Raw genomic sequence first — 72,089 nt, 5'->3', positions numbered from 1 at the left:
CTTCTGTACCTTTGCTTGGAACTGTTGACTCATCACTGAACCTCGGCCCGTCCCTCACTTGCCTTCGGATCATCCCTTGGAACTTTGTTTGTCTTCGCTATGCCCTTGCCCTTGGGGACTCACGCTACGACTCCAGCACTTGGCTCAGGTGGGCTGTCCTGTACCCACGTGTGACTCCGGTCCCTGTTGTTCTGGGGACTACCTCTCACCTGAGTCTCGAACCTCCTCCACTAGGTCTCCCGGGTTTTCCAACCAACGGATAGGTAAGCTTATTCAGACCCTGTGATTCTTGAATTGTATTGTATTTGCCTGGTACTTAACCCCGTTCTTTCTGCAGCAGCATCAGTGTTCCTGAGGTTCCGTGGATCCGGGAAGCAACATCTCCCACCTGTGGCTCCAAAGGTCGCACAGCGGGGTTCTTTTAGTTTCCCCTGTGCGTCACTTGGGGACGGAGGTATCAACAATCTACACGACACTCAAGTTAGAACAATGAGTCGGACATGAGTGGGGGCCTGCTGCCAGGTGCCCCTGAATGCTGGGGGGTGGGGGTGCAGGGGGTCATGAGTGGGGGCCTGCTGGCAGGTGCCCTGCAATGCTGGGGGGTGGGGGTGCAGGGGGACATGAGTGGGACATGAGTGGGGGCCTGCTGGCAGGTGCCCCTGACTTCTGGGGGGTGGGGGTGCAGGGGGACATGAGTGGGGACTGCTGGCAGGTGCTCCTGCACTGCTGGGGGGTGGGGGTGCAGGGGGACATGAGTGGGGACCACTGGTGACCCCCAGCCAGAGGGGCAGAGGGCCACCAGCTTTAGTCAGTAACACATGCACCAACCATGTGGTTCACACATTACTGGTCTCAAATGCATGACCATGATGTCCTTGCACACACACATACGTACATGGCCTATGTCACACATACAAGCAAGCATCAGACAACCAGCACCCTGCAACATGCCCTGTCTCACACATCAATGCTTGACCACTTACCGCTCAACTCCAGACGAGTCTGCCTCCGAAGGATCTGGGTGTGGAGCGCTGGGCCTAAGCGTACCAGGACCCTCATCTGGATGGTACTCATGCTGCCCCGGCCCCCCTCCACGAGGCGCCGGGCCTTTATGAGGTTCCTGGACCTCAAGTCCTCCCAGCGCTTCTTGACTTGCTTGATGTTGCGGGTTGCCACCCCCTCCGCGTTGATGGCAACCACAAAGTCGTCCCAGATCCTATCCAGTCCTTCCTTGTTGGCGGGTGATGTTCCGAAGAGGGCATCATAATGCCCCAGGACATGCTCCATCAGGACACCAACTTCCTTCTGACTGAAGCTGGTAGCCCTCTACCCCTCTGGCTGGGGGTCGCCAGTGGTCTCAGAAGGTGTTTGCCCCGACATGGCGACCCCCGAGGCAGGCGTGGGTGGGCAACTGTGTCCTGGGGCTGGGCTGTGGAGCAATGGTATCCCAGTCGGGAGTCTTCTGTTCCAGCCGGGGTGGACACAGCAACTGGACCCCTGCAGATGGCTGATGTGCAGGCGCCAAATAGCAGGGCACGTGGGCAGCAGGCAGTCAGGCAGCAGCAGGTGGGAGCTTGTTCGGGGCTCTGGGGGCAGGAAAATGGCCTTCAGGGCAGGAGCATGGTCTTCCGTGTGTTTTCACGTGGCCAGCTTGATACGGAGTGATTTGGCACGTAAAAATCTTGCACGCCAGCGTGTAATTCGAGGAAAGGCCCTTAGCGCGTAAGCACGTCAGCACACGCACGCGATTCGATTGGACCAAAGGTAAATTACATTACGCGCGCAGGCATTTCCCTCATAGCATGTGATGACAGAGCACACGTGGAAAAACTGCACGTCCGAGTGTCATCACGTGCAATTTGATGAAAGCGCCCACGTACACGCGTCTCTGACGTGTATGTGTGGGCTGGTTTAAAAGCTGCGTGTAGGATGCCATTTCCTTGTACGTGCTTTTCGTGGAGAGCGAGTGGGTGAAATCTGTACTTCTTGTCGGTTCACACGCGAATACTTCACAGCGTTTCTAGTTCGTACTCCCTCTTACCTCTGACAGATCTTTTCTGATTTTTTGTTGGGCCTGTTTCCTCAAACAGAGTTCACTTCTCCTTTTGTCCTGTCTCCTCAGAAAGCGTACAATTCTTCTTTTGGCGGGGGTGTTGCCAACGTGCACACGCGCGTATTTTTTACGTTCTTTTTCCAGGCAGACTGTGAGTTCCGCACGTACTTAGCAACTGTGCTTGCCCCGTGTGTCGCGTTCCCCTTCAGAGGTCATTGTAGGCTGAGTGTATTACACGTACGCTTTTTTTTTGTGTTTCTGGGTGCCACAGCGTAGTGCGGGTTCATTGTTTCACGCACGTGGTCTATGAGGGGTTGCGTGCGCGTTTATTTTTGATTTTGGGCTGCCTGTGCGTTGCGTGACCCGTCATCTTCCCCCAGGGGTCACATGCAGCCTTGCTAGAGCACAAGGGTACAAATACCATCTGGTATCCTACCTCTTTGACCCCCAATTGCCCAGGACAATAGTTTACTGCAACTCCCATACGCACAACAACATCAGTGCCATGGTAAGGGAGGCAAAGGTGGCAGACCCTCAAGAGGTGGCCGTGGTGGGCACGGTAGGGGACGTGGCCGGGATTTGCAGGGTACCCCTATGCCCCCATGTGTGGAGGAACAATCAGGGACACCCATGCCCCCCCCATGGTGGAGGGAAACGTGGCTGACACCATCCAAGCTCAGCCCCTGTTGGACCAGCCCATTGTAGCACCTGACCTGGCACAGGATGATTCCCTGGCTGACTTCCAGGTCAGAAAGTCTAGGCCACGTGTGGCGGTGCAAGTTGTTGTCACCATCCACGTGGATCCAGGGCAGCTATGTCATCTGCTGCCCCAAGTATGCAGGGTGGGGAGGCTGCAGGGGCAGCTCCATTTGCCCCAGCTCTGACTCTCCCAGCTAGGACAGTGTCAGTACCCAAACTGACTTTCTCCCTGCCAACATTACCCTGCAACCAATGACTGCATCAATACCTATGGTCATTGTGCATTCCCACACTCCTACTACCCAGTCCACCGGTGATTCTGCCCCTACTGACCAGAGAGGCGTAAGCCACTCTGGCTCTGCTCCACCTTTAAAGAAGAGGAAGAAGGGTGCTCTGGCACAACAGGCTGAGACCCCAGACACGGCTTCACACTCCGGTACCTCAAGGAAGCCTTGCTTCAATGATCCGGAACTTGATGCACTTGTGGGCTGTGTGTCGGCACATAGCCACGAAATGCTGGTGACTGCAGGGTGCAAGACCACACCTGGTCAACGTAAGGCACACTGGCAGACCATCGCCGACCGCATAAGTGCCCTTGGATTTGTGAGGCGCTCAACTGATGATTGCTACAAGCAGTGGAATGACCTGAAACGCAGAGCAAAGAACAAGCTGGCCTCAAATCATGCCGCTACTCTGGTGACTGGCGGTGGGTCTCCACAAGAGGACAACGAAATCACTGAACATGAGTCTGTTGCTGGGGCCTTCGTCACAGAGGAACAGATCCAAGGTGTGAGAGGACTACCTGATTATGATGCATTGTCTGGTGAGTGCCCATGCATGTGTGTGTAATGCATGTGTATGTTGTTTGTGTGACGGGTTCTGATTGAGTGCCAAGTGAGGGTGTGTGTGCCTGAGTGGTATGGGTCACTCATGTGCTTCATCCAAAACATTCAGCGGCCTTGGATTTGGGTGTGACAGTATCCCTTCTGCCCACATTAATAATTTGGCTCAACATTACGGCAGTTGCCCTTGAAGTGGCATCTTGCAACAACATTGTTTGTATTTTTCAGTGTTTGTTCAGGCTGATTGTTTCAATTCTCCCACTTTTGCTACGCATTCCTCAGCCCTATTGTCACATTTGTGACATGCCTCTGTCATTGATGAACCCCACATTGGACCACACGTGTTACCTTGTTAGATGAATGATTTGATCATTCAGGCTAATTGAGCATTGGCCTGATCACAGGAATTTTTGGGGCCTGTTTGAATGTGGAACATGATAGTTGTTTCCTGTCATGTTGAAGTGACAAACCATTGATGTGTACATCGGCCTGCAATCACTGTATTTTTGTACACTGGATGTGTTGCAGTGTGTGGCACATGCCTATTTTGTCACACTATGTAGCATTTTTCATCTCATTATGTCCATCTCACATGGATGGCTGACAGTATTCATTCACTGACATATGTATGTACTTGTGGAATGTACCATGGCTATGGCCGTACGCCACCAGGCAATACCACATGGGAACAATCCATTTACGCTATGGCAACCCAACAGGCAGCATCAGTTGAGATGATGGCTCAAGCAATGGAGAGGGTGGCCACTTCCATTGTCCCCCCTGAAAGGCAGATGGAGCTACTACAGCAGGCAACAGACTCCATTTGCCATCACACAGGGAGGATATGTTGGCGTCCAACACGGACAGACGGGCAGCACTGGAAACTCTATGCCAATCGATATCAATTGAGTCCCAGGGCCACAGGGAAGCCCTGAGGGTAGAACTCCATCACCTCAGGGAGACTCTTTTTGACCGTGAGGCTTCCACTAAGTTGAGGACAGAACAGTAGCTGGAGCAGCTCACACGTTCACTCTCAGCTGAGATGCAGGCAACTCGGGAGGAGATCCGGGCATCACGTCAGGTGCTGCATGGGGATCTCCACACTATAATCCTCCAGAACGAGACCTTCCACACCCGCATGCTTGCAGCCAAGGAGGACCATACCAGGGCTTTGTGTGTGCTGCCTCCCATAGCACCACCACCTCCTGTGGCAGCAGCACCTCCTGTGGCAGCAGCAGAGGGTGATGAGAGCAACAGCAGCAGTTCTCCCACATTGGCATAGCCGTGCAGGCCATGAGCCCATGGAAGTGTTTTTTTTCCCAACATCCACACAGGTGGGTGTTAATGCGCACCCTGTCCTCGGACCTCCTGGGTGGCCTCCCCCCCGGACCCCACATGGCCATTTTTGATTTTTGATTTTTGATTCTTTTTTGTTTTTTGCAGTGTGTTGCCTTGTGTGGCTCCCGTGGGCATCCACTGTATTCCGGCTGGGCACATGCAGGCTAGTCCTGAGTTTGGGTTAGATGCTTGGGTTCGTGAGACACACACCCCTCCTGCTTCCCGTTTCCATGGGCTTGCAAATGGTGTGCCCAAGTGACATTGACTTAGACGGTGACGTAGGACTCCCATGAGCTGTGTGGGCAGTCTGTAGTCAATACTGTGTATACATTCCTAGTGGATATTGTTGTTGAATTGTACACTGCATGGTGTATTGCTATGTCCTGGTGCATCCATGTCTTTCGCCTAATTTGCAGGTTAATTCCTCATGTCTTCACAAGGCCGTCTACTTTGGAGATGGAGTTCATGTTGTAAGCAGTGCACTTGGACATTTGCGTGCAGCAGAACTGTACAGTTGGAAGGGGCCGATGTGCTGTCATGATCAGGTTGTAAGACTACAACTACTTTAACTTAGTACTGTCATGTTTAAGCTATGTTTGAGGTTGTGTAGCTCCATTGTATTGTTGGTAAGTATTTGGTCATGTGTGTTGTTAGTTCTACATTACTGGGAGCCTATTGTGTGTGGGCAGTTTCCATTAAGGACACTGTACTTTGACACTTGTATCATGTTTTGGGGATTGCTTTGTTTGATCTCACATAGCATGACATGCCATGGTGTGTTGGGTGGCGGTGGTGGGGAGGGGTTGAGTGACATGGCACTGTTGTCATGTTGTATTTTGAAAGGGGGAAATGACTTTTGCAGCATAGAAGTGTGTCTTTTGATGACACAGCATTGGTGGTGTTTGTGTAGGTAGGGATGCACACAATGTAACACTTCCAGGTGACAAATCTCAGGCTGGTATGGTTGTGACAGTTGACTGTCCCTTATATCATCATCATTGATTGTCAGCTGGTATGTGCCAGGGCTGTGTGCACTCCACAGGGGTGTGATTTTAGGTGAAGTAATTAGCCACCAGCTGCGTACGGGCTGCCTCACCACGTGCTCTTTCCCATCCCATGCCAGCGGGCGTGCATGTGGTTGGGGATGTTGGGGTACCACCATGTCCACGGATAGGCCCCGGCGCGTTGCAACATTGTGCAGGACACATGCTGCCACTATGATCCTGCACACTACTGGGGGAGCGTATAACAGCTGCCCGCCAGAACGGTCAAGGGAGCGACAGCGTGACTTGAGCACTCCGAATGTGCGCTCCACTATGCCCCGAGTTGCAATGTGGGCTGTGTTGTATCTTACCTCGGGTGGCGTGGTGGGGTTCCGAAATGGCGTCATCATGTGGGTGCTCAGAGGGTAGGCACTGTCCCCTGGGGAGGTGGTGATGGGTATCATTAGTGGGGTTGTGACATTGCTCCGTATCTGACATGCATGCATGTGCTGTGGCATTTATACTCACCGAGCAGCCATGTATCGCCATGCTGCCCAGCTTCTAGGTCCCGGTTTAGGGTTGACATTCTGTAAAGAAAACTGTCGTGGGTGGACCCTGGATAGTTGGCATATACTGAGGTGATGATTCCCTTGGCATCACATACTACCTGGATGTTGATGGAATGCTAGTGCTTGCGGTTTCTATAGATGTGCTCTGATGCCCTGGGGGGACGTAGAGCCACATGGGTGCAGTCAATGGCACCTAGCACTTTGGGGAAGTGTGCCACCCTGTAAAAATCCTGGACGACAGCCTGCCTTTCTGCAGGTGTTCTGGGCAGGTATATGTGCCTGCGGACTGATGGGTGTGCAGTCATGATGGCCAAGACCTGGTGTAGGCAGCATGACTGCGTGGCCTGTGACACCCCCCCTACTATAGCAGTTGTCCGTTGAAATGATCCAGTGGCCAAGAAGTGCAGTACATTGAGGACCTTATGCAGGGGCTGAGTGCTTGGGAGCATAGGGTGGGTGATGTGAGGTCATCCTCCCACTCACTGACCAGGTCGAGTATTATGTGAGGTGGAAACCTGTACCTCCCATACACCTGGTCATCAGGCACCCCAAAAAAGCTGGTTCTGGGTGTAATAATTCTGGACCTGACTATCCTCCTCCTCCTCCTGCGGTATCCCATGACCACTGCTGCTAGGAACGGTATATTCATCCTGGCGTCTGTGCCTGTTTGTTGTTTGCGCGCACTTTTATGCTGTGCGGGTCCACGTAGGCCTGCTGGTGTACGTGTTTCCTGATTAGTGCGTCTTTTTTGGCGCACGCCTTAGCCCTGTTCGATTCCATGAATACGTGTTTTGAATGTGCGTGTGGGCGTTCTGCGCACTTGCATCCTGTAATTCCCCCGTGACGCCCACATTTTCACTAGTTGTTCCCCATTCCGCGTGTCACGCCCCCTGTTCCTCCTACTTTTGTTGTGTGCGCCGCGCTATGTGCGATTTCGCTGTGTGCTTAGCGCACGCTGTTTAGAGACGTGTGCGCCAGCGTGCGCCACGTAGAATTTTGGCGCACATCCTGGAATTTCCTCACGCACGGACTTCCATGAATCGCTGTGCGCGGGTTTCACTGTGATTTTCGCACTGGCACTGTGATTCGCACGCTTTCGCACGCTTGTGCTGAAAATTTCAGCGCACATTAATTCCATGAATCGGCCTCTATATTTGTAATACACAATTCACATTCTGATATAATAACATTTTTAATAATAGTTACAAAGGCCATGAATAAAAAAATTGTATATTCAAATGTATGGATTATTAATAAATGCATATGTTTTAATAACGTTATTAGTTATGCAGCCATAGAACATAAAGATGTCTCTGAATTCTGAATATTGTTATAATCTGAATATATAATTTGTATTAATTACCTAATCATATACCAGGGGTTATAAGGGAAATGCATATTTCGGTCCAATTTTGATTTCACATTCCTATGAATAGGGATGCCTCACAGGTAACACATCCCATTAGGACATAGAGAATGCAATGATCTAATCAAAGCAAAGACAAAGATTGCAGTATCTGTGAGTAAGCAAAGGGAACCTATCACAGTCTCTGGCAATCCTATATTTCCACATCTAAATTACAACGCATGGGTGCAGTTTGCTGGGTCTTAAAACTCAAACATATAGTTAAAGCAAGAGTTTTCATGAAAGCAGAAATTGAAGGAGAAATGTGGATTGAGGTTCCATCCAAATGGAAATCCCCTTAATAAGACCTTTTACAGATGGGCCTGAATGCAGAAGACTTTCCCAAGACAACACCTGATTGTCTGAAAGGGATTTTGGGGGCAAGTGGATATACCGAAAGAAGATCTTGCCTGGTGGAGTTGGCTGGAGCTGGTTGATCTCCCTACTTGTTCAGGGACTTTGAAAGTGTAGAGAAGCAGGTGGATGCTCTTTCCGCAGCTCCTGCGGCCTCACCACCATCATACTGGAACAGCAGGAGAAGGTTTCTGTGTGACACCCTGTTTGTTATGCCTATATCTCATGGAGTGTATGAGAGACAATATGCACTCAGACATCCGTATCGAAAGTATGCAAGGATGTCAGCATGCACCATTGGACATAATGGAGTGCAGAGTGAAATGCTACAAGGGCAGAGTGTTGACATGGAAAAGATGTAAGAAGCCATGCTGAAACGATATGAAAATACTGAAGACTGATGAAATAACTGAAGCAATAAGAGAAACATGTACAAACCTATAAAGGTATCATGAATGTAAAAGAAGATAAAGTTACTTGCTGAGCAATACATGTAAATATGCAGTAATGCAAGGTAGAAGAGATATATACAAACTTGCTATAGACTAATATATTATGTGACAAGGACGGCCATTATTGAAAAATGGATGCTAGCTCGTGTAAATACATATAAACTACCTCAGAAGCCAATCAGGGTTGCAGAGCTAGAAGACGCTGGAAGGACAGCTTTGTGTGCAAAGTGTAGAGGAGTCAATGTTGGCTGGGGATCTGTGATGCTATTTTTAAAGAATAGCTGCAAAACACAAACGGAGGCAATCAGATAAGTCATGGACAAGACATAGTTCTCTTCGATTAAAAGAGAAGAAAACATTTGCAAGAGCCAATTATTGGACAAATAAAAACGTATAAAGTCTCTACAAGATAGAGTGAACAAGCCTATAGAGGCCAAGAGGAGGAACGGCACCCAGTAGAATCAAATCAAATAGCAGTAAATAAGAGGCTGAAATTGACACATTCGTGGTCTCTTCACATGTGACTCAGAAGTCGAAAACACAGGCTATTCATTAAGCCTTGAATGAAACCTTGAAACACTTGTGTAAAGGCGCGTTACAAATGCCATATCATATCATATCATATCATAAGGTAGCGATGTGCTTTCACTCCCTTGAATGTCCTAGAACAGAGAACAGGATACACGGTCAACTACAGACAGGAAACTTTGGCTCATTGCTGGTCTGTGAGAGATGATGGACTAATTGGGAAAGTGGGGATCAATCTGACATGATCCAAGCACCTGGGTTTTGGTTTCCTTATGTGCAGCTAGCTGAGTCAAAGTCCTACGTTGGGTGAGAATGCCAACCAATCAGTGGGTCTATGGGGCAACCTACTACACAATGTTGCATAAACCAATCTGCTGCCATTTTGTTTTCTATAATAAGTATTATACATATTTAGAGGTAGTTTGAGTGTTGTCCTACAGACAAGAGGCAGCCAATGAAGTTTTAACCTGTATATATTCTATACATGGATATCTTCCCTTAATCCAATCCCTCCCGCTAATACATTTTATGTTTGCCACATAGGATTTTATCATAGATTATGCATATTGGGGTATAAGACCTCTGTGTAATCAAGTTTATGTGTGAGTGTGCAAGCATCAATCTGATGTTTGTCAGTTGACCCTAATTTATTTAACCTGAGAATAAAGTAGTACTTTGCCATATTCCTTGAGCCTGGCTGGTTAGTTGGTATGAGATCTATATTGGTAATTCCATCAAGCCAAAGAGATGCTTCAAGGTGCTAGAGCACATGTTGGGACTTTTGCTTTAACTACTCCTTCCAATTAGACAGAAGACCGCAGAGCTTCCTGCGGAGAACGGAGTTCACCAAATCACGTGAAAAATATACAGTTAGCAGGATCCTCTTTGACAAAATTCCTGTCCGGTCCTTGCAGGTGCCCCGTGGATGGAAAGAAAACTGGTCAGTTGAGGGAGAGTACATGCAGAGGGACTCAAGCTGAGCCACTGATGTAAGTAGAACAGCGAAAGTGGCAAAAATAAGGGGGAGGGACTGTGATGTAAATAATATATATGTTTAAAAGTACCCAAGGGGACAGAAGGTTACGTGCTAAAAAGATTCGAAATAGGGGTGTTAAGGATACCCGAGGCAAACCCAACATGAAGAGTGCATATCAATCTCCAAAATGGGGCAAAAATGACATGAGATACATTTAATAAAAATAGTAAAGGAAGACGTACGCAGTGGAAAATATATTAAAGTCCCCATATTTGGGATGATATATATGTCAGTATAAAGCTTTTGTTGTGTTTAAACTAGTGTATATAAAACAATAGTAAAAATATTAAGGTGATTTTTAGAATTTTTGATCAACAGACTGATGTCAATCACAAGGATAAAAATCAAAGGCAACTAATCAATAAATAAAGAAGAAACGTTTAAATTATCAATGGTAGAACAATGAGATATTATAAAGTGATAGAAAGTGTAATCGAAGGAACAAAAAGAATATAGTTGTGTAGATTCTAACAGTGGATAAAATATTAGATTTTTAAATAATCAAGTGGCAATTGATGATGCCTGCTCAAATTGATCAGTGTGGTTTATTTGATAATATATAGAGAAGAACAAAAATTGGGCAGGTATAGACAGTAGAGATCGACTTATCATGGTAGACTCTCCTTTCTTACACTTATGCAGGACATTGCCAAGATACACAGCTAAAATAAGGGAATATCATTCAGCATGGGTCTGAGGCACGACCAACAAGAGAATCATGGTGTGGGCTCAGGGGGTTTTGTTGTCAAAAACTGTATTGCGACGTATGACAATTTATTTGTTTGCTACATATAAGGGAAAGAAGTTACAGAAAAGGATGACTGTTTTAGAGTTATGGAAGATGTATAAGAGTGAGGAAGGAGATCCAGCAGAGAAGCAGAGAATGCTTCATGAGCATAAGGGGGAGGATGAAACACCTTCGGCACCCCTTTACTCCCCTGAAAACAAGAGCATGGATACAGAGAAGAAGAGATTTTGTCCTTTAATGGAATTGAAAGAAGCAGTGGGGTACGTTAATCCGACATATGAGCCCCCTCCTTGTAACAGTGAGGACAATGCGGAAGAGAGTAAAACAGGGAACGTAAATATATCTCGACACACGAGGAAAGTATATAGCGTGATGAGAGGAAGGACAGACAAGATAAACAGATGGAGATGGAGGAAGAAGCAAAGAGGCAGAATGAAATAAAGGATAAAGCTAAAGGAATAACAATAGTACATAATGAATGGATGGGAGGACAGATATTACTCCAGCTTGATGATAAGGGCATTAATGGGGTTTGAGAAAGAGAAGAAAGAGAAGACGGGGAAAGAAAAGGAAGAAGAGAGAGCCTATAAAGAAGAGAAAGAAAGAGAATGCAGGCAAAGGGAAGAGCGAAGAACGCATGAGGCAATAAAAGAAAAGGAGCAATTAGAAGAGGAGAGAAGAGAGGAGGTAGAAGCACAAAGTATGCAAGAACATAGGTTGCATAGAAGTTGAAAGAAAGTTAAATTAAGGGACATGAGGAGAAGGGAAGAAGAAATTAACAGAAGAAGGGGACTAAAAGATGATGAGATAGATGATCAATGTCATAGAAGCACTGAGCCGATCTAAGCAGAAGAACGATATGAGGAAGAGATAGTGTCACAACAGCCCTGCAGGGAGCTGCAAGGGTTACCAAGAATATTCTCATGGGTGTAGGGGCGAGATGCAAAAAGTGTAGAGAAAAGGCTTAATATAGGTGAATGAGGGATAAAGAAGGGTATACAACCAAAGAGAACACAGAAGGTTCTCTTTCATGGGAAACTGGAGGCAAGTCAGATGGCATCATGACAAACAAGCATTGGATGCTGTTTTTATGCAGACTAGGGGGCCAATTCATAGAATCTGGTGCAGCTGTAGCACATGCGGCTGGCGCATAGAGGGAGCGTGCGCCAGCATGCACCAGCCGCGTGCGCCAAACAGCATTCAGGCGTACTACGCATTCATGGATTTCCCAAGCCATTTGCAATCATGGCGCAGCAAACATCCAGCAGCGCCAGTTATGCTCCCAAGAACACCCCTTACACCAAAAAAAGGCATAGAAATCCCCAATATGGCGCAAAGGGCCCCGCTAACCCTGGACCAGCTTACACGCCCCCTACGCTGTAATCGTGTGAAAAAGTACACATGCACCACTTGCGGCAACCGAAACGCGTGAAAATCTACTCGCGCACCCCCTTCAATACATGTACCCCACTCGCGGCAGCCAAAACATGTGAAAATATCCCTGCGCACCCTCTTGAATACGCGTACCCTGCTTGCAGGAGCAAAAATGCATGAAAATATCCCTGCGCACCCCCTTGAATACGCGTACCCCACTCGCGGCAGCCAAAATGTGTGAAAATATCCCTGTGCACCCCCTTGAATACACGTAGCCCGCTTACGCATGCAAATCTCTCTGCGCACCCCCTTGAAAACGCATACCCCACACTCGGCAGCCAAAACACATGGAAAGGGCTGTGCGTGTGGTGACATGTGGTGTGGGATGCCTGTGGGTCATGGTCAGGGGTGTTGGGTGGTCCCCTGTGGTGTGGGATTCCTGCGGGTCATGGTCAGGAGTGATGGGCTGCCTATGGGGCATGGCCAGGGGTGTTGGGTGGTCCCCTGTGGGGTGGGCTACTTGCAGGTCATGGTCATGGGTGATGGGCTGCCTGCAGGGCATGGCCAGGGGTGTTGGGTAGTCCCCTGTGGTGTGGGCTGCCTGTGGGTCATGGACAGGTTTGTTGGGTGGTCCCCTGTGGTGTGGGCTGCCTGCGGGTCAACACCCCTGACCTGTGATGGGCCAATACCCCTGACCATGACCAGCAGGCAGCCCACACCACAGGGGACCACCCAACACCCCTGGCCATGACCCGCAGGCATCCCACACCACAGGGCACCACCCAACACCCCTGGCCATGCACCGCATGGAGCCCATCACCTCTGACCATGACCCGCAGGCAGCCCAAACCACAGGGGACCACCCAAACCCCTGACCATCCCCCTCAACACCTTAAAAACAATTTACCTCTAAGCCAACTGCAAAGAATTTAATGGATTGTCTCAAATGAAAATACATATGCGGAAGCAGAGAGTGAATTGATTCTACGATTTGAAGAGAGAGGATTCCCGGAAAGAATTCTAACAGAAGCTAAAGAGAAATGCCAATTAAAGAACAGATCAGATCTTCTGATTAAAAAAACTAAACAAGACATGGATAATCTGATCTACCTATCACAATACTCCACCAAAAGTACACAAATTAAAAGGACATTACATAAAAATTGGAAAATTACTAGATTGGACCCACAACTCTGCACTCTGTTCCCAAAACCACCGCTAATGGCCTATACAAAAGGGAGAAATTTACAGGACTCACTGGTAAAGGCAACACAACGATTATTGTTGAAACAAAAAAAAGGAACATTTCCATGTTTAAACGGTGTCTAGTCAAATGGTTGACAGACAAATGGTCGACACAATTTGGTCGACAGGTCAAATGGTCGAATATTTTTTTATTTATATATATATTTTTTAAGTTTTCGTTTAGGGAAAAAGGGGTTTTTAGCAAAAAAAAGAGGGTTCGGGGGGACCCCCCCAAAAAAAAAAAAAGTGAAAAAACAAAAAATAAAAACTTCGACCATTTGACCTGTCGACCTTTTGGTGTCGACCATTTGTCCTGTCGACCATTTAGATTCGACCAAATGACCTAGAACCAAAGTTTAAACTGTAGCCAGTGTAACAATGTCCAAAAAAGTCCAATAATCAGACATCCATACACAGGTCAGAAGATCAATTTACAACACTTTGCTACCTGCGAGAACAAATGTGTAATATATGGACTAATTTGCCATTGTGGCAAATATTATGTTGGCCAGACGCTGAGACGGCTGAAAGACCGCATCTCGAAACATAAGTCTAACAGAACAGGAAATCTGAAGTCACCGGTACAAGACATTTTAGAGATCACAAACACACAATTTCACAACTCAAATTTGTTGTTCTTGAAATCATTACACGACCAGCCAGAGGAGGGAACTTACAACAAATCCTATCCGTAGAGAAATGTTCTGGGTACAAAAATTAGATGCCTTAGAACCTAGAGGCATGAACGAAGAGTATTCTCTGAATGTATTCTTATGAAAAAAACAACCATGAAAAAAACAACAAAGAAATAGTGATATGATTAGCACTTGTTGCTGTGAAAAAGATTGATTGATGTTCCCTTGAATTTTCCTTTGTTACCAATATTCATTTTTTTATACCTGCCTTTATATCCGTTTTCATATTGTAATATCAAGGTGAAATGATGTGGAATAAATGAAAGACAGTCTGGAGCTTAATAATCGTCATATATTATGCACATCGCTGCAACAAATCAATACGAACAATTAATATGTGTCGAGACACCATTCAGTATAAAAGACCACCATTCCCAGAATTTCACACCATCAGATGGAATACCTCTACATACACTATCAGATATAGATACCTCTTGATAACATAAGAACTCATGTCCGCAAGTATTTGTAGACATATCCACTCGTTGAACATTATTATTCCCAACAGTTAGATGTTTTATACCACCCGCGTTAATTAAACCACACAAGCTTTAGTGTGGGACAAAGTGTGGGACAAAGTGAGAGAGTAAATGTCCTTTAACTATTTAAGTTTTTGTAGGTCCATGGGCACTACAACTCCCAGAAGTCTAGGACATCATGTGACAGGGATCATATGTCACATGACATTAAATCTCACGTCACATGACTTTAAATAACTAAAGGTAGCGAGTGAACCGTGTTACCTGTGAGAAGGCTGTAGGACATATCTTTTGAGGCGAGGAAATCACTGATATATCTTTTGAGGCGAGGAAATCACTGACATAGGTAAGAATGTGGATGGACCAGTATCTAAAAATGACTGATACTTAGTTGATCATTAAAAAAACTTACATTAGTTATTCTTCGTGTAGATTTTTCGAGAACTAACGGGAATCGACGTCTGTGCTGGGATTGTTAACATCGCTATTACCCGATACTGCAGCAACACAGAGGTAACACACTGACTTTTGAATCTAAACTCGGAGAATTGGAAAAGCGTCTTACTATAGCCTGACACATATTATTATACTTTATATAGAATGTAAGCTGACTAGGCATTACGACGACACACAGTGTATTACAGAATCTGGAAATACACAGGCCTTGACAACAATACACTGGTTGGAACAAGGATACTTACCCTTCTAACACCTTAGTGATGATTTGATCTAACCATTATCTAATACACATATCACTATTATTATTTTCAGAACATATGAGAACTGTCACATAAGATGACATTTCCATCATTCCACATCGAAATGGACATTTGAAGTCCTAGAGAAAAGAAAAACACTGTTGTTTTGTGTTTGGAAGAGAAATTATTTGTTGAAACTTATATTTAGAGTATTGTTGAATTATCAATATTATTAGGAAACACTGTGTTTAATGAAATAGTTCTTGCTCCTGAAGAAGAGGCACACTCTCGAAACGCGTAGAGCTCCATATCAAGAATGTTTTGTATTTTATGTAACCTTGACTGAATTGAACTCTGATTTTGGTTTAAAATAAGCACAAAAAATATCATGTGGATAAATAATTTTTGTACAACACTGTGTATATTGAAATTTGCCTTCTAATTAAGAATTAAAAAACAAAATGACTTACGAATTTAGCTGTTCTAAAAACATAAACTAGTGAAAACTGTGACATTTATTTAAATTTTGGTTGGATCTTTTTTCCAATATCAAGAGGTGTGCAGGGGACGGGAGTTCCTATTATTAATATGAATTCCATGTTTTTTCATGATATTACTTACCTTTGATACCGAGGTTGTTGGTTTTCTCTCCCGCACCCACAAAGACCATTTAATCACTGAACAAGCCATTGGAGCTTTGAATTTCTTTAACTTAGACTAACAATTTATTTATAATATAGGGTGTGCAATTTCTTTTTGCATTTTCATGACCCGTAGGCAGCCCACACCACAGGGACCACCCAACACTCCTGGCCCTGCCCCGCAGGCAGCCCATCACCCTTGGCCATGACTCGCAGGCAGCCCACACCACAGAGGACCATCCAACACCCCTGACCATGACCAGCAGGCAGCTCACATCACAGGGACCACCCAACACCCCTGGCCATAGCCCACAGGCAGCCCACATGGCACCATGCACATGCAAGTCCAGACTCATGTCCCTCCACCAGTGATGGGCACCTGCCAGCAGGCCCCGACTCATGTCCCCCCACCAGTGATGGGCACCCATCTCATCAGGCCCCGACTCAAGTCCCCCCACCAGTAATGGGCACCTGCCAGCAGGCCCCGACTCATGTCCCCCCACCAGTGATGGGCACCTGCCAGCAGGCCCTGACTCATGTCCCCCCACCAGTGATGGGCACCTGCCAGCAGGCACCGACTCATGTCCCCCCCACCAGTGATGGGCACCTGCCAGCAGGCCCCGACTCATGTCCCCCCACCAGTGATGGGCACCTCCCAGCAGGCCTCGACTCATGTCTCCCCACCAGTGATGGGCACCTGCCAGCAGGCCCCGACTCATGTCCCCCCACCAGTGATGGACACCTGCCAGCAGGCCCGACTCATGTCCACCCCACCAGTGATGGGCACCTGCCAGCAGGCCCCCACCCGTGACGGGCACCTGCCAGTTGGCCCTGACTCATGTCCACCCAAACAACACATTGTCACAACATACATGCATGTAGCTAATGTCCACCTAAATGTGACCCCACGCTGCCCCCCCCCACAGTGCAACTCCACACCCATCCATTGTCCCCACTTCACAGTACAGGCACCATGACATCATTCACAGAAGAACACATGCATGCACCTAAAGACATGCCCAACATGGCGACACAGCAGCGACACATGACTGAGGCAATGACGACTGACACATGCACCAAACTAATGAGAGCAGACAACACAAATATGTGAACTGATGAAAATATATTAAAAAATGAAATCAATCAAATGAAAAGCAACCATTCCAAGGAAAAATAAATGAATGTGAACATAACTGAAATGCAAAATCCATAAAAAGTGTGATCCAAAAAAAAGCAAGTCCTCAAAGTGGTCCATGTCCAGAAACTACAAATCTGAATCCAAAGGGTAAATAACATTTTTAAAAAAACATTCCATCATGGGTGTGAAAAACAGAAAAGAAATAATTCAGCAGTTCCAGTACTATTGACAATGAAAGTTCTTAGGGTCCATGATCCCAAACCAACTGAAACCTAGTAAAAACCCTACAAAATACAACTATGTACAAAAAGAGCAATGTCCATCGACTCCAAACAAAAATAAAATTAAAGGAAACCTAAGCCTAATAAACTATATACAATGCCGCTGGGCTAGTCCTACGGCTCACCGTTCTTAACAAGAGTCTTGGCCAGGGCATCATCGAACTCCGAATCTATGTCCCGGAGGCGGGACTGGGCTCTATCCTCAAGGGCTCGCAGGGACGCTGACATGCTCTCCACCAACTCCCTGCGAGTCTCCTTGAGAAACTGTGCCCGGCTCAATGCTGCCCCATGGAGTTCTCCGCCCTGACCATGGTGAGCCATGCCCTCTCTACCCGCCGCCATTTGCTGGCCCATCCGCTGCCACACGGAAGACACACATAGTCCTGGGTCCTCCTGCCCTTCGGCCGATGCCTGCCCCCGTGATGTTTTATGCCCCGAGTCCGGTCGCCTCCTACGTCGAGCCTGGTGCTGGTGCCTTGATGTCATCTGTCTGTGCCACCACGACTGGCTCTGGGACACTGATGACCCTTGGGGCTGTCGTGGATGTACCCTGCTGGAAGTTGCCTGAACATCCTCCATTTCCAGGGATCCTGTTGCTTGGGTGACCACCTCTGCTGAACCTCCGACTCCCGACTGTGGCAGGGATGTGTTCTCCACCAGACTGGCTTCGGTGGATAAGGCAGGTCTACAAGGGGCCGTGGTGGAATCTGGGCCAGAAGACGGCATAGAGGATGACTGGTGCATAGTGGGTGCAGAGGAGGTCGCAAGAGCGACCAGCACATGGAGGAACCCTGCGACAATGAGCCGTCCTAGCCAGTTCTAAGTGGCACACAGCTGTTCATGATGATGTGCATTGTCCTTCCTGGAATCATGCACATCATAATGAATCATGCGTGTGTGCATCTCCACACCGACTAGGACGAGCTCAACCCTGTCATGGATTGCCTTGTCCGCAGGTAGAGGAAGGTCAGTTGACTTGGACACATCCTCTACCTTCAGACGGGCCTGGAATGAGGCATCCCTGCTGGTGCAGAGTGATACAGTCACAGAATCAGGGATTGGATTACGCACAGGCACCTTGGCGGCAACCTGTGCTGCCTCCTGCCCCTGGACTGCACCACTTGCACCAGTGGAATCACCTCCACCAGGCCCCACATGTGGGTCTAATGCGGCCTCCACCTCCTCACCGACCACTGATCTGGATGCCTCTGCACCGTCTTCCGCATTGTCCTGCCCCTGTGGTCGCTCACCTGCCCACTTCCAACCTTGGCCACTTGGGCCTCCCCTCGGCAGCTGCGGCCGTATTGGCGGACATGGCACCAGTCCCCTCTCCCCCGGAAGATAGCATAATCTTGGAGAGTGACTGGGCCTTGAGTCTGCAGCCGGTGGAGGCATCCCCGCCGCTCTGCTCCACAGCGCCGTCTCTGCCCTCTTCTTCACTCGCCTCTGTGGAAAGGGAGACATTGAACACAAGCATCATGGTACTGAACGTAAGTCTGCCAGACACAAAGCAAATGCACATGAGTGGCACTGTCATATGTCATAGCCATCATCACCTTCCACAACAAACGGGTCCTTGCAAGCAACACACATGCACATTCACCACCGCAAGGTCATGCATCCGTCAGTGTCCACCTCCCATCACAGTGCAATCATGGACAGCTGGGCCACAACAGTCAATGCACGCATTGAGATGTGCATCTGTCATGCATCCATGGCGTTTCCCAGTCACAAACTCACCACTCAGTAACATGCACATGTACACTGTGCATGTGCATGAGGGTGACATCAGCATCCATGATTCACACAAGAGACATGGCCAGGTACAGACAACAGGCATGCAATCATGTGTGCGTCGTCACATGCAGGTGCACATCATGCATAACAACACACACACCATTGTCGTTACACATGCTTGTACGGACTCACATGCTTCACTGTCATGTCCCTGCACACAGACATCCAAACATGGGGCATGCCAGACATACATCCAAGGAGCACACACCTGACACACCTCAACATGCACTACGCTGGAGACGAACACATGGACACTTACCACTCGACTCCAGATCTGCATCTCGAGGACCTGTTGGTGAAGCACTGAGTTAATGCACTCCAGGACCCTCATCTGGATGTTGGTCAGCTGGTCCCAGTGCCCTACTTCTCCACGAACATCAACAAGATGCCGGGTCTTCCTGAGGGCCCTGGACCTGAAGTCCTCCCAGCACTTCAGGACATGGTCGTAGTCGCGGGATGCCAACGCTTCCGTCTTGATGGCATCCACAATGTCCTTTCAGATCCTCCTCCGTCCATCCCTGTCGAGGCGCGAACTTGAGAAGAGGGCATCATAATTCCCCAGGACTCTCTCCACCAGGATGCCAGCTTCATTTTCAGTGAAGCTGGCACCCCTCTGCCTCTCTGACTGGGGTTTGCCACTGGCCCCAGATGGTGTTGAGTCGGACAACTTGGTCCTGGGGCTGGGCTGTGGAACGATGATACACCAGTCTGGAGTCTTCTGGGTCAGCAGAGGTGGTCTCAGGTACAGGATCCCTGGCTATGGCTTCTTTGCAGGCACCAAATAGCAGGGCAAGTTGGCAGCAGGCAGGCTGGCAGTAACAGATGGCTCATAGGAGGCTGCTCGGGACTCTGGGGGGCAGGTAAATGGCCTTCTGGGCAGGAGTGTGGTCTTCCGTGTGTTGTTACATGGCCAGCTTGTTGCAGAGTGAGTCTGCACGTCAAAAAACAGCACATGAGCGTGTAATCCGAGGAAATGCGCTTAGCGCATAAGCGCGTAAGTGATGTGACGCGCACAGGCATTGCCTTCGCTATGGGTTAAAGGTCCGCACGGGTAAGCAGTTTGCTTTACGTGCTTTTTGTGGAGACCGACCGCGTGTGTTCTTCTTCTTGTGGGTTCACACGTGATTACTTCACAGCGCTTAAAGTTTGTAATACTTGTTTTGGCGGGGGAGTTGCCTACGCACGTGTGTTTTTATTTTCCACACAAAGCAGATGGTGAGTCGCGCACGCTTATTTTTCACACTGTGGTTTCCCCTGTGTGTCTCGCACTAATTTTTGAGGCCCATGTTCCATGTGTAAGTATTTTCTGTCCCCCTGGGTGCCACAGCGTACTGCAGGAGTTTTATTACACGCACGTGGGCTACCGGGGGTTGCATGCACGTTTATTATCATTATTTTGGGTCCCTGAGCACTGCGTGACCAGTCCTTTATCACCAGGGGTCAAGGACAGCCTTGTCGGAGCACAGGGGTGCGTCTAACAGCACGTACCCTGCTCCCTTCACCTCAATTGTCTAGGACAATTGTTGTGTGCACCTCCAATTGGCAACATACCATCTGTGCCATGGTTGGGAGGACACCATAAGGGAAGGGTGGCAAAGCTGGGTGACCGCCCAAGGCTGGGCATGGTGGGGCACATGGCGGGGTGGTGAGGGAGTCCAGGGAGGCCAAGGTGGACGTGGAGGGGGACGTGGCCAGGGTGTACCAATGGAGCAGGATGTCCAGCAACATGCTGGACAGCCATGCCCCCACCTCCAGTGCCTCACGGAGATGCTGCTGCTGCAGTCATCCCCAGCGCACATCTGATCCCACAGGCATTGTCATCTGCTGGCATGGGTCACCAGGTGGTGGAAGCTGCTGGTGCAGCTGTGGCAACCACCACCCAGGCTCGGGGTCAGCCAGCGCAGGCTGTCTTGCCACAGGATTCTCAGGCAGATTTTCAGGGCAGGAAGGCCAAGCCACATGTCTCCAATGTTGCTGTGACCAAGGCACATTTTCCGGTGGCAGTTTTGACATCTGCTGCCCCAAGCAACCAGGTGGTGGGAGCTGCATGGGCAGATGCAGCCGACACCACCCCGCAGTGAGTCTGCCAGCCAGGACTGTGTCGGTCACAGCCCTTGGCACTGAAGCAGTTGTGCTGCTGGGTCCTGGCAACAGCATCCAGCAGCCAATTACACAATCCAGGTCTTCCGTCCTCATGCCATTTCCAATTCCCATTGCCAAGTCCACCATCGCCACTGCCCCAACTGATGGGAGCGGCATTTGTCTCTCAGGGTCTGCACAACCGGCCAAGAGGAGGAAGTGTGCTTCTGTGCATGAGACTGTGACCTCAGACATGGCATCGGCCTCTGGCATGGCACGGAAGAGACCTTTCAATAAAGAGGAGCTGGACTTCCTTGTGGACTCCATGTCGGCACACAACCGCGATATGCTGGTGGGCGCAGGGTGCCATACTACGCCTACCTGTAACGCTCACCTGATTCTCGCAGAGGCGCCGGTCTTGACTGGGCGACTACCGTATCTTCAAAGGTGATGTGCAGCACCCGGTTGGCTCTTTGGGCTGGACCTCTGTGCCCTGTATGCCTGACGTGCAGAGTAAGATGTCTGCAGATAGAAAATACGGGGTTAATGAACTGGGGTTATTGGGGTGTCCCTATCTCTTTCCCCTTCTCCTCTCCTGTAGACCCCCACAGGTTAACGCTCTCACCGTAGGTAAGTGAATGCCGAGCTCTCCATCTGCCTCGGGGCAGGGTGCTGTAACCAGTTTCTTCACTGGATAGGTAGCGCAGGCCTCTTGACTTCAGAGGACTGCTGTCCGTCGTTTACTGCACGAACGGTAAGTTTCGAGTAACTCAAATGTCTTTAAAGTCTTTAATAATGATGTCTCTTGTTTTGCAGGGTTCCGGCGATGGCGGATGACGGGCTGAAGTGAGTTGAAGATGGAGCCCGTGTGATGGATAGAAGCGCCTGGAAGCACGTAAGTAAGCGCTTGTTGCCAGCTTCACGATGCGCTCTAACTGTCTTTTTATTTTGCAGGTACAAGTTCGGAGCGGCTGCAGGGTGCCGGGATACCCACTGGGTTAGATGTGGAAAGGAGTAATGGCACGTGAGTATTAAAGTTCCCCAATGTCTTTAAACGCACCTTGTTTTGTCTTTCAGATGCGGGATGCAGCGCCGACGGCCTCCGGAGCGTGCGAAGAGTAGGTAAGCCTTTGCCTTTCAGATGCCGGAATGCTAACCTGTTCTTTCTTGTCTTTATAGGTGTTGCTGAAGACTGGATTCAGGATGGTAAGCCTTTGCCTTTCAGATGCCGGAAAGCTAACCTGTTCTTTCTTGTCTTTATAGGTGTTGCTGAAGACTGGATTCAGGATGGTAAGCCTTTTTCCTTAGGCCCAGGACCGGATGCAGAAGACACGATGAGCATTCGGCTGCAGAGGGTGCAGAATAACGCAAAGCAAGATTCATCCACCGGGTGTGGTTTAAATAGCCTCCTGTAGTGCTTAGGTGTCTCCTTCCACAGCCACGCCTAAGTAAGAAAAGAGTTCCTGGTAAGAAAAGAGTTCCTGCCTTCCAGAAGAGTTCCAGTGTTCTGAATCTAGGGAGTGGCTCCAGCCCCACCCAACAGGAAAAGTAGTTCCAAACAGAAGAGGATCAGAGGCTCAACTGGCAGGCAAGTAAGCAGCATGGTCTGCTGCAGGTAAGTCCACCCAAGCATTATGAGCCCGGCGCTTCCAGCGCTGGGACTGGGCATATTTATGAGCCTGGTGCCACTGGCGCCAGGACTGGGTCCAAAAGGTCCCAATTGGGACTGGTTGGCACTCGGAACCTGGGTTATGGATCTGCTTCCAAGGGAGTTGGGAAAACCCTGACCTTTTGGAAGCAGAGATCATGACAGTACCCCCCCCTCAAGGCCCCTCCCAAACCGGGCTTCTCCGGGGGTTTTGGCTTGTCAGGAAATGTTCGGTGAAATCTTTTGATTAGGCGAGGAGCGTGGACATATTCAGCAGGTTCCCAGGATCTCTCTTGGGGGCCGTAGCCTTTCCAGTCAATTAGGTAGAATAGTTTAGATTTGGAGATCTTGGAGTCCAGAATGCTTTTGACTTCAAACTCGAGTTCTCCATCAACTAGGATAGGTTTTGGAGATTTGGTTAGTCGGGTTTGAGGTTGCACGGGTTTTAATAGAGAGACGTGGAAGACCGGATGTATCTTCATGTGCGGGGGCAAGTCCAACTTGACCGCTACTGGGTTTACTATGGTAGTGATGGAATAGGGACCAAGGTATCTTGGGTTGAATGTGCGTGGCCCTTTTAGAGATAGATATTTGGTGGATAACCAGACTTGATCCCCTACTTGATAGTGAGGGGCTTCCTTCCGATGTTGATCTGCTCCTTTCTTGTATTGTTCTTTAGCCCTTTGAAGGTGAGAAACAGCTTCCTTAAAGGCTTGGGTGATTGTAGAATGCAGGTAGTCTACTGCTGGTGTTTCAAGATCTTGGAGGGGATCCAACTCCGAGGTTCGAGGGTGACTGCCGTACAAAAGAAAAAATGGGGTTTTCCCAGTTCCCGAATGGACAGAGTTATTGTAGGCATACTCGGTATCCAAAGGATATCTTTCCAAGTTTTTTCAGTTTGTTGCAGCATGCAGCGTAAATACTGTTCCAGAGTTTGATTGGTCCTCTCGGTTTGTCCGTCGGTCTGAGGGTGGTGACTGGTCGATAGTCTCACATCAATTTGAGCTGACCGACAGCAACTTCGCCAAAAATGAGAAATAAATTGACTACCTCGATCCGAAATTAGAACCGAAGGAAAACCGTGCAGTCGGATGATGTTTTCGAGAAATTCTCGGGCCAGAGTTGCTGCTGTTGGCAAGCCTTTGAGCGGAATGAAATGCGCCATCTTGGAGAATAAGTCCACGATTACTAGAATCGTATTTTATCCGGAGCATGGAGGTAGATCGGTGATGAAGTCCATAGAAAGCGTATGCCAAGGGCGAGGTGGGATGTCAATAGGGCGTAAGAGGCCTGCTGGTCTTTCCTTTTGACTCTTGTTTTGGGCGCGTACTCCACAGGACATTATAAAGTCTCTGATATCTTTTTTCCAAGACGGCCACCAGAAGTAGCGCTTGATCTTTTCTGAGGTCTTGGCTATACCGGGATGACCTTCCATTAAAGAGTCGTGATAACAAGAGATTACTTTTTTCTGTAAATCTGTGCTGGGTAGGTATAATCGTTCTTGGAAATACAATAAGTTGTCCTTTACTGCAAAGTCCTTTCCCTGCAGACGCCAATTCTGTATGTCTGCTGGAGTTACAAGTTGCCTGGCTTTATCCTTAACTTCCTCTATGGATTCTGTGGCGATTACACCCAGAATTCTTTGTTCGGGAATGATTGGTACAGGTTTAGGGTTGATCAAGTGTTCTTCCACTCCCATCCGAGAAAGGGCATCGGCTTTACCGTTCTTTGTACCAGGTCGATAGGTAATTATGAAGTCAAACTCGGCAAAGAATAATGCCCAACGGAGTTGTCTAGAGGATTGGGCTTTTGCGGTTTTCAAATATTGCAGGTTTCGGTGATCCGTAATCACAGTAACGGTGTGTCGGGCCCCCAGCAGATAATGCCGCCAAGCCTTAAAGGCAGACTTGATAGCCAGAAGTTCCTTGCAAGTAATCGTGTAATTGACTTCAGGAGGCGAGAATTTGCGGGACCAAAATGCCACGGGATGCAACTGATTGGTTACCGGGTCCTTTTGTGATAGAACTGCCCCCATGGCAAGGCTTGAAGCATCAGTTTCCACGATGTAGGGGAGTTCGGGGCGAGGGTGTTTTAAGATTGGTGCAGAGATAAATTTAGTCTTCAAATCCTGGAAAGCTTGTTCCGCCTCGGTAGACCATTCAAAACGTTTGTTTTTCTTTAACAAGGCAGTGATGGGCTGGACTATTCGAGAGAACTCGGGGATAAACCTGCGGTAAAAGTTAGCGAAGCCTAACATGCTTTGCACACCTTTTACGGAGGATGGTGATGGCCATTTGAGAACTGCATCGACCTTCTTTGAATCCATACGCACTCCGCCAGGTGATAATATGAATCCCAAGAATTCAACTTCAGTCACGTTGAAAACACATGTTTCCAACTTAGCGAAAAGTTTGTGTTGACGCAATCTTTCGAGGACCATTTTTGCGTGTTTCCGATGTTCAGATTCCGATGAAGAATAAACGAGAATGTCGTCGATGTAAACAACAACACACACATCTATGAGCTCTCTGAGGACATCGTTCATAAAATATTGAAAGGCGGCCGGGGCATTGCAAAGTCCGAAGGGCATGACCTGATATTCAAATAGCCCATACTTGGTGCGGAAGGCCGTCTTCCATTCATCGCCCTCTTTTACTCGTACCAAGTGGTAAGCTCCTCTAAGATCCAGCTTTGTATATATGCATGCTTTTCTGACTTGGTCCAGGAGTTCAGGGATCAAAGGTAACGGATATCTATTCTTAACGGTGATCTGGTTCAGGGAGCGATAATCGATACAAGTACTAAGGTCTCCTTCCGTTTTTGGAACGAAGAACAAAGCTGAAGAGGCAGGGGACTTGGAAGGACGAATAAACCCATTTGCCAGGTATTGATCCAGGTATTGTCGAAGGTGAAGGTTCTCAGGCTCGGTGAGGGCATAAATTCTACTACAAGGAGGAGTAGATCCAGGTATCAGGTCTATCTGGCAGTCATAAGACCTATGAGGAGGTAGAGAGTTAGCCTGCTCCTTCCGGAAAACATCTTGGTATTCTAGGTATTCGGGAGGTAACTGCGGAGTCTCTGAAGAAATTGCTGCCAGTGCAACACCAGGTGGAGGGTGACAAGTAGAGACACATTCTGGAAACTGGACCGTTCTTGCTCGCCAATCGATCAGAGGATTGTGTTTCTCTAACCAAGGTATTCCTAGAATAATCTGGAACTGAGGGGCCTTGATCACATCGAACACGATCTTCTCATGGTGTCCATCTTGACTTACTAGCGTCACCTCTTGAGTGGTATGCGTTACTGGCCCGGAGGCTATCTCCGTACCATCCACCGTAGTAATGACGTCCTTTACAGCCTTGGGACAAAGTATTAGATTCATCCTCAAAACCATTTCATGATCCACATAATTGCCGATGGCACCGCTGTCGACGTAAGCTTCAATTGCATGTAATCGATCCGGATTATCAGGGCTAATGAGGACCATAGGTATCACGAAATGCGAGGTCACGGAACTGGTTTTCACGCTCGGCAAGAGGACCTCTATTCTTGTCGGGCGAGGTCGTTTCCCTGCTCAGAGTTTGTAACTGTGGTAACTGCAGCTCCTACTGCCTTCTTGGCAGGTTTCACCAGACAGTCTCGAAGAAAGTGCCCTGAGTTTCCGCAATATAGGCATAATTGCAACTATTTTCTCCTTTCCCGCTCCCTTTGTGTTAGAGGACCTTTCAGACCCCCTATTTGCATGGGTTCCCCGGAGTCTACTCCTTTGGAAGGAGTTGGCGGTTTGGAAAATACTCGAGCATCAAACTTGGAACGATCGGCCTTCCTGTTCTGCAGTCTGTGATCTATTTGAACGACCAAGTCTATATAATCCGAACAGTCTTGTGGGGGATTCACTACTTGGGCTAAAACGTCTTTGAGCTCTCCACGTAGACCTCTATAAAACAGCGTAATCCTTTTGTCCTCTGGCCATTGAGTTTCCACTATTAGTCTATTGAAAGATGCAATATAAGCCAAAAGGTTTTGATTTCCCTGTCGCAACGAAAGAAGCTCATTGTCCAAGGCCTGCCCCTGTGCATGTCTTGCGAACAGTTTTTCCATACTAAGCTGAAAGGCTTGAAAATCATGGAGAACCGGATCATCTTGATTAACTAGAGGGATCGACCAGTCTGCCGCATTGCCACTAAGGTACGAAAGTACAAAAGCTACTTTAGCTTGATCAGTTGGAAAGGCTGCTGGCCGGCATAAGAAGTGCAACCGGCACTGATTGATAAATACCGCAAACCTCTTTGGGTCACCAGAAAATCGTTCGGGCGGAGCCAGAGGTACATTCCCAGGTAGGTTGATCTGCACTGGATTCATAGAGGATGTTGAAGGAAGATTTGCCCCTGATGCGGGTAGCGAGGTCTGTCCGGCTTGTGACTGTAGCAATTGTCTAGCAAGATCATCCGTTCTCTCCTTGGAAATAATTAGTTCCCTTCTTAGAGCGTTCGTTTCCTGACGAGCTGCATGCACTTCTGCCCTTAGTTCCCCAAGTAACCGGGCTAGGTGGTCAGTATCCGAGGTTTCCATAGCGCCTGGGCGAGAGTTTTGCGGTAGGCTTTGCGTTCTGTAACGCTCACCTGATTCTCGCAGAGGCGCCGGTCTTGACTGGGCGACTACCGTATCTTCAAAGGTGATGTGCAGCACCCGGTTGGCTCTTTGGGCTGGACCTCTGTGCCCTGTATGCCTGACGTGCAGAGTAAGATGTCTGCAGATAGAAAATACGGGGTTAATGAACTGGGGTTATTGGGGTGTCCCTATCTCTTTCCCCTTCTCCTCTCCTGTAGACCCCCACAGGTTAACGCTCTCACCGTAGGTAAGTGAATGCCGAGCTCTCCATCTGCCTCGGGGCAGGGTGCTGTAACCAGTTTCTTCACTGGATAGGTAGCGCAGGCCTCTTGACTTCAGAGGACTGCTGTCCGTCGTTTACTGCACGAACGGTAAGTTTCGAGTAACTCAAATGTCTTTAAAGTCTTTAATAATGATGTCTCTTGTTTTGCAGGGTTCCGGCGATGGCGGATGACGAGCTGAAGTGAGTTGAAGATGGAGCCCGTGTGATGGATAGAAGCGCCTGGAAGCACGTAAGTAAGCGCTTGTTGCCAGCTTCACGATGCGCTCTAACTGTCTTTTTATTTTGCAGGTACAAGTTCGGAGCGGCTGCAGGGTGCCGGGATACCCACTGGGTTAGATGTGGAAAGGAGTAATGGCACGTGAGTATTGAACGTTACCCAATGTCTTTAAACGCACCTTGTTTTGTCTTTCAGATGCGGGATGCAGCGCCGACGGCCTCCGGAGCCTGCGAAGAGTAGGTAAGCCTTTGCCTTTCAGATGCCGGAATGCTAACCTGTTCTTTCTTGTCTTTATAGGTGTTGCTGAAGACTGGATTCAGGATGGTAAGCCTTTGCCTTTCAGATGCCGGAAAGCTAACCTGTTCTTTCCTGTCTTTATAGGTGTTGCTGAAGACTGGATTCAGGATGGTAAGCCTTTTTCCTTAGGCCCAGGACCGGATGCAGAAGACACGATGAGGGTTCTGCTGCAGAGGGTGCAGAATAACGCAAAGCAATATTCATCCACCGGGTGTGGTTTAAATAGCCTCCTGTAGTGCTTAGGTGTCTCCTTCCACAGCCACGCCTAAGTAAGAAAAGAGTTCCTGGTAAGAAAAGAGTTCCTGCCTTCCAGAAGAGTTCCAGTGTTCTGAATCTAGGGAGTGGCTCCAGCCCCACCCAACAGGAAAAGTAGTTCCAAACAGAAGAGGATCAGAGGCTCAACTGGCAGGCAAGTAAGCAGCATGGTCTGCTGCAGGTAAGTCCACCCAAGCATTATGAGCCCGTCGCTTCCAGCGCTGGGACTGGGCATATTTATGAGCCTGGTGCCACTGGCGCCAGGACTGGGTCCAAAAGGTCCCAATTGGGACTGGTTGGCACTCGGAACCTGGGTTATGGATCTGCTTCCAAGGGAGTTGGGAAAACCCTGACCTTTTGGAAGCAGAGATCATGACACTACCCAGCATCAGGTCCACTGGCAGTTCATTGCGGATAGTGTGAATACATTGGGATATGAGAGGCACACAGCTCAGGATTGCCACAAGCGTTGGACTGACCTCCGACGCTGTGCAAAACAAAAGCGGGCCTCTAATTACTCCCTGACTCGGGTGACTGGTAGTCGGCCACCACCAGAGGAGGGTGAACTCACTCCGCACGAGGGAATCGCTGCAGAGTTCATCAATCAGGGACTTATCCAGGAAGTGGGAGAGATGCAGGATTATGATGCAACGTCCGGTGAGTCTTGTTGCGTGTCTGTCCATCCCATGTGTGCTTTGCTTGTGTGATGTGTTGTGATTGACCGCCAGTTCAGGCTATGTATTGATGAGTGACATGTGTGACACATGCAATGCTTTGCTGATATGTGATTGTCATTATTCAGTCTGCATGCAGGACATGTGCTGCACACGGGGGCAGTCCTCATCACCACACATGCACCCTATTGACATGAAAGTCACTTGGCTGCCTCTCCTGTCCATGTTCAAGCTCACTGACATGTTTGCATAAAGCATGTGCTGTAGTTCCACCCAACACTCAGCCTATGTAGTCACATGACTGACGGCTATGTGAGGTCACCCTGCAAGCTGCTCCTCCTCACGGGCGTGCTTCCTTGCCTCTCCACCACCCTGCAGTTCACTGTCTCCATGGTACTGGTGGTTTCCGTGTTGGACTACTGCTATGGCCTGTTCCCCTTTCCTGTGTACAGGCACACTTCCCTGTGCAACCCTGCCATACCTGTGCTGTTGGGTATATCCTTTGTCCTTGATGCAAGGTGTCTCACTTGGACCGTGCAGATGGCACAGGCTCAGAGTGCACATGAGTGATCATTCATGGACCATTGCATTCCCTGCAAGCCCCTATAGGTCTGTGGCAGGCTACTCATTGTAGCAGATCTCCAGTATTTTATCCCTCTCATGGTATTTGCTCATCCATATCATGCTCACTCAGGGTCACTTTATCATAATGCACATGTTTATGGTGCCCTTGTCTGTGTCGGGCACAGGCCTCCCTCTGTTACAGCCACCTTGCTTCCATGCTACTGGTGTTGTAGCCTCTGCCTGCATAGATGTACTTGTGATGGTTCCTCATGTGTCCTGCTTTCTGTCCCCCTCTCATCTGCTGTAGTTTCAGTTGTCTCAGATGATGCAATTGGTACCTGCATACACTGTCTGCAACTTTACAGTACTGTGGTCAGCCATTCAGAGCCATGCACTGGCTCCCTACCATTCCCCGGGGGTGGGGGTGGGGGGGTGCAGTGCATCCCTACAGCCCTGTGCCAACCCTTTGCACATGATGACTGCACTTGCCCTTACAGTGCCGTCATGTCACAAGATTGACGTCACTACATTTCTGGTTCTGTTGATAGTTGAGGACGAACACATGTGCTGCACTGCACCCACGCACTTCTGAGCCATGTTTCACCCTTCAACATGCCTATACACTTATGTGTTGTCAAAGTGACCTGCCATGTATGTATCCATTTGCTTCCCTTCACTGTATTTCAAGGCACTTGTGTTGTTGCATCCTGTGACATGTGTGCTTTTATTGTTATTAATGTTCTTGTAGTGCATGTTGACACATGCAAAATGCATGTCAAGGACACTTCTATTTGACCTACTGCTGTGGTTATTTGGAAATTGTGCCGTGGATATGCTACCTGCCATCTCTTAGTTGACATCTGTACATTTTGGCAAAGATATATGCCTGCCAGGAGGTTGTGTGTGATGCAGTTGATATGCAACATGCAGTACATGTCCGGATTTGCATTTGACACGCATCCATGTCTGCTTTCATTGTCCCCTTCCATTTCATTGCCACTGTATACATGCCAGAGTTTGTGGCGTGTGTGACATGGCTGCCTCGTGTGTTGGCACTCAATATAGTGTTGTATATGTGTGGTATGTGCTTCTGACATGTGTACTCATGTTTATTTTAATTATTTTATAGGTGATGATGCACCAGAAGCAGTGGAGGAGGAGATGGCAGGCAGGGTGGAGCGTTCAGGTCACCAACAATGCACCAGTGGTGGTCTTGGGGTGGCTGGCCATGAATATCCCTTGGTGCTCCAGGCCATCCTGTCCAGGCTGGCCTCTGGGTACGGCTCTGAGGATCTCTCTGACTCTGATGTTGAATCGGATGCTCATGAATCCATACCGTTGACAGTGGGTGATTCTGCTATGGATTATGTTCTGTCTGCCATACCTGAAGTGGGGGTAGACCCCTCAAGGGCCCAGGCAGTGTTGGTATGTCGGCCTGTGGTGGTTACGGGTGCAGAGTCACACTCCACACCAGTTGCTCCTGTTCCTGGGGCAGCAGATCGACAGAGGAATGCTGTCCTACAGCCGCAGGCTCTGCCGGCACAGCAAGGTCCACGTCTCCTTGGGCTCCCAGGCGTGGTGGCCAGCAACGCGGAGCCATGCGCTACTGGGGAACACTGGGTGGGATCAATCTATGTATGCCATTGCACAGCAACAGGGGGGCAATTGAGATGTTGGCTCAAGGCATGGAACGTGTGGCTGATTCCATTCCAAAATACCTTCAGCTATCCCTCCGCAAATACCTCCCCTCTCGAGCTATTCGCTCCTCTATCTCTAACTCCCTCAGAGTCAGTCGGTTTTCAAAGAAATTAGCTGGGGGTAGATCTCTATCTTCTGCCGGGGCCTCCCTCTGGAACAGCCTCCCTGCCACTCTAAAATTGAGGAGAACCATCTCCGGTTCTGGAAGCACCTCAAAACCTTCCTCTTCTGCCTTCGCTCCCCTTCTCCCCTGCTGATCCTCTCTCTTGGCACTGGCACTGTGCACCTGGCCAACCTCTGTCCCCTGGGCCCAGGTACCTGCTCACCCTGCCACCTTCCTGCAATACCTCCTGGCCACCCCTTGCACTGGGGACTGTATCTGTACCCATACAGCCCCACCCCCATTTTTCTTCTTTTTCTGCACTTATTCAGACTTACCCAGTCTGCTGGCTTAAACACAGCACTTGCCACTTGCTGGCTGCACTACCACAGTTTGCCTCAATTTTCTATTTATTTTATTTATCTGCACTCCTCGGCTTCTGCACTTTCCACTCTCCCCCTTCCATGCACTTTTTCCCTTTTCCCTTTCCCATGCACTTGCACGTTCTCAATGTCACTGGGCCTAGTAAGATCGTTTTTATGTTGTGCTGTGTTCTCCCTCGTTCCCCTCCCTTGCCTAGTCGCGCTCTGAAAAACTTGTGTACGAGCGCGATACAAATAAAATATCATATCATATCATCCTCCCCCCTGATAGGTAGGTGGAGCTCTAGCAGCAGGCAACACAGTCCATGTGCTGCTCACTCAGGCAGGGCATGGCGGCGTCCAACAGGGCCCGCCGGGCTGAACTGGTGCCTCTGTGCTCAGCTATTTCTGCTGACACACAGACCAACGGGGAAGCCCTGAGGGAAGATTATTCCTCCCTCAGAAGTACTCTGGGTGCTCTCTTCATGGCCCAGGACACACGGGCAGACCAGAGGATGGAGCAGCTGGAACGCACACTCTTGGTTGAACTCTATGCAAGCCGGGAGGAGGTCCGTCTGGTACATGAGGCCTCCCTGGCAGAACTGTGCATTATACATGACATGATGCATGGGGACCTCCGTGCCATATTCATTCAGAACCAGGCTCACCAGGCCTGCATGCTTGCTGCCGTGGAGGTGCTTGCTGGGGCTATGCGTGGTCAGGCACCTGTGCCCCTAGTGTTGAATCATGATGGTTTCTCCAGTGCATGGTTGGACAGCATTTTGGTGAGTATATTGTTGACTGTGCATGATTTTCATTCTGCTAATTCATGTATTGCCTTGACTGTATACATTGTTGATACACTTCATGCTGTATGCTATCCCATGCCCACTTTAGCAGTCGAGGTCACTCTCATGAATGGTAGGGGGACGTGTGGGGGCAATGTCACATTGAGGCACTTGTGCTATGGTGTTTATTCACTGTCTGGCATTGTCACTGTTGGGTCCTGTGTTCATGATGTGTTATGCTGGTAAATTTATAGTCCTGTGTTGGCTTTGCTTATGATGTGTCACAGGATCAGCAATATGTTTCCATTGCAGATGTGTCCACTACAGAGTGGTTAACATGGAAAATGTATGCTACACTGTGTGTTCATGCATTTCCCATGCTAACATGCATTGAATCGCCCTGCAAACACCCCCCACAACACACACAACACACCCCCAACCCTACCCCCACCCCAACATCCACCCACCCACCCACACACTACTTGCCTTCTGAGACATGCTGTGTCCCTGCTGCACATGTTCACATTGACATTCATGATCGCGAACTGGCGCTGCAGGATCATTCCTTTCCTTTGTTTTTTTATGCAGCTGCAGGGATTTCCAGACCACTGACACCACTCACTGTGCTGTGTGGTGTAGTGAGCGGGGTGTTGCGTGGGACAACCCTGCAGCACCCGCATTTTCATTTCTTTTTTGGGATTCCCTGAAATGCATGCCACCAAAGGTTATAGGTTTTGGTGTTCAGGCCTTTGGTGGCATGCATTTACGTACTTTTAGTACAGGTTGGATGTTTTTGCTCACTCTTTTCTTCACAGTGTGTGTCATTTGTAAAAGTGCGCTTTGCAACAGCTGTGTCCTGTGTGTTGATATTTTTATTGTGGTTTTCACATGCCATGGTGTGTGGGGTGGGTGACCTAGTGTTGAGGGAGGTTTATGTGACATACCAGCATTTGGATGTGCTATTTTGCATGGGGGGTTTGGAATCTGTGGCTTGCATGTGTGCCATTTGGTCACACAGGATTGTGTTTGTTTAAGTGGCTAGGGATGCACACAATGCTGCAATTCCAAGGACACATTCTCAGGTGTTAAGGTTGTGACAGTTGACTGTCCCTTTGTCATCATCGATTGTCACCTGAAATGTGCCAGGCCTGTGTGCACTCCGCAGGGGGGGAGTTTAGGTGAAAAATGTAGCCACAAGCTGGCTACGGGCTACCTCGCCACGTGCCCTCTCCCCTCCCATGAGCAGCGGCCGTGCATGTGGTTGTGGATGTGGGGGCACCACCATGTCCACTGATACACCCCACCGGGTTGCAAAACTGTGCAGGACACATGCTGCCACAATGATCCTGCACACTACTAGGGGCGCATATAGTAGCTGCCAACGAAAGCGGTCAAGGGAGTGCAAACGTGACTTCAGCACTCCGAATGTGCGCTCCACTATGCCCTGGGTTGCAATATGGGCTGCGTTGTATCTTACCTGGGGTTGTGTGGTGGTGTGGTGGTGTTCCATATTGCCATCATTATGTGGGTTCTGAGGGTAGGCACTGTCCCCTGGGGAGGTGATAATGGTTGTCATTAGTTGGGTTTGTTTATTTGTCTGTGTGTCACATGCATGCATGTGCACAGGCATTTGTACTCAGCAATGAGCAACCAACTATGGCTGTTGTCCGCTGATATGACCAAGTGGCCAGAAAATGCAGGACATTGAGCACCTTTTCCAAAGAGCTCAGTGCTTGGGAGCACAAATTGGGTGATGTGAGGTCATCCTCCCACTCAGTGTCCAGGTCTAGGATGATATGATGCGGAAACCTATACCTGCCATAGACCTGGTCATCAGGCATCCCAAAAAGGCTGGTCCTGGGTAAGAAAATGCAGGGCCTGTATCCTTCTCCTCCTGCGGTGTCCTGCGATCACTGCTGCGAGAAATGGGACATTCATCGTAGCTGTATATGCTTGTTTTGTGCGTGCTTTTATGCTGCGCTGGGCCGCTTATGCATGCTTTCGCGTGGCAGACGTGTTTTCAGCTTTGCGCGTCTTTTGGCGTGGGTGGGTTTGCACTGTTCAATTACATGAATACATTTTGTTAGCGTGCGTGTGGGCGTTGCAAGGGTTTCACTGCTGTACTTCCCCCATTACGCCCACATTTCCTCATGTTGTTCACCATTCCGCGTGTTCCGCACCGTTTTTAGTTGTGTGCGCTGGAAGTTCTGCGCCTTCACTGGCCGACTCGCGCACAGCTTTCGGGATGTCGCTGTGATGTGTGTGCCACACGCACATTCAGAGCAGGTCCCTGGCGAGCCACGTGCAGTGCCTTCCATGAATCGGTAAATGGGTGCACGCGTGCGCTGTATTTCTCACGCTTGCGCTATAGATTTTGGCGCACAATGATTCCATGAATTACCCCGTAGATCTCGATGATGTGGAAAATGATAACAGCTGTAATACCTTGGTCTTAATGATGCCAGACAAAGAGAGGGAAGAAAATGAAAGAGCGTGAAAGGAGACTGAATGTGGATTTTCTTATGAGTTGAGTATAGGAAAAAGGGGTGAAATGGTCAGATTTAGAAGACCCCAAAGAGACAACACCAGAACCGATACCATACACTGAGCGACCACAAGTATGATTGTGCAGTCCAGGGGATGTAGCCCCATCTTATGTAAGTAGATTAAGGGCACTACCAGGCCGAAGACCAATGGGTGAGACTAGCCCCGCATGGAAGATGAGAAGTGTAGGCAGATTTGATTTTGGACCAGGATTTTCACAATTTCCATTGTTAAAGAAAGGGGGAGGAAGACCACAATATATACTTGCCACAAACAGATAAAGATAATTTAGGCTGTAAATTACTAAGTTTAACTTTTGTTGCGTGAAAATTGATCTATGAGTTGGAGAGGATGACATCAGGAATGACGTTAGCCATTGGTGACATAAAAGGCTTGCAAGGTGTGACAGCACACAGCAAGACGCATGATGGAGCACAATTTAATAATTGTGGAGCAGACTTATGGCGGGCACTCAGAGTGCAATTCTCTGATACATCAGACATGGGTGCAATTATGACCAGCAAAAAGGGGGTGTATGAAGACCCTGTTATTTTCAATATATTCAAGAGAAATTGTGCCAAGAGATGTGTGAACCGTGGGATAAAACGGCAGCATTATTTTACCACATTTTATGTCAGGGACTACCCGAGCCAGTGCAACAGCAAATTAAGAAACAGGTGAGAATGGAAGCGAAGCAATGGCCAGAAATACAATTGACAATCATAAATCACTGCCGATTAATGCAGGAGAAGAATGTAAAGAAAGCCAAGAATATAAAGTAGGGGAAACAAATTTAGTCCAGAAGAAGTTGTCAAAAATAGCCATAGAGGGAGCGGTATTGATGAGCAATGAAGGTGGGGTGACACAGGAGATGCAATCAGTGCAACCAAAATACGCAGGGTATCCCATAGATCGGGGTGGATAAAATTTGGGGCCAAGAGGAAGAGGAAATGGGCTGAGAGGATCAGGATGAGGTGATTTCAAAACCCTCAGGGAAGAGGAGGTTTTAATGGTGGAAAACTGCAACAATTCTGGAATTGCGGAAGTATAGTACACATAGCTAAAACATACAGAAGCAGAGGAGTCATGCAGCAAAATTGGCAAGCTCCAAGAGAGGGGATGGGTTATGCTCCCCAATGTAATACAGAACCACTGAAATATTTTGCCCAAGATCACACGCAGGTTCAGACATATGCAACCACAGCAAATGCAACAAACGCCATTACAAATGCAATCGGCACGACAGCAATTACAGCAAGTACACATTTAAGCACAACAGGTACAAGCGCAGTAAGCACAGACACAACAGGATATGGTTTCACAATGGAATATGACTACAGCATTTCAGCAAGCACCTGCACCCAAAATAGAGAGTGTGACTGTGGTAGGAGGAAAATCCTTTCACAGGAACAGGGATGAATGTATGTCCACAATAGGACAGCCCACAAAGTGACCTGATTTGTTCAGTGCTATCAGTGACACCAGAACCCCAAGAGAAACCAAGGGTCAAGGTGAAGATAGGAGGCAAGACATTTTAATTTCTTGTTGACAACAGAGCAACTCATTCCGGGGTCCGTGAGGGAAAATATCCAATGTCAGATGTTGCAATGAATGTGCAGGGATTCTCTGCAGTGTTACGTTTAGTTGCTTTTACAGACAAATTACTAATCTCCATAGGAGAACACAACATGTCAATGGCATTATTATATTCTAGGCAAAACGCCAGTTAACATACTAGGGTGTGACTTAATGATGAAAATGAACATGACGATATTGTTTACTGACAAAGGAATAGTGTGTTCCACTCCTGGGATACATCATATGAATGTGAGAAAGTTTGTATTGGCCTTTACAGACCAGAAAGCATTACGAGGGGTACCTTTTGACCCAGAAGTATGTTTGTATGGAGTCACTGTTTTATTATCATGGTTGCTCAGATTGATAAGTAAACTATTAAGAACACCTGATGAGCTTTTGTTCAGACTAGACATTCTTATGGAGGAGGAAGAAGGGCAGATTGTCCACTTGGAGTTAGACGCAGTAGTGGTCAGAGAGTAAAGGGAGGTTCTTCATGGGACAGATGATAAGGCAAGAGGATGGAGAACAGTGATAGCCCTCAGTTAGGGATACAGCCTGACAGATTTGACAGAGGAGGAGTTGTATAAAGATGAGTACTCAGATGATGAACTAGTATTTTCCATAAGTCCTACTTACTGGATAAAAGTAGAGACTAGAGAAGTACTGCAGTGAATGGCATTGGTAAAAAAACAACACCGTCATTGTTCCAGGTAGATTTAGAGAAAGTGCCAAAGATTTTATGGACCACAAGTCCATATGACGTGGGTCTATTAAATGGAGTAGGATCAGATAAAATCAAGCTTAAACCAGGAGCATTTTTGCCACATGCAAAGCAATATCACATTTCCAGAGAGGCGGATGAATGTATATTTCAGACTGTGTGTGCTTTGATGAAGCAAGGAATATTGCTACCATCTAACTCTCAATGTAACACGGCTGTGTAGCCAATGAGAAAATCAACAGGGCTTGTGGAGATGTATTCAGGACCTTCGCCCTATAAACAATATATTCAAAGCTGAGTTTCCTTTAGTTCCAAATCCTGCAACAATTTTGTGTAATATCCCATCTAAGGCCAAGTATTTTACAGTCACAGATTTAAAGAATGCATTCTTTTCCATTCCCCTCCATAAAGACTCACAGGATTTGACTTCCTTTTCATATAGAACGATGAACCTGAAACATACTCGATTGCCCAATGGGTACTGTGAGTCCCCTTCAATCTTTAAGAGATTCCTCCAGATGGACTTAGGCAATGTTTAGCTTGAATATGCAATAGTTCAATATGTGGATGACATTTTGGTGTGCCGAGAGATGTAGAGAAGATTCCATTAAGCTCATGGCTATCCTGGCAGAGAAAGGCTGTTAAGTGGACAAAGAGAAGTTACAATACTCTCAGGAAGAGGTCTTTATATAGGACAGTTGATTTCTCATGAAGGGAGGAAAGTGACGCCTGAAAGAGCAGAAGCAATTATGAAGACCTCAGAAACTAAAACAGTGAGGGAAATGCAACCATGTTTAGGCCTATGTAATTATTGAAAGGCCTGGGTTTTCGATTACAATACTTATAGTTGATCACTTTTCAAAGGCTTAAGAAAGCACAGGTGGGCAAGAATAAAATAATATGGACAGATGAAATGATTGAAGGATTTATGAATTTAAAAAGGTGCTCAGCACAGCCCCTGTATTGGGAATTCCAGATTATCATTAAGAGTTGTATTTATTTTGTCATTCAAACATTTGGACATGGACACAAACTATTAGCCTATTATAGTGGGATCTTAGATCCAGTTATGAAAGGGCATTTTCCTTGTGAGCAGGTTTTAGCTGCTGCTGCATTTGCAATTGAAAAAGCTTCAAGTATAACAATGGGTTGTCCGGTAACAATATTGGTTGAGCTGTTATTTCCTTTCCTGAGGAAGGTGTGCTTTCACCTGTTGGTGGTTCACATGGCAGTCTTGATGTACCAGATTTGATTAAGTGATTCAGAGCTCAGTAGCTTTCCATGTGGTATGCACAATCCATGGACTCACTGCATGCTGCTGGCTGTGGATGTAATAAAACATAGAGTTTCTGACACAGCAGAATAGACAGACCTATGAACTGATGACATTTGCATAGAGAATACATTCATGATTCCACCCCTTTCAGAAAGAAATCTTTCCTGGCACAGTGTGATAAAGGTATGGTGTGGAGACTAGTCAATAGGTGAAAAACAAGATGGGGGTCATATGTTATTTTACCTGCAGAAATAAACAGACTCAGATTTCCTGGCATTGGCCTAACTTAAGCTAACCAATCCGTGTTAACATTTGAAGAAGGTAAGAAGGATAACATATCCCACAAAGGGGGGTGGGTCTGAGAGAGGTACTATATACACATAAAAGTAGCCTCATAAACTCACCGAGGGCGGTTGTCATGCTGAGTTGGAAGAATATGGTTCAAAGAGGTGTGCCGAGAATGTAAAAGCACCTGAACCAAAGAGATGATGGAATTTGAGAAGAGATGAGAACCATTTATCACTTGAACCTGAGACATGCTGAGAACCCCAGAGCATCTGAACCATACCAAGCATCTTAGAGCACTCAAACCTGACAGATACTGAGAATTCCAGGGGACATGAACTGGAAAGGTGCCATGAATCTGAGAGGTCATAAATATGAATAGTACTGAAAACCTGAGTGTACCTGACCTGAGATATGCAGAGAAGTCGAAGCAGGTGAGAATCAGATAAATGGAAAACTTAATGAAAAAGACAACAGGTGGAGATTCATGGGATACAGTGTAAATATATGGAGAACAACCCCCAACAGAATGGATCAAGTACACAAGTGCAGAAAAGAGTCTAAAGCTATCCTAGTAAAAACCTTCATGATAGTTGTGAGAAGAAGGGACACTAAGAACGGTGTTGGCAACTCTACGCTGTGGAAAAGGTAGACCAAATGGTGGATGAATGTAAACTTGAAGCAAAACCGTTTGGCATTGGAGTGCAAGAAATAAGAACATCCACAATGTTTGAAAGACTCTGCTCTTGATGGTTAAGAGGTGGTATAACTGATGTTTTAATGTAGAGAACTCAGAAAACCTATTTACTGTAGTAGACTGTGTGACGAAAGGATTACAGCTCTGTGGGAGTACAGGGATAGGTATTGGCTAAACTACCTAATCAGGCCAAATCTACTACTAAAGCACTAAAGCCCATGAAGTATACCTCACTTGCGTTCTGTGGTAGAATAGTGCAAGGGCAAGCTAGATCTTCAGTATGAGGTGATAGCAGCAGCAATTCAATCAGCAATAGCACACGTGTCCAACATAAAATAATATCCAATCAATGTTAACAGAAAGATGCAAACAATTAACTTAAAAAAACAACTTGTAAAGAAACATGTGAAATGCAAGCTGTTTTAGAGTAGCACTCTTGGTGTATGAGCTTGGGTTTTCCTGCACTATGCTGACACAATGTCAATGTTCAAGAACATGTCTTGTAAGACGAAGGTAGAGAAGAGGGTCTTAAAAATCCATATGGCTTTTTTTGTGGACTATGGGGACAAGGCCCCGGCCCCCTCCACATGACCTTATTTCCCAGGTCTGAGTGCTCAACAGTGTCAAGCTGTTCTATTCGCTTTCCTTTGGACAAGACAGTGTTGAAATGGTAGAATCCCATGAATCCAGAGGCAGATCAGTGTCGAGTCACCATCAAGACAGGACTCTGTAGGGACCAATATGTTTGTGCAATGCCATAAGTGTCACCGCAAGTTCTGTGTTAGCTCGAAAAGGCAATGAACACAGTTGAAGCGGATCAATAATGATTTGAAACAGGGAAACAACATTACTTGGCCTTCTCTGAGTCCCTCTCCAGGTACTCTAAGACAATGTGAGTCCTTCTTTTTCTGCTCTCCCAGTGCTGGGGGGATTGCTGGCACCTACAGGGGTTCCTTTAACTACAGTGAAGAGTCTCGTTCCAGTGCAGATGGAACGATAGAGTGGCAGGTGATGGTCCACAGCAGTTCACAGCACTTTTCGGAGGGGATAGTTAGGGGACAGATGTTTCCACTGCCTTGGATGGCGTCTGTCTTAAACTTGATGGTAGAGGACTCTGGAATTGACTGCACTCCCAGCACAGGTCCAAAAGCAAGCTATTCTTCTTCTTTGTGTCTAAAGATTAATCAAAGAAATAGGGTTATCCCCTAGCCATTTGAAGGCAAAATGCCACAGGGACTGGTCCAAAGCAAGTCACTTGCAAGGGGTCTGGTGCCGTTTGTTTTAACAAGTGCCTTTTACCTTATGACATCACACCCAAAGTGCATTTCTTGCAGAAAACGAAGGGGCAGGAAAGGGAAGATGACCCTAACAGAAAGAAAGCAAAATGGTAGGACCCTTCTCGGGACCTATCTTTCCGCTCTGGCAACTCTAGCACTGCCCCTTACACATGCCTGCTATCTTCAAAACATTTCTAGTGATCAGCACCATGGTGTGAGGCTGGCCTTGTATTGTCAGTAATGCCCCGGGAGCACTGTTTCCAGGAGTCAACCTTCCATGCTCTGGGGGAAGGTGTGTCCCTTCCTGCTAGAGAATCAAAGAGGCAGCATCATGACCATTGTTCTACATTGGAGCCGTGGAGCCACTCAGCCTAGATGTCAATACACATTAGTCCTGTCACATCTGGGATCTGCTCTCAGAGCTGACACTACTGTGACATCAAGTAATTGTGGCTTCCATAATGGTGTGCTCTTATCGGCCAACATGCCACAACCCTGGAGATTTGGCCAGCAGACTGATTACAGCAGACATTACAGCAGACATTTATTATGGTTTAAATCACAGGTGAAGAAGTTAAAATTGTTAACTCTGCCTGCTGTCATGGACACTATTTATAATGTGGTACCTGCTTTAGAAATATTATTTTTACATTTTCGATTGCAGCACAGTATACATATTGAAAACATCTCTAGGCTGAGCAGGTCAACCTGAGGTGATTCTACCACAATGCCCAATACCACGATGCCCAATACCACGATGCCCAATACCACGATGCCCAACTGTGTGACAACTATAGAAACAGAATGAACATATTTATATGAGGAGGATTTTTACAAACTATGTAAGGCAGTAAAGAATGTTTCACTGTCATGGAGAGGGTGGCATCTTGCCCTAGGACACGTACCCCTTATGAGTGAAAGTAATTACCATACATGGTCTGTAATCCCGCAAGCCTTAATTGCCTGGAGATTCATGTAGAGGTATCAGGATTTTGGCAACTGGGATCTGATGCGCCTGAGTAAATGTATAGACATGCTTGAACCTATACGCTTTTCATTGCGAAATATTACTATTATTTACAGCCACGTCGCTCCTTTTGAGGTTCACCTGAATAAACATGTTCTCCCATCAGAATCATAGAGGAAGCCATTTAACTTAAAATAATATGATGACATGTACGTGTGATAATAATAGCATGAGACCATTGTCGAGCTTGTGCATTATTCAGCAGTCTACTTTTACTCGACAGCACCGTGTTGAACATGGGCAGGTGAACTCCTTGCAGGAAGTCTGAGAGGGCAACGGCCACCAGGCACCAAAGGAAGTGCAGCATCTGCTTCCACACACCATGTCATGTTGTGTTACACAGTATTTTCAAAAGCCATGTGCATGCCATCTTGGCGTTGATGCGTGTCTAGGATGTGCAATGTACTCATGGTTGGATTATTTGACACGGTGCGGTATTCTAATTGTCAGCCATCCTCTATGTGAGGTTATATTCTGCAGTAAGGTCGGCATGTGCTCCCCAACACCCAAGTTGTCAGTTAGTGGGTGTGATGAGTTTTTGAAGACTGTTGGGGGTGAGGTTTTAAAGGTGGGTGTGATGTTCTTTTTGAAGACTATTCAGGGGATGTTTTGAAGGTAGGTGCTACGGATGTCCTATGCAGGTTTAGATGGCGTATGTGTGTTCTTTGGGTGTGTGTGACGTGCTCAGTATGTTTGCTGTGGGGTGTGTAGGTATGTTAGAGTGCGGGCAGGATCTGGTAGGTGTTGTGATCTCTTGATGGTGTGTCACAATTTGTCAGCCTCTGTGGCTTAGTGTGTTGTTGTGTTGTGCAAAAGTATGCTGCCCGACTAAGCTTGTCTGTTTTCCCTGTGTTTCCTTCTGCAGCTGTTATGTGTGGGGTTTGAATGGGTGTGCTTTGTCCAACGTGTTTCAGGTAGAGTTGTCTGTAGGTGGGTTTGCCATGGGGGTAGACTGGTAGATATTGTAATCTGGTGGAGAAGAACGCCAACGCTGTGTGTATTTTGCTAATGTGTGTTGCTGCTTTGAGCCCATGCAGTGCCCCGTCCAATCCTATGCATTGTTTCTTTTTGCATCTAAACCGAGATGCTCTGTGTGTGGAGTACTCTTAATTTCAGTCATGTATAACATCTAATGAATTGTGCTGATGTTCCCGGCACCTCCCCTAATAATATTATTAATATTACACACTCTTGGGTCTCAGAGCACTGAAATAACAAATGGCATTATCATCCCACAGAGTTGCACTCAATTTATCGGCCGTGGAAGGATGAAAGGCTGAGTTGACAATGCCGGGATTCGAACCTACCACAGCAGGCTGCGCACAAATATCAGGGGCGTGCGTTTAACTCGCTGTGCTATCTGACAGGCTCGTTTGGTCATTTGTGGGGTGTTGCCTGAATGAAACAAGGAAAAGGACCCGGAATTAGTGGAAGGTGATTACAAAGTCATGCTTCCGAGGGGGAAAAAATCCAACATGAAGAAAACACAGCAATTAAAAGTTGTGAACAGCAAGGCCAGAAGATTCAAACATAAACAACATCATGTGCCTATGCCATATGTCATCAGTGTATTCAGCCATCCATCAACATCGAGAATCACACCTCATCGCTGCGATCATTACAGTTTCCAGCTCGTGGCCTTTTTCTCACGTCTCTTACTGATTGATGTGTAATATCAATTACCACACGTGCGGCAGAGACCAAGGTGCCACAAGATTTCCACCTTGCGAGAAACGAGTGACATGAAGAACGGAAAACCTGCAGCGATATGTTAATATGCATAGAGGAAGCTGCATTGATGATTTTTAGGTGAAGAGATTCATATTGGTCGAAGAAAAAAAAGAAAGTGCCCTGGGGACTCTGTTACCCGCATTCAGTTTTTCAAGATTCTCAGTTGATTTTTGTTCCGCTAGATCTGGATCATGTTATGTTGTGTTATGCTATTGTGACTTTTACTGTGAAGAATTGCCATTTTTTACGGTGTCCGGGCACTCTGGCTCATCTGAAAAGAAAGGGGGTTGGGATGGTGAGTTTGTAAGTTTGAGAGGGAAAAGCGCAAGAGAGCTTTGATGTGCTCAGTGTAGCTTCAGCAAAAAAGAAAAAGGTGTCACTGTGTGTCACTGTGTGCATGTATGAGGTGGTTGATTGGCATTTGTGTGATGTTTTGTGTATGGTTTTTATGTGTGTGTTGGGTGTTGTGGGGTTTTGGTAGAGTGCCTGGGTGTTTTGTGTCGAAGGTCTTTGTCAAGTATTGGGTGGTGGTTCTGTAGTCTTAGAGAGTTTTTTAGAAGGGTTAAAAGGTTAGTTGGGGGCTGTTTGTGTTGTTTTTACTGTGGATTAACCCTTCAGTTTAGTCTTATTCCTGTGGGGTTAGAGTGGATTTTTCTTTGAGCGGTTCGCTAACATTGCAGGGGCCGGTTCTGTCACTACAATGCTTTCTTCAGCCTGGCGCATTAAAGAGCATTTTTTTAAACCTTTTTTTCAGTGATCTTCTGTTGTTCATATTTTCTTTGGGAGCGAGTTCCAGAGTTTTACCGCTATGCAGAAGAATGCCAATCCCCCACATTTATGTTTTGAATATTTTTTCGGTTTGAGGCGAATGTTGTTGCTGGATCTTAATGTTTGTGTTGGTTTGTAGATGGAAATGTTCTCATGCATGAATTCCGCTCCTTGACCATGGATCGCTCTCTGTGTTATGCAGAGAGTTTTGAAGAAGATATATGTTTCGACTGGTGGAGAAGGGAAGGCGAAGGAAAGTATCTACTTGATCCTGTGTAGTCGGAAGAAGCATTGCATTGACTTATGGAGCTAGTGTTAGTTTGTTGTGCAGAAGGATTCTGAGATTTTTGACCAATTTGATGGTTCTGGCAGGTTTTCCAACTCAGTAGGTCATGGAATGTGATAGTTGCTCACCGGGTCATTGGCTGCAATGATCATTTCGGTTTAGTCTGGGTCATGTCAAGCACATCCAAAAATATTCAAGTCTCTATTGAAATGTCATTTAAAGACGCATCATTATGATCCTGTTGGTCCGGAAACAAGGGTGCTGTTAAGCTTATCAGCACTGTTGTTTCTGAACAAGCATATTACAGGTCTGCCTACCGGCGCCGCCGTACCCTAAAGGTCTGACCCTGCCAGGCACAGCAGCCACAGTAGGCAGACCGGTCACGGAAGCACTGGCACTGTTAGCAGTGGTGCCGGTGCTTCCATGTCCCCACTCCCATAGAGTCCTATGGGAATATGGACTTAGATTTTACTGGTGCCTGGCTTTGCGGGCTGCCAGGATTGTAATCTCCTGGTGGCACCGGCAAATCAGGTGCAGGTAAATATTTAAAGGTCCGGCGGCAACCCGCCAGTAGCACCACCACGGTTACCTCTGAACCCGTCATGTGGCATCATGTACAAATCTTATCATGCAGATGAACCTAGCTGTCTCTTCCACTCAGGAAAATTCAGTAAATACCCTAACAAAAAAAATGGAGTAACACATATACAGGCATATGTGCTTTGTTTTTACCTGTACTTTCGTGTCAATGCCAGAAGAATTAGTGGGCATGCAATACAGAAGAGCTCTATTAATGTGTTATTTAACCTGTAGAAGGGCTAACAAAATAAATAAGTTGTTTTCGTTTATGGTAATTACTGGGTACAGAGAAAATATGTGTTGCATCAGACATATTGTTGTTTTTTAAAGTAAAATGTATTTTCACGTGCCAAAAAATTCCTGAGCCATCAATGCAAACTAATATTTTCTCCCTGACATAATCAATGTATACTCATCTTCCAAAACAAGGGAGTACAAAGCATTTATTATGTGAAAGGAGGGGCGCTTCAATCAGAAACATTGTACACGATAGCGTGCACAATGAGCAGTGCAATGCCACTTCAGGAAGCTTTGCAAGAGATCAGAGTACTGTAGAAGTAGGTTAAAACAGGTGGTGGAAGGGGAAGATACCACAGGAAATAGGAAATGGCGATAGCTCAAACAGGCGACGTGGATTGAGTGCAACATGATATGCATATATTATTCATACTGACTGCGGTAATATGCATAGAGGTACAGTGAGGGCGTGAAGTGTGTGCTGCGGGGGAGAGCTAATGGGGAGGACTACTATGCTTTTTACTTCCAGTGGGCGCTAGCTCCAGCGGGGGGTTGCAAGCATTTTGATGAAGATGAAGCAGGGTAGTGTAAGGTGGGCAAGGCACTGTCAGATTGAGTAGTGCTTGGGATTGCATCAAGGAAGGTCAGGAGTAGCAGAGTTGGTCTGGGAATGAGACAGTGGCACCCCCAGACATTGTTCATAGGGGTGGCCTGATGAGGTGACTTGGGGTGGCACACCAAAACAAACACATAACCGAACTGGCACACGATTGGGGGTGTCATTGTTTTTATAAGGGTGGCCGTGGCCCCCTTTGGCCAACCCTTGGTGGCACCTCTGAAGTGGAGGGAACTTCAAGAATATACTTATATGCTAGGTTGGTACATTTGAGGAGGCACGAATGTATTCCTCACATTCATAAAAGATCTCTTAATGAACACATTGGACCAGTTTAGATCCGGTTACTGAAATTTGGAGAGTGAGTGATAAAGGAGGGGAACCGCATCCATGATCAAGTGGAAAAAGTAGGTCTTTGATGGTTGCATTCCAGGAAGGTTTTGTGGCATGCGGAAGGAGAATTCCACATGAAACCCCCTTTTTAGGAAGTCCAGACAGAGAGAGGCATATCTGGTTGCTGTTAAAATAATTAAGCATTATTGCCTGCATTTGTAGGCGATACAGGCTCTTATGCGCTCAGAAGAGCGACTTATTGGCACTTTTGGCCAGCAGCTGCATGAAATAATGCAATTAGCACCCAGCTGCAGCGGGTTCTGAGGGCACCGCAAATTTGGACTAGAACAGTCCAAAAGAAATATGAGGGCCACTGAAAAATGGGCATCAGCTTAAGTCCTATTTCAGTGTCCATGGCTTGAGGCAACCAATGTGTGTGCAGGAGGTGGATGATGTCCAGGGGTGCTTGGACAGGAGGTGGTGAGCTGGAGTGTGCCATGTGGATGAACATGAAAGGTAGACACAGGTAACATGGGGTGGGAGAAAGTAGAGGTGAGCAGCGAGGCAGAATGGAAATGCTGGTGGTGCCTGACGTCTGGGAGCAATCAAAACCCATGGCTTCAACAGTGCATATTGCCCGGAAGCCCTATATCCTGATTACCTCCTGGGATTAAAATATTCCTCCCAGGGTGCTAATGTCTATAAGACTACTCTGTCAAAGTCCTTCTTTAACCTCAAACAGAAAGGGGGGGTTAGTCGAGACATGGGCGCCTGGAGACCACGAAAATGGCAGAGTGTGCAGTACAAATTCAAATAATATAACAAAACACAATAAAATAACATAACTCAAATGGTGGTTCATGACATGATATGATAAGGCATTTATAACGCGCATATAGACAAGTGTTTCATTAGGCTTTCAGAAGGCAGTGAATCACAGGACAGAGCGGCCATCTAAGCAGACACCACTCCCTACAATTAAAGAACTCACAATCAAAAAGTAAACATCAATGCGACTGAAGGGCACCGAAGTGAGGGAAACTCTGCAGCTATGTTTCTACTCGCCATATCTGTTAATTACCCTGCGACTTCCACGACTGAACTGATGTTAATGCAGATGCTTTCAAATGAGCTTCTGCTAATGTTTTTTGTTGGAATTCTGTGCCTGTTATTGATCTTGGTTTATTAACTTGCTGCATCCTAAAGTTTGGGAAAATATTGTTTCAAATAAAATGTAATGTGGCCGTTATTTCGGTCAAAAAACAAGTGCTATCACTTTCAAACAGACATCACTGGTCCACAAAGAAGCCAAGAACCACTAGCTGCCACTAAACAAAATAATATGCCATTCCTGTGTCATCAACTTAAAAACTACAGCAGTGTAATGGAAGGGGAGGAAGGAATATGCCCATCTAAAAAGTGGTAACAAAGTAAAGTTAAGACAATATACTGGTTAATCCATTGATGTGGTATAAATGGTCCAATATCCGTGTAGCTTATTAACATTGGTGAAAAAGACTGACAGCACGTGAATGGATAAATTAGCACTCATCATCAATCAGATTATTACACATGTTTTTTTCTCCAGTGGCAATATATTGTAATACAGCACGAACGAGGCTTGTTTCATTTTGCACCGCACAAAGTGACATTCTGATAATTCGCATTTTTAGTGATTCACGCAATACAGTGGTGATTCACAAAATCCACATATCGCGTTTTTCCATGCACAACCACACTGCTCCCAGCCATGTCAGCACCACAAGTGCGCAAAGAAAATGCAAACCTGAGGAAAGTAAATAGGTTTAAATGTGCAATAAGGGCAATTCTCTGTGAGTGGCCTGGGAAGTAACAGGCAAACAAACATCTACACCCACCAAAGTGCAAGCATACCCTAGTTCACACAAACAACTGCACCGCCATGCGAAGTGGAAAGGCTCAAACACTTTTCACCAGACCAGAGCAGGGTCAAAAAAACAAATGCAGCATGCAAGCACAGGCACGTTTTCCCACAAAAGTAGATCCAATGCTGCTAGCACCCCACCTAGCACACCATGCCAGAAGGAGAAATAGGAGGAGGCGTAGGGTGTAGGATATGAGAACAGCCATATTCAGGATTTCATATGAGGTGGTGTATGCCAGATGCAGATTCCCACCACAAGTCACATTAGACACAGTGTTTGAGTATGAAGCAGATTTAATTTCCAACACCACACATTCACGTCATACTGACATGTGAAAGTGTTAGCAGCCCTGCATTTCTTTGCTACTGACTCATTACAATACAATAGCAAAACAAAAGAGGTGATGGCTGGAAGGCTTAGAATACATTTTAACCTCTGGCATTGCTCTGGTCAATCCTCCAGACCTTTGTTCTTTGTCTGCCAAGCCAATACAAAATGGGAAAGACCATATGCAAATCAGGCTTGGCCCCACCCCCAAAGAAGCAGTCCAGCACAAACTGCTTGATCACATCCCTTCTGCACAAGACCGCAATCATCCCCAGACATGTTTCAGCCTCATTGGGCATCATCAGTGGGGAGTAGCTTGGGTCTATATGCCCAGCAGGCACAGGACCTACGCCTGTGTATACCCATCCCACTCGGGGTGACAATAGCAAAAAAAGAGGTGATGGCTAGAAGATTTAGAACAAATCATAACCTCTGATATTGCTCTGGGCAACCCTCCGGACCATAATTCTTCACTTTCAAAAGCCAATATAAAAGGGGAGAGATCAAATGCAAGGCTTGGTCCCAACCCCAAAGAGGCAATCCAGCAAAAACAGAATAGCCAAGACCGTCTATGCCACTTCATCCTTTCCGTGGTTACTTGGAGCCATCTATTTAACCCATGTAGCATGGAAGCCACCTCACAAACTGAACCCTTCTACTACAAATGGAAGAACTAGCATTACATCAATGCAAAAGTAATCTGTAAAGCCAACAGGCACATCATGCATATAAAAGCCAACCATCAAATCTCATGATTGCTATCAGGAGACACAATTGCAGGATTGAATCCTTGCGAAGCTGACCCAAGCGCTTCATGGCCTGGTCCTTGACCTAATGACCCGGATCCAAGCTGCTAGTAGGTAGCCAAAGGGGACCATGGCAAACAATGTACCAAAGGCATGGTTGAGATGCCATAAATGTCTCTGGAGGATATTTCTGCTTTTCACTAAGAGGTTTGGGTGCCCAAACTATGGAGGATATTGGTGCATTGGCCCATCAAATAATGCCTATCGGACATGTAGGCAAGGATTCTCTACACACGGTCTACATATATTTGATCAGATAGTGAATGCAAACTAAAACTCCTGGTATGAAAGACGTGTATACATGTGATGTTTTCCATCATCTGTATGCATGTCACAGATACTCAAGACATACACAGGTGTAGTGATAATTTGACATGTGGATGTTGAAAGAGCACACTGTCTCCTTATCTGCAGAGAGCACAACTAATGTGTTATGCTGTGTAGGGAAATATGTTTCCCTATTCTGAATTTCAACAAGGGTAGCTCCACATTTCATGATCCACATTTTAGCAAAGGTCTGAATTTTAACTAGAGCCAAGGGTGTGTGACTCAAGGGTAGGAAATTCAGGCTGAATCTAAATAGATGCCAATGTTGGGAATGCACAGAACATATGCTAGAAAATAATCACTTTGTTCCACGATACCACAGTTGTGGGCAGAGTTGCACTAAAAATACAACTTGTATTGAGCGCTGCAGCTTGAATCTCGGTCAAAGGCACAATGGAAATCACATGCTATTTAATGGGCTGGTCTGTCAAGGGGAGGTTCTTTTAATGACACATGAGGTTTTCGAAAAAGGCTTGAAGCAGAACTGGCTTATTCACTCACTCACTGGCAAAGTGAGCAGAAACACTGGCAGAGAGAGTTGGGTCCTGGGCAGACCGAGTCTCCTGTGTTCTTGACGGCAGTGCTGAAGGCTGACTGTCCTATGGGCTGTCTGCCTCTTTCCTGGGTTTGCAGTCATCAGAAAAGCTGCAGTCTCAAGCAGCCTTGTCTGTGGATGGCCCTGGGTGCTGCAAGCAGAAGGGCTGAATCGGGGAATATCGGCAGCTGAATCTAGGTAATTATGCTGTAATTGAGGAGCGTATTAATACTAGGTTGCATAGAGTTAAATAAGTCATTTCATTTTTAGGCACTGCATAATAACATTCTAAACATCCATGTAAAATTGTGTTAATATTTCTCCAAGTTTGCTACGTAAAGCTCAGAGTGTAAGAACTGTGCCCTGCCAATTTGTTTGCGAAGTTCAAGGCCAATGACAGGCAGAACTCTGGATATTATCGCAGATAAAGTGTTGAAACCCATTCAGGAAAAACGTTGCTTATGTTTGAATTACAACGTGGACGCAAATGTCATTTTGTGTAACTTGCATATTTCTAGTTTCTGATAAAGAACAACAATTGGAAAAGGTGTTTTAGCCTCACTGTATTTATTCTGCACTCAGAGTTGTTGGGTTGGCACGCAGAGAGACGCAGTACGCGCAGTGCAAAAAATATATCAAAGCAAAGTTAGTCGCAGTAAATTGTTTTACTGTGAGATGCTGAATGAATGTTTTGTATTTCATTTGAATGATCAATGTATTCTGGGATGCAAGCCACAAGGGCATAAAGTGGCATTGTAAATAAGATAAAACAGGAGGGGCATTCGGATGAGTGAATCATTCAGAGTGTACTAAATCCAATATTTGTTTACCGTTAGTGACCCTGGCAAAATAATTATTAGGCAGTGTTCTGAAGTTAGTCTCACACCAAGAGCTAACAAAAATACCACACAATACCACAAGATACTAAAATATACCCCAAAAAGGCAATATGGGAGGGATGCTGTCACGACCCTCATCCCTGATCCCCACTGGCAAGCCCATTGGCCAGGTGGAATCAGAGCTCGGATCGCAAATAAGGCCTGGCATCCACTCCTCTGGCGCCTTTGGCGCCAGGCTCATAAGTAAGGAAAGACATCTGCTTGAGGAATTACTTTATTTAGGCTTTTGGCCAACATGGAAGCATCCACATAGCTTGATTCCTAGAACCAAGCTATGCGGTCTAGTGTTTTGGGTGTGGTGGCCTACGGACTACTTTACCTGGACTACTTTACAGTGGCTATTTAAACCACACCCGAACAAGACAACACGCTTCGCGTTACTTTGCTTCTAGCAACGTGGCGCTCACCGTGTCCAGCTTTCTCATGAGCCTGGCGAATTCCGGGCCTGCAGAAAAACCAAGAACATCGTTAGCAGCAGACTCTTACCTGCATTCATCATCCTTCACTGCTCGCAGCTCCTGGGCAGCTCTGTTGGAGGAGTTCATGGCCCGGATTAAAGGACCTGAGAAAAGGAGAAAGACATCATTAAAGGAGGTAGTGGAGACATTACAACCACAAGGTGCTTAAAGACTTACCTGGTTGGTTGCTTTCCGGCCGGCATAGCTCCGGAACTCCATCTGCGCTGGGAACTCACCGTAACCTACGAAAAAGAGAAAAGCACTGGTCTTTGAGGACAAGACATCGCTGCGCTACGCAAAGCGCCTCCGTACCGCACCATAGCGCTACAGCACGCCATCATCTACCGGCGAAAACCAGCCTACCCAGTTCTCCAACCGGACACTCCGCGCTCCTAGGGAGATAAAAAAGAGACATTTAGAACAGAGAAAAGTCATGCAAGAATAACAACGCCATCAATCGCAATAAGACCTACCTGAAAGACACTACAAGTGCCGCAGTCAGTGAAGTAACTGGACCGCCCGCGCCCACAAAAGACAACGCGCCCCTGCCCAGAGAGCAGGACGGAGAGCCCACCGATTCCGACAACCAGGTGAGAAGAGAACCTGGAGGGGCTGGAAACACAAGGGAGGTGTGGGAAAACTTACCTTGGTCGCCCAGTCCTAATATAGTCTTCATTTCCAGGCGAAATCCCATCGACACCGAGAACCACACCAGGGAATCATTGAGAAGGGCACCAACGACCAACTGGCTGGGTGGCATCCCCGTGGATACCAGGTGAGCGTAACAGATGCATCTCATAGGGGAATGTCTGCAACATCTGCTGGTTGAAATACTAATGTCTGCAAGGCATTGCATTGGCCCTTGCTGTGCCTGTGGAATTGATTTAGAGGTGTGCGTTTGAGCTGTACAGGTGACTCAAGGCAAGCACACTTGTTTTCATACAGTCCTTCCAGACATGCTGGGATGCTGATTGCAAGGGTCCATGCAGGAGTCTGTGAACCTGCTGTCAATGTGGCCATTAAACTGTCTTTGTAGCACATCTCTGTGCACACCAATGTACACAGGTCAGGTACATGTATGTCTGAATGATCACATGTCTGAGTTGTCTGTAGAAGCATTTAGACAAGTGTAACATTGGTCTGGATCGATTTCATCATTCGTTATCGTTTTCCTCTTGACGGATGGTGCCATCATGATTAAATGTCATATGCATTGTGTGCTGCTGTGGTGCACCTGGTGAGTGTAACCTATGCAGATTTTCAAGATGATCATCATCCCTAGTGACCTTGTATATATGCCACTTTTACTTCAGCTGGATGTAGCATTTTGGGATTGTAACCATTCCCAGTTTATGTTCACTGGATACCAGTCACCTGAACAAGAATCCCACTCATGAAGGTTTTGCAGCACCACACATTTCTGTATATACCCAATTTTAAGGGTTCTGTGGTTATCTTAGTGCATTGTCCTTCCTGTTTTTTTCTATATGTATTTTGTGGGCATTACGAGAGGTGAGCACATTTGTCACAGTTGTTCATATTTTCACTACATATGACTCACATGTGCATGGTCATATGAGATTGCCATTTATCATTGTGTGATGCACCTTTCCAGGTAGTGGAGCATTTTCCACGGGGACATATATGTGTCATTTGCAGTGATGGGTGGGTGCCTCATCATGCCATGGCTTTGGTTCTGGATTGAGTGTCTTGCCATCCTGGCTTGTGATGACCTGGCACACCTAGGTGTGCACTGTTTGGTGGACATGATGGCAATTGATTGCTTGTATCATGTTTGACAGGCTGGAGTTTGAGGTTGTGAAGTGGGAAGGAGCTCCATTATTGAGGGATATTTGGGTTGGACTGTTGTTTCCATGGGTGCCTGCGTGGCCATCTGTGTGGGGATGATGGCAGGTGTGCATGCCAGTTAGCAGCTGGATGTTGTGTGGTCACCAACTGGGTCTGGTTCCATATGTGCCATTTGATGTTTTGGAGCTTTATGGTGTCAGTAGTGTTGTTTGTGATGTAATGTTCATACTGTTCATAGCGTTGGTTGCTTGGTGGTGACCCACTTTGCAATCCCTTTTTCTGGTGTATTGTACAGTTGCTTTCCACTGTGGAAGTCGCTGTGTAGTTTTCTGGCTTTCACTCACTGCATTGTTCAGCAGATCCGCAGCCCAGTGTTTGCCTTGGCGGAGAGGGTATTCTGGCATTTCAAGTGCACGATTTGGCCCGTTGCATGTTTGGGTTTTCCACCGGCGTCTATTTCTGAAGTGCTTTAATGCTCATTACAATTGTCTGGCACATTTTTTGAGGGTTTAACACATATACTTTGCTACATTTGGGCATTTTTGTGAATCAAGCCCAATGTGTCCCAACTTTGTTTTCAGATTACTGAACAAACTTAAAAAGCCCTATACAGGTGGAACCTCATGCCTAGCAAGGACATTTTGAATGGCAAAAGCTGAACCGTTTCATGATTTTGTGAGTATGTTTCTTTTACGTTTCATGTTTATTTGTTTTATTGAAATTCATATTTGGAAGAGTATTCATTCATAATTATGTCATTCTTTGTATTGACACAGGGCTATTAATAAAGGAAGAATCAACCTCTGAAACATATTGTGGAGTGTATCCATTGCCTATTGAACACATCACGTATAAAGGAGAAGCAGAATCATGTTCCCATTCTTGGAAAAGTTGTGTACACCAAATGGGTAAGGGATATTTTTGACTATTTTTGATTTTTGATTGCAATGGCCCAATTCCATTGGCACATGCAAGTGCATCAATACATTAACATTGCATTATACATAAGTGCAGTGGTAGACAATTACTAAGTCACTGCCTCTGATGGCGTTGCAGACATTGGATATTCCTAGGATTTTGATGGGATCACAATGCTGAAAGTGGTTGATGGTTTCTTTTTGACTGCCATTGAGAACAAGGTTGCGAAGGTACAATGCTCAAACTCCTAGGTCTGTGTTCCCACAGAGTAATACAGGAATATAAATCCGGCAAGAATGTATGCAGGGAACCGGTTCTACTATAGTTTGTCATATCCACATGCATGGATATGGCAGAGCACTGTTGCAAACATTTCAGAACATGTAAATGTGTCTTCGAAACTCATTATGAGTTTCATCATCAGCCTTTGTTCATTACAAACATTACCTAGATAGACTGCCTCATCACGAGTTTGGCGGTAACCCTTAAATCTGGCGGTAAAGCTATTACCGCCACATTTTTTAGGGGTCCGCCTAATCACGGACTTGGTGGATTTACTCCCAGCTCTGAGCTGGGGGCAAATCCACCATGATTTTGCTGATTTCCAGTGCTATTGCCACCGGCGGTATTAATAGTGCCGAACATTCCCCATTGGGCCCAATGGGGAATGGGGACTTACCATTCCACCAAACCCATGACCCGGCTCTAATAGTCCCGGGGTGTTGGCGGTAGGGCTAATAGCCTGGCGGTGTCCTCCGGGGTTAGCGCCCAACTTGTGATGACGCCCACAGTCAAAAGAGCCACATTACATCAATGGCAATGGGTGGCGCAACTTTGTTTCATTGCTCTAAAATGTACATGTGTTTTGTATTAATTGAAGTACAGGGTTCAGAAATAGTTTACAAAATAATAAAATAGAGTGAAAGCAGTCCCAAAGTAAGGTGCCTTTACATAAGAACATTGTTGTATTTATAGAGGTTGCTGGATGGTTAAGCGTGGGAAGTGTTGGGATGCATGTTCAAGTCCCATGTCCTCCCAAATGATTTAGATTGAGGAAAATATAATAATGTGCAAGGAAAATCCAATATGCGCGACTGAAGGGGGTTGGAGCACACAATGTAGGACTAACAAATGTAGTTGTTTCCAACAGTCGTTGAAATGCAGGACGGCCCCAGTACTTGCCATGAGTGATATTAAAGTATGATAGGTGAAATATAGTGTATAACAATGTAAACGTAGGCCCCGGTCCTTGCCACGAGAAATGATGAAACCCCGCTATATTTAAAGTGAGGCTTAGTCTGCTGCAGGCCATTTCGAAAGTAGCAGCATAACAGAGCAATGATTTCCAAATCACTTTCCCATTCCAAGCCCCAGCAGGGAAACTGAATGTGGAGGCCTTTAGGCACAATAGATATGATATGATTGTCTTGTGTTGTATGCCCGCGGAACCAGAAAGGAATGTGAAAGGCAGAGCATTGGCAGGGCTGCGCCCCTCCCGAAGGCCAAACCCACGGGAACTGGGGCAGAGGTTTTGAGCTGCCAAAGGTCTTGTCTAGATTTAGGACACTAGCACCCCCCAGAATAATGACTGTCCCCTTTGATTGGACAGATGCCTACAAATAAGGCACCTACATCCTTTACAGTGTGGTTGATTTGTGGAGTCTCCAAGAGGCCCAGGAGGAGCCCCCAGGAGGGGCAGCCAATAATGGAGGTGCATTAAGATAAAGATCCTGTGATTTGTACTATGAGGAGTAACACGTGATGGCAAATCACGTAGCCCTGTGACAGGGAGGTATGATGGGGCACCCATATGTCTGGGTTCAAGAGAAGCTCTTATTTACTTGAAAGGGCCAAATTGACCTCAAAAGTATCTGATGAGCTCATGTTAATGACCAGGTGCACGCCATGGGACTAGGCCAATGGGGAGGGTAACATATCACATAACCCGCCAATCAGGTAGCGGGGAACCAATGTGACGGACGGAGTATAAGACCATGTGTTAGAGGGCAGGGGTAGGTTAAGATGTAGCTAAATAAAGGAAAATGTTTTGAGGATTGTGGTATTGTCCATAGTGGCAAAGGCTGCAGAAAGGTCTAGAAGAATGGTAATGTAGTAGAAGTGATGGATATGGGTTGTTTGACCTAAAAAACTTGACCTACTGCCGATTTGACAGCATTTTTGGGTTCAAATCTTTTTTGAACTACTGAAGAGGAAGACGCCATGCAACCCCTCATAATGAGGGGGCTTCACCCCCTCAACCGACTCCCCCCACCTCAACCTATTCTCTTACCTCACCCCTAAACTTTTTTTAAAAAATTAAATATACTATTTGACCTACCGAATTCGACCAAAAAGGTGAGGTCAAATCAGAGTAGGCCAAGTTGTAGGTCAACTATGCCAATACCGAAGTGACAATGTGGAAAGCAAACTGGCAATGTAGATGAGAGCAGTCTGGGTGTAGTGTGCGGACCAGAATCCAGATTGGAGATGGTCAGATTGTGAGTATACCTCGAGATAGTTGACTATGCCTGTGAAGACAACTCTCTTGAGACTTTCAGAGTGTTCGGAAAGGAGAGAGACAAGTCTGCAGAACAAGGTATTTTTGGGGTCAGTACTTGGTTCCTTGGGAGTAGTAATGTGGCTTTATCTGTAACAGGCTGAGAAGATACCATTTCAGAGAGATAGTACGAATAAGTCAGGGATGACAGGTGAACGTTATTTAACAATTTGTAGTGCAAATGAGTCAATTGGTGCACATGATGTGTTTATCAAAGCTAGGATAGGTAGGTTTTCAGTGGGGGAGATAGGAGACAAGTGGGTCACAGAAGAGCATGTGGGGAAAATGGGAGGAGGGGAGAATGAGGGGGAGGTTGGGACAGAGGAAGGGTGAATGGGGCATTCCATATTTTAGTGATTTTTGTGGTGATGTAAGAAGCAAAGTCAGAGTTCTTAGGGGAAAACCGTGGCCTAGAAGAGCATGCATCATTTTTAGAGTGTGGGAGCAGAGAGAGAAAACGGGATTAGTTTCAAAGAAGAATTAGGCTTTGTTGAGAGTTGTAGGTCATGGTAAGCAGCGAGTCCTTCACAAAGAGATGAAATCAGTCTATGTGCCAACTAAAGGCAAGGCAATGTACTCCTCAGCAACTGAATGGATGGGGAGATCCATGGTTGTGAATGGAGATTGGTGGGGGTGAACGAGAGGGCAGGGTAATGATCATTGAATGGGTGAATTATGCAGAGTTGAATTCAGTAAATGCAAGTTCAATGACGTGAGGAAGTAGAGGAGAGCTTGGAGTGACATGTTGACTTTGTCTAAATAGGGGTCCATAGAGCCAGACAAGTTATGTTACGTTAATATAATAATATACTATGTGAAACCACCACCTGTAGTCATCTCAGAGTGATTACGTTTGTCCGTGGAGTGGTGTGCTGTGTCCTTGCCAGAGGCATATAGACTTTATACTGCTGGAAGAAACAAACATGAGTGAGGGGAAGATAAAAGGATTGGAAAGTGGGAAATAGATGTTACAAACACAAAGAGGGAGGCGTGAAGTGGGGGTAGCATGTTTTGTGATAGCATTGGTGAGTGTCAGTCTTGTCAGGTGGACTATGGTTCTGCAAAAGGAAGGAGGCAGGTAAGTCCTAAAGTGTTCTGAAAATGGGGCTGTGTTTCAAGGGCAGATTTAAAGAATTGTACCTTAGCACACAAGGTTATGTTAGATTCACGAGGGGAGGAAGTGTGTGTTTGAACGTTTTTTGGCTTATTTACTTCTCTATAATTTGTACCCCAGGTTAAACTACCAAATGTTCATTCTGTGACTCGTAAGTCTGTCTTAATGCAAAAATGGTTAGTTGGGGAGGGTCAATTCTGGGAATATAGGACACCAGAGTGGTCAATCGGAATATAAGACTGAGAGAATGGCCTTGGATGTAGGTATAAAGGTTATGTGGGTTGATTAGTGAGATGTCACAGCGAGTAGAGTACATTTGGAGCTGCTGGGCCTTACTCATATTGAAGAGGTTGAGCTTGCCTTTTATGATGGAAGAAACATCTGCTGGGAGTGTTTCAAAAAGAGGTCAAGATCAATGAAGTAGAGGTTGAGGTTGCTCGGTGGGTTGTAATCAGAGAGGTGGGAGTGGGGAGTTTGACGAAGATATGCTCAGAGCAGGAGTGCATGAAATCAATGAAGTGAAAGTGTGCCAATCCTGTATTCATGCTGGTCATGAGACAAACATAAACACTTTTTTGCAGCGATGAGCGGAGCAAGAGGAAGGAGGAAAGTCAGTGTGATGTCCACCGTGATGGCAGTGTCGTTGGGGTGTTGGCATGCAGGTTTTGGAGATTGCCACCATCAAATTTGTGATGATGGGAATTGAAATGATTAGTGGGCAAGGAACTTTTTCAGTGGGATTGGGCATTCAAGAGTTCTACAGTGATGTCAGTGGGGGAGCAGAGGTAAAGGAATTAGTTTCTGGAATAGATGAAGGGAGGCACATAGGGTAGATGAGCTGGGAGTGTGTGGGATGGGAGAGACTGGAGCAGCCTCAGTGGTGATTGGGAGGAGAGTGAGTGAAGTCTGGGGCTGGGACAACAGTGTGTGGACAGTAGAAGGAGTTGAGGAAAGAGAGGGGGAAAGGGAGCGAGAGCGAGAGAAAGAGAGAGAAAGAGAGAGAGAGAGAGAGAGAGAGAGAGAGAGAGAGAGAGAGAGAGAGAGAGAGAGAGAGAGAGAGAACGAACTGTAAAATGTAGGAGCAAGATTGGCAGGAGAAAGAAGGCAAGGTGCAAATGGGAAGCTTATAGAAGGAAATACAGGGTTCTCGTAACCACCTAAAAATGCAAATGAAAGACAGTGCTATAGGTGCTAAAAAATGCAATAAAACAAATGCAGTGTCCTAGCCAAACAAAAATGCTATGAATAAAATGATTGGGCCCCATGCAACTACGAAATGCAAGTTAAATATACAGCAGCATAGGCGGGCAAAAATGCAGTTAAAAAAACCAAAAGGTTCATGGTAGCAAACAAAAATGCAAGTCAAATTAGCAGGGCCCTGAGCAATCAAAGGATAACACTTCAAAACTACAGGATCATAGGCGACTGAAAAATGAAATGTAAAATGCCACTGGGTTCTAGGTAACAATAATGCATCTTAAAAACATCACAAGGTCATAGGCAACCACAATATACAATATAAAAAGAGCGAGGGTCGTAGATGACCAAATAGTGCAATTTAAACATAAAGTCTTGAGCAGCCAACAAATACAGTTCAAAATATCACAGGGACCAGTTAAAATATTACAGGGTCGTAGGCACCCAACACATGCAATTTCAAAAGTCACAGGGTCCTATGCAACCAACAACTTTATTCTTGGCGACCAACTAACGCAATTGTAAATCTCGTCGGATATTGGGGGCCCAAACAGTGCTATTTACAAGGTGAGTGTGATGCATGCATCAGTGGCAGTTCCTTATAGGGAATGCGCATGTGCAGGAAGAGGATGTGACATGCTAGTTATGAATGGATAAGAACATAGATTGAAGGGATTGTGGGGAGTGGGGGTTAGAACCTACCATGACCAAACATGCATTTTTGTGATAGCTTACACCATGGCCGCTATATGGTGGTGGTAAATCATGGTGACATTTTTCAAGTGTCACGTGCATTGCTTTTTCCTTTTTCTTTAAAGTTCAGCCGTTGTCTGCTCCTATCTGACTACATATTAAAAAAAAGAAACACACATACGAAATGCAAAATGTAACACTGTGGATTTGACCCACACCACATACCAAATGGCCGTGTGCAATTTAGCCCAGTAACAGTCAAATAATGCATCAGCGCAATACCGCAGCGCAAAAATGAACTGTTGCACAGAATAAAATATGACGTTGCGCACAAAAGTAGACAGGTGGTTCATAACACAGAGCTCCATCAAACAAAAATATGAAATGGAATCAATACTTTGCGAACTAAAAAAAGTTCTCAGAAGTGCATATGAAGTGTCGGGAGTATTGGAACAACGTAATGTGACATTTAAAATAAGCAGGAAAGCAAGTTCATTTTCCAGCTGAAAGGGTTGACGTGGGCAGAGAATAATGACATGGCCGGTCCATTCGCCATCTACTGCATTCATTCTTTTGTTCAGCCTCAGCTTGCAAAATCATTTGGTGCCATCATCACACAACCACTTCTTGCCTGTCTTTTTATGCCAGGAACACACTTTAGACCCCATTTGAGTCATACCTACGAAAGAGCTTGTGCTGAATACCTTGATATTTTTAGCCGGCAAGCCGAGCAGTATTATCTCAGAACTCAGGACTTGACTCTGTAAGAACTTGGTAAACCCATCAACCCGATCTAAAAGAAAAGCCATTGAGGATGAGGTTCCTGCCTAGCTATCTGAACTACAGAAGATCATAGAGTGGATAGTCGAACCAATAAGTCGCTCTGACATGCGAAGAGCAGCTTCAAGGCACTGTATCCAGATCTTCACTGTATTTAGCCAATGATCACAACCAACATAATTCACGCTTGTATCGTGCTCAACACCCTTAGCATTCTGGCTTATGGCAGAGACTATATCAGATATACTCTCCATCTGGGCCAATCTTACAAGGAACTCAGACAGCAACATCTCTTCTGCCCTGATACTAGTCAACCATACACCTCTCATTAAAACGATACACAAGGCTCACCCCTCTCACTGGTACTCTTCAAAATGTACATGACCTCACTCATGAAACTCCTCAAGAGACACGGATAATCCAACTATGCAGAAGATACTAAAATTATCGATATCAGCAAGACCAAACTCTTGCCAAATGCACAGATCAATGCATGGATGAGCAGTAATAGCCTTCGACTCAACCCAGACAAAGCTGAAATCATGATCACACCCAACAAACTCCCTATTCAACCGAATATGTTATGACCAACTGAAATTGAAACCAACCGGAAACATCCAAAGTAGTTAAAAAAATCAGAATTTGGGGGTGTGCCCAAGATAGCAGATGGGGGCAGCACCCTGAGAGCGTGCCATCCCCTTCTCCCTCTTGGCGATAAACGTAAGGAAGGAAGGAAGAAAGAAAGGCAGAGGAAGAAAAGAAAGAAGAAAAAGAAAGAAAGAAAGAAAGAAAGAAAGAAAGAAAGAAAGAAAGAAAGAAAGAAAGAAAGAAAGAAAGAAAGAAAGAAAGAAAGAAAGAAAGAAAGAAAGAAAACAGAAGTGTAGAGGGAAGGAACGGAGAAAAGAGGAAGGGTAGAAGAAGTGAACAAAAGAGAAGGGGGAATTGTCAATGGCAGGGAAGTAATGGAAATGATGACGGAGGAAAAGTGGAAAGAAAAGACAGACTGAAGTAAGATAAATGGAAAGAGAAACGGAAAGAAAAAGGGAAAAAAGTGAGGCACAATCAGGGTAGCAATCAAGAGGTTGGTCCGCAGAAGTCAGACCGTAGGCTTCATTACGAGATTCCCACAGAGGACTCAACTGCATTGGGCCCCTCGGCAGATGTCCCATCAAACTCAACAGGCATCCGGGACAGAGAGTGGCGCATGGCACAAATGGAGGGGCGGCAGCAGGAGCTCACAAGTCTCTGTGAAGCAGTATGTTTCTGAGGGTGACCTGACAAGGCAGGAGGCCTGTGAGAACACTGCGACCATTACAGGGGCCATGGAGTCAAGCACCAGGTGCATTTGTGAGGAGCTGTCAGTGGTGAGGCAGGTCCTGGCCAGGATTGCCGATGCCTTGGAGGCTCAGTGTCCTGCCCTGACAGTGGAGCATGCAGGCACGGCGTCATAGGACATCTCCACCCAGATGAGCCCCCTGCATAGGTCTTCACGCACCACACGGCGCTCTGACATGCAGCCCCCGGAGGCTGACAGAGGACACAAGTAGCAGGGGCAGCCTGCATGTGCAGACTAATTTAGACTCATGTTGCATAAAATGACAATTCCACACCATGTGTGGGGGAGTGGTGGGGGAAGGGGAGGGGGAGAGGGGTGTGGGGGTATGTGGGGGGAGTTGTGGAAGGAGGGTGTGTGTGGGGGAATTGTGGAGGGAGGGGGTGTGTGGGGGGAGAGGGTGTGTGTCGGAGTTGGAGGGAAAATGCACTTTGTATATGTCACATGTTTAATACACCCGTTGTGTACAAAAAAATCACATGACTGGACATTGCTTATTGTGTATGTGTGGTTTATTGGTTACAGTGCACAGTGTCCATGTACCCCACACCCAGTGCCCAGAGTCCCACATCCAAGGCACCCTCTGCATCCAAGCGTCTTAGAAATATCAGAGACTGGCACACAGCACATCCCTCCTGTGCATCGCCACCTGGCTGATTTGCAACCCCTTCTTCTTCATCATCTTCACCCTCACCTGGTGGTTGCTGTTCAATGTCAGGGGGCAGATGCACGTTCCGTCGGATGCACATGTTGTGCAGCATCGCACATGCCATGATGATCTTGGCCACCTTTTCATGCCCGTACAGGAGTGCCCCCCCCCGACCTGCTGAGGCAGCAAAACCGTGCCTTCAACAGGCCAAAGGTCTGCTCGATCACGAAACAGGTACGAGTATGGGCCCGATTGTAGTCCTCTTCATGCCCTGCGGGTTTCAGACAAGGGTGAGGAGCCACGGCTTCAAGGGATAGCCAGCATCACCTGCAATGGAGAAAAATAAGGTATGTGTAAGTCAATTCCTACCATGACACCTGTACTTATCACTCTCATGCCTGCAGATATTTGTTGTTCACATGCACATGTCCCTGGATGTATGCACACATTTTAATTTGCCACAATGTGTGCTGTTCCATGGTCTGCAGGTGTGGCTTGCGCCGTCCAGATGATGCAGAGTGTCCACTTCCTTGCTGGAGTTCATGCACTGTGGATGCCTACCGCTGTATTTGGTATCATCTATGTGATGTGGAGTGAATCGTATGTATTTCTACTAGCAGCATTGGCACAAGTCGCATCATGATTTGTTATTCATCGCTTAATATTCCCATGGTGACATGTAGCGCTAATGTGGTGGTGGGCCAGTGACAATCAGTGTATTCCCTTGGTGGGATTGATTTGTGCGCACTCATGGATGAATGTCCTGTGTTGTGTTTTGCTGCGGACATTTACACTTTGCATACTCACAGCATTTTGCTGCATTGTGTTACAGAGGGTACGGTCTGATGATGTGCAGTGGACGTGTTGAGGGCTTTGGGCTGGTTGCAAGTCTGGCATATTGACATTGGTGTGCAGCCTCCATCATTTCTATGAGGTTTAGGTGTAATGTTCAGTTTGGGATGCTTTGGGGCAAAGTGTTTTGCAGTATGGGCATTGTCCAGTCACCACCCCAATCTCACCCGGGTGGTGTGTGCATCCACCGCCCCCCCCACCCGCCATTACACTGCCATGTGCCTGTCATGCTGTTAGGGAGAATTCTCATTTATGGCTAATTTCCCTTACCTAGTGAGTCCTTCAGCAGCTTTGCTGGATTTCTGGGGTTTATTATTTCCACCTGGTAAGAGTGTGAACCTTTTTCCCACTCTTACAGTGTCTTTGCTGTGTGTATTTTCACTGTTTGTGTGATCTTGGGCACTGGAGTTTCACCTACCCCAGGTGCACAACGTTTTTGTGTGTTACACAGCACCTTCAGTGCAGAGACAAAGGGTTGTCTTTGAGACGGTCCCCCAGAAACAGGTAAAGTTGTCATTAACTTTATATAGTCACTTTAAACTGCAGACCCAGTACACCCCATCTTACATGGAGTATTGCAAAGGGTTAACTCTTATCCCTTTTTGTCCGTACCTCTTGGAGCCTTGTTTCGCTCCCTTAACACTAAGACTTGGCTGGTGGCAGTGGTATCTACCCTAACTTTCCTACCGCGATTATAGTAGCCTTCAACATAAACCCACTTGACCAAATACATTTTATTTTGGTTTCGGCTGGGTTTATTCACCATTTCTTTTTGTTAAAGTCTTTCTTGTTGTGTGCTTTTCACGACAAACCAGGTTTGGTTTCTTTGTTTGCCGTCCTTTGGCAGGCTTCTGCAAAGAATCCCTCCTTTGGCGTCTGGGTGGCTAGGTGGGCTGAATGTGAGGGAGGGGTTTAGTAACCCCCCTGCACAGGGTCTCCTTGGAGACCCAAGTCACACACTGTGTTGATTGGCTGAGGTGGTTGTCCGGGCCGGACAACCCCCCTGCTGTGTGATTGACAGCCAGGCTGTGTGAATGAGGGATTTTGGCATAAAAGGCCAGACTCTTGGGCTGGAAGTCAGAGTTGCCAGTGGAACTGCAAGAACCGAAGAGAAGCGGAGAAGAAGATGACTGCTGGAACTCCTGGATCCCGGTGAAGCCCTGCTGCAGTCCTGAGCTATCTACCCTTCAACGACAGAGAAGATCCAGTCCGGAGCCTTCTTCCCTTGAGCCTGGTGGGATCAACCAGCTCACCTTCAACAGCCAGAGAATCCTCTTCTGGTCGAAATCACTGCACACAGCTGTAGTGGTCCGGATAGCCATCAGAAGAGCCCTCTCCTGTTTTTAATGGAGCGTACATTGTTGCTTTGCTGCTGCTGGCCTCATCCCTGGGTAGTGCAGATCGCTCCAGATGTCCTCCTTCTTGTTCCCACGACTGAAGCTTCAGGAACCGTGAGTCTGCAGGAACTACCAGGAACAACTGCCGTAGCACCAACTTTCTTCATCCGAATAAGGTACTGTGTCCATTTGGTTGTTCTCTCCGTCGGACCTTGAGGAATCGGGGTGAGCCCTTTTCCTCTCCGAAGGCTTGTCCTTTCTTTCTTCCATCTTATAACTTTTGCTTCCCTTTGACAATATCTAGTACTCCTGGCAAACTTTAATCGTGAACTGTTCTAACCGTGTGATCCTCGACAACAGAGCCCCTGCTCCATTTGACACTGGCGCAGGCCTATTGACTTTTATCTGCCTCTTAGGAAACGTCCTCTGATTCGATTGCCTTGACAAAAGTATTTCCTATGATTTTTATCTACTATTCCCTTGTTTTAATTCGATGTGCTAAGTGTGTCTGAATTCGGGTGTTTTTCTTCTCGCGGGAACGCGTTATTTTCGTAAGACGAACTGCCATTACTGTCAAAAAGTGATTGTGTATTAACCCACGGTAGCGTCTTTGTTTCAAAACACCGGTCTGTCAAATTCTAATGTTCTTACCTTGAATTGACCTGAACGAGAGGAATTGATTGTGTGTAGTATATTTAGAGTGTGGTTTTATTTTATAGAAGTGAAGTGTTTTGTGAACAGGTGGTTTAAAAATAAATGTACTTATATTTTTTAACCAGGAAACTTGAGTCAGTGTTTGTTTGAGTCACAGTAATTGTAGTCCTTTGTGTAATCTCTACTACTGCTCATTTGCTCTTGAGATAAGTCTGGCTGCTCAGCCATCGCTTCCACTTTACTGTGCAGTACAGGCTTGTACCAAAGGTGAAATTGTACTATCACTTCAGTCTTAATGGTATGTAGTGGTCCCTAAGGGCACTGCATATGATTCTGCCTAACACAGGCAATTTACCAAGCAGCCAGGCACGTCATCCAGCATGTCGCTCCATGTAGTGTGGTACCGTGGAGTTCCGCAGGACCACTGAATCATGAGTTGATCCGGGATATAGGTCACAACAATGTGTGATGAACTTGCTGGAGTCACATGCCATCTCCACATTGACGGAGTGGTATAGCTTACAATTGCGGTACGCCACCTCCATGGCATGTGGGACCACCAATTCCACATGGGTGCAGTCGAGGGCACCAATACAATTTGGCATGCCTGCCAGTACATGGAAGCCAATTTTAGTGTCAAAGATCTCCTGGGCAGTCCGTGGTAGGGATTTGTAGTCGCTTGAGTGCTTCAGGAGGGCATCCAGCACTTGGTTTAGCATGCGTGAAAAAAAGGTTGTGATATGCCATGCATCTGCCCCACTGTGTGCTAATAGATAGGTGCCTGTGGCCAGGAAGTGAAGCACAGACACTACCTTCAGTAGAGGGGGGATGGTGGTGCGGATTTCAATCAGGCTGACAATGTCGTTGAGTATCATGTCCACAATGGTGGTGATGGTGTGCCGGTCCAGGCGGTACAGGGTGTGGATCTGCTCAGGGGTAAGGTTGAAAGGACTGCCTCTGATGCGAGGGATTGGATGCTACCTGTGTGGTACCACTGGCTGCACTGGTGGGACTTGCTGGGCCTGCCTCACCCTCATTCTCCTCCTGCGTCTCCTCTGTAGTGCCTGTTGTAGTTGTTGCTCATGGTGTAGCAATGCAAACATGTCCTCCAGCCCCAATATCGCAACTGCAAGTGGGATCATTTTGGTGTGGGAAGGGGTGTGGTGTGTGGGTGTGCTCCTTTTGTGCTGGGACAGACTCCATTGCCTCCACCTGTGCTGATTGTGTGCACTTGTGGCAGTTGGGAACAGAGCACATTGCTATTAGCGGGTGATCCGCGATGCCGGTGATGCCAGCATCGCGCTATCCCTTATTACTGCCTCTGGGATGCCGGTAGATGCATGTCCAAGTGACTTGTGATGTCCTCTTGTTAGCGGCATCCCGGTATTGCCGTCCCAAAGGGCCGCATGATGGTACGGAGGAGCACGGTCTCAGCAGTGGCGCTGATACCGGGTTGTCGACTCGTAATAGGCCGGAGCGGTATGCGGTGCCGGTATTCCCTTACCGGCATTGTTTTTCCATTACCACAAATCTCTTATTGAGGCCCAGTGACTTTCAAAGTATGTCTTGATCAGTAAAGCAGGCAAGAGCAGGCACAGAGGCTTTTTTTTTAAATTAAGCTAAGAAACCATCCCCAAATGTGGCCTTCATCAGACCTATAAACAGAGATATAGCAACTGAAAAATTCCCACTCCTAATTTATTTTATGTATTTATTCATTGGGTATTTGTTAGGAGTTTATACAACAAATACATTTGCTTTTCATAGCACCCACAAGGCAATAGGGAGGGATCATGGGATAGAAAACAATGAATACACTGAAAGATAAAGAAGAACCTTCTAGGCCTTGTGAGCATTCAAAGCGTGCAAGTACAGAGAGAGAAAGCGGAAGAGGGAGAGAGGAGTAAGCACTGGAGTTCCCATGCTCCTGAGTGAGTAGCAGGTGTAAGTGCACAGATTAGGAGGTTCTAGGGAACTATCATCTGTAAAAAATAAAAATAAATGGGTAGGTGCAGGCCTGCAGTGGTGAAGGCCGTTGAGTACAAGACAAGTGCTGTGTGTAGACAGAGGCGGAAGGCAATTGGGTGTGGGAAACCAGGGCTCCAAAGGACACATAAGGGCCCTGGTCACCAATCACAGCGACTGTGTGATTAGCAGGGGAGGGAAGACTGGGTAGGGGGTGAAAAGGAAAGTCTTGAGGAGATTGAAGAGGGATATGGAGGCTATCCATAAAATGGAGCCAGTTTAGGAAAGAGAGTGGCATCCGCCCCTATGTTTAGCGAACCGCTTAACACACAGAGAGTTGGTACCAGAGGAACGTAAAGGTCTAGAGGAAGAGTATTTAGCAAGAGCAAGTTGAAGATAGCATAGTCTGTGGCCTCAGACAGGCTTGTGGATGATGCAGAGGGATTCAAACTTGATCCTTGCAAAAACCAGGAGCCAGTGGAGAGATTTTAGGGCAGGGGAGATTTGGTCCCCAGGGTGGACTGGCCTATAGTGAACTCTGGAGATTTCCCAGTAGGCCTCTGCACTTGGGCCTCTTTTATGTGGTATCCTATTTTATTTCCACATTTTCTCACAGGAAAAGGGTTATGCACGCTAATAATGTGTAATATGGGGCCACTTTAAAAATAATTTCCAGAGCCTCTTTTGGTTCCTGTCCACCCATTGCGGTCCCTGGACTTTAGGCTAAGGATAAGTTTTGCTGCCCTTTTCTGGATTAGCTGGGGTTGTCGTAGAGAGGAAGAAGGTAGATTGAAGACAAGGCTATTGCAGTACTCTAGCCTAGAGATAACGAGGGCTCTGGTAACATTGAGCTTCTGGGGGAAAATGAGAAAAGGGAGAATTCCTTTGAGAAGGAACAGTTGAAAGTTGGACTTCTTGGCAATGTCCTGGATGTGAGGGAGGAAGGAGAGAGAGGAGTCAAAGATGACTCCAAGGTTTCTGAATCAGATGAAGGAGAAGGGGGGGCAAGAGCCACAGGGAGAGGTTGGAGCCCTGGGGGAAACCATAGGTGGAGAAAGAGGCAGATGAGGAGAAGGTGCCCAGAATAACCTGGCATGAGCAGTCTGTAAGAAAAGAGGTCAGCTAAACCAGTGCCCGCTCTGAGAAACCCAGTATATCATGGAGCTGTTTTATGAGGATGGAGTGGTTCACCGTGTCAAAAGCAGAGGAGAGATTGAGTAGAATGAGGGCAGCTGGAGAGTTAGAGACAAGAGATGCAAGCAGTTCTTCATGGGTTTTGAGAAGAACAGGTTCTGTGTTTCTGGATGCTCGGACTCCAGATTGATGGTTGTGGAGACCGCCAACAAGTTCAGTGTGTGAAGTAAGTTGGGGGAAGGCCAACTTCTCCAGGAGTTTCCCAAGAAAGGGGGTGTTAGAAACAGGGCGGTAGTTGGCTAGACAGGTGGAGTTTGCTAAAGGTCTTTTCAGAAGGGGGTGCACAAGGTAGTGCTTGATGGAGGAGGGGAAAGAACCAGGAGCAAAAGAGTGGTTGCAGAAATCAGCGAGTGCAGGAGCAAGAGAGCCAATGTTGTCCTTGATGGTTCTGAAGGAGCAAGGGGAAACCTGTTTGTATGAGACCTTCATAGAGCGGACAACTCTGTTGACCTCCTCCGGTGTGACGGGGGAAAAAGAGGAGAGAGAGGTAGAGGGAGGGTGGGAGGCTAAAGGAGGCAAGGGTTGTGGGAGATGTTGAGAGAGAGGGAAGTAAGGGTACGCAGGATGACCAGCATTTTATTGGTGAAGTGTATGGCCAGTGTGTTGCAGAGGGCCTGGGAAGGAAGAGGGGAGGAGGAGACTGCAGAAGGGTTGGCTAGTTCCCTGCAGAGGTGTGTGTGCAAATATTAACCCCCCTTATGCAGGAAATCAAATAATCCTTCAAAACAGAGATTGCAGTGTTAAGATTGGAACATGTCAGTAGCAGTGGCCAAAAACAACAGAGAGATTATGGCATTTCGAAAAAGAGCATTTGTGATAGTAACAGCCATTTCAGAGCTACCAAACAGAACCCTGGTGGCCTCAGAGAAAGTAGAGGTATTACGGGGCACTGCTGTCCCTGCAGGGTAAATAAGAAGGTATAGCAAATTTAACATGGAGAGATAGCGTTCGAATGAGGTTTCAAAAAGAGGACTCTGAGATTACCACCATTATGGAGTGCATAAAAGACACATTCAAACAAGTTTTGAAGGACAACCCATCATCTGAGCTGTTGCTGCATAGAGTGCACAGGGTAGGGCCTCCAAGAATAAATAAGAGCGACCTGCCACACAATATTGTGGTGAAATTTCATTATTTCCTAACTAAGGAGATGGTACTGGGGTCAGCATGACAAGTGAAGGGCATCTATTTAATGGACAGAGAAGTACAAATATAAGAGGATCATCTAAAAGGTGAATGCTGTAACCAATCACACAGGAGCTAATCAAGAGGGAAGTAAGATACAAACAGACATATCCATTCTGTTCACAGTTTAAGATCAAAGGAACAGTCAAAAACCTTACCAATATTCCAGAAGGAGCCAAACTGCTAGGTATTTACCTACCACGGGCTTCAGGGGGCACCAATAGCGGTCCAAAGAAAAGGTTAAAGAATGATATGAGGTTGTGGCAGATGAGGGGGCCTCAGGACACTTGGGGAAAATCAAAAGCAGAAGTAGAAAGCAAACTGATTTGTTGACGGTCCCAGGTGAAGCACAAGAGGAAGGAGTATCAGCATAAATATGAATAAAGTTAGCCTCCTAAGCGCGTAAAATGACAATCAATAGTGGAAGAGGAGATAAAAAAACACTGGACAAAATAAGGACTTGGCATATGAAGAGGGACGTGTTTCACCTCTATATTCGCTTTTAAGAGTGTTGTGGAAGAGTAGGAGAGCACATGGGGGATGTATGTGATGAAACCAGGAGCACTTCAGAGAGAGGGTAGAAAATTGGGAAGTTACATTGAAATCAGATGGGGAAAATGGGCGTGTTCAAGCCAGTTAAGTTTTGTTATGTTATAGTACACTCCTTGCAATGGGAAGGGAGGAGGGATCATGGGCAGGCACAGCTCTGGAAGGGACATGAAATTAGCAAAGCGCCAAAAAATGAAATAGGATGTTAATAAAATCAAACTCAATCCAGGATGGCTGTCGCTATCCATGAATTGTACTACAAGATTAGGTCCCTGAAGTTAAGGTACCTGAATTCCCCCAACAAAAGAGTGCAATTTGGAGAGAGCTCTTGAGAGAACCAATCCTGGTTATAGCCCTACAGAAAACTCACCTCTTAGCAGAGGATCAAGCCAGACCTAGGCACAAAAGGTACCCACTTCAGATGCACCCATCAGTAGGGACTAAGAGGGCAGGAGTGGCCCTGCTTTTCCACATATTGTCCCACTTCAGCTGGGCACACCAAAAGCAGAAACGTAGAGAAGGTACACAGGGCCACGGGTAAGATGAAGGCATGGGATTACACGTTTGCTTTGGTGTATGACCCCAACGTGGACCAGAACACATTTGTTCTGGCCTCTCTTAAAGCACTAAGTGAGTTTTTGGAGGGGATATGCTTTATGGATGGGGGGGGGGTTTAAATCTAACGCTCAACCCTGACATGGACAAAACATCACACACTTGCGGGACAGGGGATGGATAACATTATTATTGGTAATTTATAACATGCTTAATACCCAGAGGCTTCTAAGCACGGACCCGGGGATTGAACCTATGTTGCTCCGTATCATCGTACTTCCATGGTGAGCGCTCTGCCCCTGAGCTATCCTCCCAGGACTATGGGACAATATGCATCTTTAAAGGAGAAAGAAACACTTGAATCACATAACTTGATAGATGCATGGAGACATACCACCCAGGACCTCTGCTCGGCCATGGCTTCTCACTTCACCACAAAACCACATGACATCCTTTCCTCTCTCACTTCCACACCACATCATATACAAAAACCCCTGGAGCCTCACTTGGCCCCTCACCATTTCTCCTCTCTTCTCTCTGTCCCATCACACCTGACGAGGTCGCGAGACAAGTCCGGTCTATGAAGGCCTCATCCAAACAGGTGAA

The sequence above is a fragment of the Ambystoma mexicanum genome, chromosome 14, assembly GCF_040938575.1.
Source record: "Ambystoma mexicanum isolate Mex_15411 chromosome 14, UKY_AmexF1_1, whole genome shotgun sequence".
NCBI lineage: Eukaryota > Metazoa > Chordata > Amphibia > Caudata > Ambystomatidae > Ambystoma > Ambystoma mexicanum.
The sequence above is the reverse complement of the archived record's forward strand: the minus strand, read 5'-3'. Positions refer to the sequence as shown.